We start from the raw sequence: 70,764 nt of genomic DNA, 5'->3' as shown, positions 1-70,764 counted from the left end.
GAAGGAGGAAGGCTCTCTAACCCCCTCTTCCCTGTTGGATTCTCTTCCTCTGCCCTCAGGTGACACCTCTGCTTCCTTCTAGAAAAGACACACTTACCATTTAGATTGTTTTCGCAGCTCCTTTCACACGGGTTTCTTTGTTCCTTCTCCTCCGAGATGAGAGAGACAGAGAGGGACACACACACACACACACACACGCGCACACACAGAATGGGAGGGTGACAGCGAGACAGACTCATCTGGTGGTTTGCCTGGGGATCCAGGACAGTCTTATATATATATTTTCTCACATATAGTCCAAGATCTACTTCAGACTCAAGTGGGCAGGTTACAAATGCAGATTCTTGGGCCGTGTGCACTTCCAGCACTGGACACTGGGAGCGGTCCTGGAATCTGCATTTCTATCCAGCCACCCCTGTTCTCCTCACACTGGAGGAGCTTGGCAAAGGGGCTCCTCCAGAGATGGGCTGCCTGGGGAAGGGGTGCTGTCGTCTGAATCTGCCGCTTTCTGTGTGGGTGCCCTTGGGCAAACCACCTAACCTCCCTCTGTCAAAGAGAGAGAACCCTGCACAGCAGTTTGGGGAGGGGTTACATGAGAACACATATTCACAAAGGTCATAAAACTGCAAAGGGCCAAGGAGAGAAGTATAGTACTGTTGCTACCTGGGAATCCTCCGGGCCTTTAAGCATCCTGATGTTTGGAAGATACTGAGTCCCTAAAGCATCAGACTCTCTTGTCCCACTGGCTGGGTCCACTGCTTTGAAAGATGTTCAGAGGAGACTCCAAAGGGAATTCCAGAACCAACCTGCTCCGTTTGGGGAAGTGCACGAGGCCCCTCTTCCCAAGTCTGCGCATGCTCGCACCAGGCACCAGTGACGTCATCTACATCTTGCCCAGGTAGGAGGGAGCCGCGTCCGCTTGCTCCACTAGGGGCGCCATCGAGGTCGCAGTGCCCGGGCTCCTCCTGCAGGACCCATGTTCCTCCGGGTCTCATTTGAGGTCCAAATGAGCACCTTACACGACGTGAGGAAGTAAAATACACGACCAGGTACCCATGGGTCCTGCCTTCAAGGGTGTGCTGATCCCCGCAGTGGGATTACAGTCTTGTTGAGGCCAGTGGGCTGCGTTGAATATTTGCATTTCTTTTTTTTTTTGCATTACGTGGGCCCCTCACTGTTGTGGCCTCTCCCGTTGCGGAGCACAGGCTCCGGAGGCGCAGGCTTAGCGGCCATGGCTCACGGGCCCAGCCGCTCCGCGGCATGTGGGATCTTCCCGGACCGGGGCACGAACCCGTGTCCCCTGCATCGGCAGGCGGACTCTCAACCACTGCTCCACCAGGGAAACCCAATATTTGCATTTCTATATAATCTTGGCACAATGCTAATTTGACAGTCAATAGATTCTTGTGGAATTGAAGAGTTTTTAGCCCCTGGTTTTCTCAGATCTGGCCCTATGGGAATCTAATAAAATAAAAATAAAAAAAATAATAAAGAACTTCCTATAACTCAGACACCAGAGCTAACTGTGTTATCTATGAATTATCTCCTTTAACCCTCCCAACAATTTATAAGCAGGTACTATCACCTCTTAACCTACTGATGAGGAAATGGACGCTCATAGCAGTTAAATTAAGGGCCCAAAGTCATACAACTGCCGGTAATGGGGCTGGAACCAAACCCGTGTTAGTTCCTTCCTGGATTCTTTTTCCCCTGAATTAATAAATAGCCCTTTATAAAAATGCAAATACTGTAGTAATGGCCGCTCCCCTCATGCCCAAGCTCACCCAGAAGAATTATGGTAAGAAGGAAAACGATATTTCATTGGTAATAGTGTCTTCTGTGTGTACGACTTTGGTTTCAGTTATTTATTTATTCATATGTTTTGGGGGTTATTTTTTTAAACCATTTCAAATGACATTCACAAACTCCTTGCTGTTTGATCGTCACATCAGCCTGGTGAGCCAGCTGGTCAGGGAAGGTATTGCTGTGTTTTCTTTGGGGAAGGAGACTCAGAGAGGCTGTGATTTGCTCAAGGACCACGTGCGGGGAAGTGACAGGCTTTTGCCTGAAACAGCAGACTGGTCACTCCCATCCCAGGAAAGCCCAGGGGAGCCAGAGCCCAGGGGGCACTTGTAGGGCTGGGGGGGTCTCCAGATCTTGGGTTGGGGGCTCAAAGGCTGAGAGTAGCTTTAAGTCAGTCACAAAAGCTTCAGTCTCCTACTTGATAAGAGTCATGGTGTTTGGACCATTTGTTAATTGAGAAGATATATGCATATGGATACAAAAAGCCACGATGGGTTCACCAATGCTCTCAATGAATGTTTTAATTTTATGGGTCAATAACAGAATCTCTGTATCCTTGGTAAGTGGTAAATTATGCGCGTGAGAATGTAATGAATCTACCCTCCTGATAAGTCCCCGGGGGTGAGGGCATGGGGGAGGGTAAGGATTTCAGGACCTCTTGCAATTCCTGATTTCTCCATTCTCCATCCTTGTCCACCTCTGCCCCTCACCACCACCCCAGGTTTGTAAGAAAAGCTGCAGAGGATGATTCGTTTCAGGGCCACCTGCCAAAGTGTTGGAAATGAGGGTCTTCTGGGGTCTAAGGAGAGAGGAGGACCACCCTGAAGAAAGGCCTCTTGGAATAGAGTCTGCGTTGCCGGCTATCTGACCCAAGGGGCAAGGTCAGCAATGGGACTGGCATTAGGCAGAGCTGCAGCGGCGACCCAGACTGGGATTGGGAAAGGTGGTCTTGTGATGAGTTGCCAGGAGGAAAGGCTCAGACAGTGGGATTCTGCATAGAGTGCAGGTAGGTTTGGGAGGCACTGAGGTGTTCAGATGCTTTTTATTTTTAGGGGTATACTATTTTATTGACATGTAGATTTCACCAGCAATGAGCTCAAATATATGCTGGCCATACGTTCAGAGTTTTGAAATCAAGATAAATGCACAGACAGCTCTAAGGGTGCTATGTATGTAACACTGCACGATATATTCAACAATTAGGCAGTCTAAGGGGTGGTAGAACTATACACTTAGGAACACTTAGGAGCACAAGTATAGGGACAAGCCCTGGAACTGGAGGAGAAAACCCGCCATTCGGGATGGAACAGAGCTCCTTGGTTGCCGACAGAATCTCCCCTTAACTTCAGACGAGACAAACCGAGGGAGTCTGTCACGATACAAAAACCCCTGAATTCAGGATAAACAGCCACAGGACAGATTGACCAGAGCCAGTTTGGATTGTGGGGACCAGTCTGAAGCGAGCAGCGTTGGCTGGAGGCTGGAAATGTTGCAGCTGAAGTGCAGGATCTGTAGATTAGAGCAACTGTCTGCTAAAAACTGCTTGTTTCCAAACAGGTTCCTAAGATGCTTTTCCCAAACAGGGCAGGTGCTTCTTACAGGAGTGTCATGTCAGCTCTGCTGCAGCCCTCAGAGGCTAGGAAGGGATGGGGACTCAATGCAGATCACCTGTGTCCTTGCACTCTTCCTGGGGGACAGGAAGATGGGTGAAGTGTAGCTCTCTTATTTTTGCCTCTGTAGAGAATGAACAAGGTAAGTTTTCTCTGCTCTCCAGTACGTGTGGGCAGGCTGAGCCTTTGGAGTTTGAATTCTGGCGTCTCTTGTTATAGGGGGTAAACAAGTACTTTATATGCTGTTGGACAGAGTATGCCCTTGTGCAAATAAATGAAAACTACCCACGTGAGAAAAGCGAAGACTATTTATGCAGAGCTGGTGAGAGCGAGGGAGTCAACCATCATCGTTTGTGTTTTGACAGAGACTCAAAGGCAAGCGGAGGAGTGGGAAAGCTTGATAGTGGAAGAGGGAAGGTTTCAGGGGTGCCCTGATTGGAGGTGGTTGACATGAGGAAGCTGGGGGGAGGCTCACTAGAAGCCGGGTGTCATATGAGATTGGTTAGGGGTGTGTTTTTGGCTTTCTCTGGCTGGTCCTAAGTTAGAAGTGCTCAGGAGATGGGGACAAATATTAAGGCAACTGTCAGTTACTAACCAAGTCCCGGCCATTTGGGGCCAATTGTTACAGGGATTATCGTTTGGCTTCCCTGGTTGCTGGGCAGGCTAGAGCAATACTCTAATTTCCTGGGCTGGTTACTATAGAAAATGGGTGGGCTTCCTGGCCTGGTTGCTGCAGATGGCGGGTCAGAATTCTGTTTATGTATATGGTCTGGCCATTGTCTGTCTGTCTGTTCAGCCTCTCAGCCCTTCCCCCTCCAGCAGATCTGAGCCCATTAAGTGGATTCGCCTGGGTTGACCCGGGCAGCGAGCGAGGAATGGAATAGCAAGGGTGGAGTTTGGTGAGATTTGGTTGAAGAAAAACAAGGTGTGATTCAATGGAAAACTATGCATCGTCTATAGTACACCCTTTGGGGTTGGGTTATCAGAGTCTAGCCCTGTTCATTACCTGGGGCTATTCTGCCACTCATTGTAAGTTGTAAGAAACTGAGAGGCATGGAAATTGGCTCCTGTCCTGTAGAGATGTGACTGGTTTCCCCCTACCCTCTTGGAAAAAACAGTTTTGTCTCCATTTGTAATTCATCCCAACATTGCTTTTTCCACACAAATTGTGCTGTTTTGCCTTTTCCTTTGATCCCGTTATAACATCTGCATGTATCCCTCATGCCTTTTAAATACATGTTTATTTGTAGATTTGTATGAGAGTCATGGTTTTACCTTTTTCTCCAAAGTATCTTTTAATGCTATGTGTGTGTGTGTGTGTGTGGATGGATGGCCACAGGTGTCCCTGGGTACCTGGTATGAAGCAGCGTGACCTTGAGAGTGATGAAGGGCCTTGGGGCTGGGCTCGTCTGTCCAGAGAGGGTTTTTCGTGTGGCCCCTGGGCAGAGGGAAGATATTGGTGGTGACGTCCTTCCTATGGATTCTTGTATGACCCTGGACTTGACTGAGATTGAATTTCTCACCAGCTCTGACTAAGGTATGTGTGTCTGTGTTTGGAAAGGGGCAGGCTCAAGGCCACATTTAATTTGGTTTGGAAAAATTAAGAAGTTTGATGTTTCCTGCATCTAAGATGGATGGGGCCAGTGTCTTGGCTGCTGGATCTTGGAGGTTGGTCTGGGCTTGCTAAGAACTTTTGTGTAGCCATGTGTCTGCATAACAGACTCACTACAACTCCGGTGGGTTTGGAGACAAGGCAGGGTTTGGAGATGTTATGTGCAGGTGACTGGTACGGAGGTTCCTTAGAAAACAAAAATAGAGCTACCATATGATCCTGCAATCCCACTCCTGGGCATATAGCCAGAGGAAAACATGGTCCAAAAGGATACATGCACCCCAGTGTTCATTGCAGCACTGTTTACAATAGCCAAGACATGGGAGCAATCTAAGTGCCCATCAACAGAGGAATGGATAAAGAAGATGTGGTACACATATACAGTGGAATATTACTCAGCCATAAAAAGAATGAAATAATGCCATTTGCAGCAACATGGATGGACCTAGAGATTATCATACTAAATGAAGTAAATCATACAAAGATAAATATCATATGATAGTGCTTATATGCAGAATCTAAAAAAATGATACAAATGAACTTATTTACAAAACAGAAACAGACTCATAGACTTAGAGAATGAATTTATGGTTACCGGGATGGGGGAAGGGTTGGGGGGAGGGATAGATTAGGAGTTTGGGATTGACATGTACACACTGCTATATTTAAAACGGATAACCAACAGGGACCTACTGTAGAGCACAGGGAACTCTGCTCAATATGCTGTAGTAACCTAAATGGGAAGAGAATTTGAAAAAAGAATAGAGACACGTATATGTATAACTGAACTCCTTTGCTGTACACCTGAAACTAACACAACGTTGTTAATCACTTATACTCCAGTATAAAATAAAAAGTTAAATTCAAAAGTTATAAAAGATAAACAGTGAAAAATTTAAAAAAAAAAGAAAGGGAGGGGCCTGGAAGGTGAGTGTGACGATCGCGTTTCATACTCTGAATGACTAAACGCAGCAGCCGTGACCATCACAACACAGAAACTTTCCCCAGTAAGACAGAATCGAGCTCTGCATACCTGAACCACTTCCTGGAGAAAGAGCACGGCACTGTCATGAGTAAGCATTTGGTCATCCTTCCTGCCCAAGCCTGGGCCTGACTCCCGAGACCTGGGCCAATGCTGTGGGCAGGGAGTGGCCAGCTGGGCTTACAATGATGAGAACGGTGAGCTACCAGGAAGTGAGGGCGTTTTGGGGGGAAAACGTGCCACCTGGGGGAGGAGGCCTGGAACCTTGGCTCGACGGCTCATCTGAGATGCTGGGGCTATATGGCAGCTCTTGGAGGCCGAGAAATCATGTTGCTGAGGAAATGCCTGGGGCTCCCGGGGCTCATGCTCCAGTGTCTTTGGCTGGGTGACCTATCTGTGGGCGCCTTTCAGGGACCTGGTTGTTCTAGCTCCTTTTAAAAACCTTCCGGGTGGGGGTTGAAGTTTGGGACTTGAGATCACTGGGTACTGGCAGAGGTTTTTGGTCTTGGAAATGGAGAGACTGAATACACAAATGGACAACAGCCAGAAAATATATAAAAGCAGAACTCCGACCCACAATCTGCAGCAGCTTGCCCGGGAAGCCAGCCTGTCGTCTGTAAGTTAGGCTTGTCAAAAGTCAGAGTCCTGCTCTAGCGGCCGGCCCAGGAAGCCAGACCCTAACCCCTGCAACGATTGGTCCCAAATGGCCAGGACTTGATTCATAACTGACAACTGTTCGAGTTTTTTTGTTTTATTTAAGTTTAAAAAAATTTTTTTTAATTAATTAATTAATTTATTTTTGGCTGCGTTGGGTCTTCGTTGCTGCGCGCGGGCTTTCTCTAGTTGCGGCCAGCGGGGGCTACTCTTCGTTGTGGTGCACGGGCTTCTCATTGCGGTGGCTTCTCTTGTTGCAGAGCACGGGCTCTAGGCGCGCGGGCTTCAGTAATTGTGGCACGTGGGCTCAGTAGTTGTGGCTCACGGGCTCTAGAGCACAGGCTCAGTAGCTGTGGCTCACGTTGTGGCTCAGTTGCTCCGCGGCATGTGGGATCTTCCCAGACCAGAGCTCGAACCCGTGTCCCCAGCATTGGCAGGTGGATTCTTTTTTTTTTTTAAAGAAGATGTTGGGGGTAGGAGTTTATTAATTAATTAATTTATTTTTGCTGTGTTGGGTCTTCGTTTTTGTGCGAGGGCTTTCTCTAGTTGTGGCGAGCGGGGACCACTCTTCATTGCGGGGCGCTGGCCTCTCACTATCGCGGCCTCTCTTGTTGCGGAGCACAGGCTCCAGACGCGCAGGCTCAGTAGTTGTGGCTCACGGGCCTAGTTGCTCTGCGGCATATGGGATCTTCCCAGACCAGGGCTCGAACCCATGTCCCCTGCATTAGCAGGCAGGTTCTTAACCACTGCACCACCAGGGAAGTCCCAAGTGCCCTAGTTTTTGTCCCTACTTCCAACTTAGGACCAACCAGAGAAAGGCAAACACGTATCCCTGACCAATCACATAGGATGCCCGGCTTCTCGTGAGCTGGCAACAGCCTCCAATCAGAGCACCCCTGGAGCCTTCCCTTTTTTCCATTATAGAGCTTTCCCACCCCTCCGCCTGCCTTTGTGTCTCTGCCGAAACCAAGTGACGGTGGATAACTCCCTCGCTATTGCCAGTTCTGAGTAAAGAGCTGTGACTGGTTCTCATCTGAGTGGTCTTTGTTTATGGAAACAAAAGCTTGGATCTGACCCATGGTGAAACCTATCACAACGTGGGCAGGGCCAGCTCAGAGGGCTCCTGACTCAGAGCCCCTCCCGGTTCCTGGAGTTGGAGCGAGATTGGGGTGGGGGGTGACACAAGGCTTGGGCAACAGTTTCAGTGGGTCCTTACTGGGCCCCGAGGGCAGGGAGACAGGAGGAGATTTCACAAGAGTGGAGGTCCTGACTGCTGCTTTAGGCTCCTGGGAACTTCAGAGATCTGGGAGCCCCTGAAGGCCCGCTGCTGGGTCAAGGGGTCCCCAGAACCCAGCACAGGCCTTCATGGCTGCCTGCAGTGGGGTGGCCCCCGGTATGTGCAGAAGGTCCGGGACTGTAGGAGGAGAGCCAGGCCCACGAGCAGGTGAGAAGACCAGCCAGGTGTGGACGGGGTTACAGGTGTTAAGTTTTTTGTTTTGTTTTTTTTTTGCGGTACGCGGGCCTCTCACTGCTGTGGCCTCTCCCGTTGCGGAGCACAGGCTCCGGATGCGCAGGCTCAGCGGCCATGGCTCACGGGCCCAGCCGCTCCGTGGCATGTGGGATCCTCCCGGACCGGGGCACGAAACCGCGTCCCCTGCATCGGCAGGCGGACTCTCAACCACTGCGGCACCAGGGAAGCCCTCAGGTGTTAAGTTTTAACTTAAAAAATTATTTGACATAATTTTACATTTAGAAAAAAGTTGCAAAAATAGTAAAAAGAATTCCCGCAACATTCACCTAGTTTGCCAAATGTTAACATTTTAGTGTTTATTTTGTTCTTCTCCACTGCCTCCCCTACCCTGTGTGTGTGTGTGTGTGTGTGTGTGTGTTTATTTTTTCCTGAACCATTTAAGAGTAAGTTGTAGGCGTATCTTTTTATTCATAAATACCTTAGGGTGTATTTCCTGAAAGCAAGGAATGCTTTTATATAACTGCAGCACAGTGATCAAAATCAGGTCCTTTGCACGATATCCTTATCCAATTACAGACCTTGTACCAATTCTCCCGTTTGTCCCAACGATGCCCATTAGAGCCGAAGGTCATTCGTAGCATCCGGGTGTCCTCTCTCTTCAGCCTCCTTCCTCGGGACCAGGTCACTGTCTTTTTTGTGTTTCACAGTGTTGACTCTTTAGAAGAGCGTGGGTGAGGCACTCTGTGGAAGGTCCCTGCTCTCTGTCCAGTGTTTGCTTGTGGTTGGATTCAGGTTTGCACCTTTGCTGGGAACCCTGGGGTCAGGCCGACCTCCTCTCATGCCTCAGGTAACTGACTTTGAAACCACGTGGACGTCTGGGACTCCACGTGTGGTTCTGAGATGCAGCTGTGCCCCAGGGGCTACAAGAATTCCAGTCAGGTGACCATCTGGCCTTCTGGTAAAAAGCCCCTACCCCAGGGAAGGCTTCCTGCCATCTCTGTGGCAATCAACAACCAACAGAATGTCGGGATGGATTTTCCTGGCCGATAACAGTGACCTACTGACGTGTGTGATGTGATCGAGCCCCGCGCCCTCCTTGCTGAGATGAAAGGCCCATGTTGTAGAGAACGTTCTCCACTCCTGCGTGAACAGGACGTCAGGACTCTCCACAGGGACGATGCCCCACTCATCCTGAGTCCAGCCCAGGTCACAGGTGGGTTCCATCACCTGATGCCCGCCTGGCTTTGGCTCGAATGGATACTCTATGCCAGCTGTGGTCTGGAGCACACTGGCGCTCTCTTGAGCCTACCTAATAGGATGTACGAACGTCCTTTGTCCTTGCTGGCTAATAAACGAGATTAGTTCAACAACGCCTGTGTATGTATGAGGCAAAAGTTGGTCTTAGACTTGCTTTCATTGTAACCTGGTGGCCGGCTGTGGGGGGAGCTGCCGGTGTCACTGGCGACCTGGGAGTCGTCCCTGGCTGACATCACCTTCTAGGAAGTTCCTTCAGTCCTGCCACAGAACGGCCTTCGTATACATCAGCTCCTTTCCCATGTCTCCTTTCACGGGAACCGGGGTGTGCAGTGGAGCGGATGGCAGGTCATCAGGGTCAGGGATCTGTGGGGAGGGACTGCTTCCTCAGGGCCCCGTCCCCCAAGGCCGGGCCAGGCACCAGGGTCACTCTGGCAGGTGGGAGGTTATCTGTGGCAGGGCCAGTGGGGCTCGTTGCACCAGCTCTGACTTACCTCATCCCTCACCCTGCACCCCGTCTTCCGCAGAGGCACTGCCTTCCAAGCATCTGGCCCCGTTTCCCGGCCTCTGGCCTCTTTTTCCCCACAGATGCCTGTGCACGGCCAGGAGGCAGGGCCTGCAGGTCCCAGCCTGACCTGGGAGAGGGTTCTGGAAGGAACTGGGTCAGAGGCCTGGCAAGGCTGACTCGACACTGAGCCAGGCGCCCAGGGCTCCCTAAATTCCCTCCGACGGCAGGAGGTAGGTCCCAGCCCCTGGGGTGGGGCTGTGCACGTCTGTGAGGCCAGGAGCCCTGGCAGCCAAGGCTGGGAGCGGGCAGGCCACTCCTCGACCCCCAGACACACACAGCGTTGTTTCCAGGGGGATTTCACCTCCCACCAGCTGTCCCTCTAGGTGCCTTGAGCCCCTGCACTTCAGGCTGGTTTCTCGTGCCCAGGGCGTTAATGAGTTGGGCTTAGTTTTGCTGAAGTCGCCAGCCTTTCCTGGTGCTTTGCTTGTGCTCGGCACTTTGCTGCATGCTGGTTTAGTCCTACAGCAACCCTGGATTGATACTGTTATTGCCTGAAGTGCAGAGGAGGAAACAGGTCCAGAGAGATTAGCAGTTGTGCCCAGGCCACCAATGAGCAGAGAATCGTGGCCACCTTCGTCTCAGCTCCTTGAACTCTTAGTAAGTGTGCGTCAGACTCGGTGAGACTAGTGACTGTTACTGCTCCGGGGTTCCCCATCCTTGAGCAGCCTCGCCTTGATCTCTAAGGGCTGTTGAAGATCAGGGTGCAGACTCTACCCCCGGGGCAGGGCGGGGGCTGAGCTTCTGTCTGGCACCCAGCACTGTGCTGTGCTGAGCCTGGGACCCGGCGTCGACCCTGGAGGGCGACCAGGCGACCAGGCGTGAGGGAGTGGGTTTGGAGAGAGCCTCTCACCTGCCCGTCCTTGGAAGGCATTTTGCCTTTGGCCTCATTCCACCTTGGCAAGAGTAACAAAGCAGGTCGCTTCTTGATGGAACGTGATAGGCTCAACCATCAGTGTGAACTACGGGTTAGCAAAAGAAGATGGTAAACAGACACGTCCCATTTCTTCAGGGACATGACATTCTGGAGTGAAGGGTTCTGTTGCTACATGCTGGGAACTTAGAGGATGGTTTCAGGCTTGTTGGAGATGTTTGCCATCTTTCTTGGTGTATTTTAATCTTCTGAGGATGTGGGTGGCCATCGGACCTGCGTTGCCGATCCCCTCCCGGTGCAGGGCTCAGCTACCTCCTCCAGCCCCAGGCACGAGGGCTCTGCCGTGTCCCTCCTGGCGCTGAACTGGCAGCTGCCCTTCCAGCCTCCCTGGGCGGTGGGGATGGGATCATGGGCTCCGGAACCACAGGGCCCAAGGTGGAGGCTCGGCTCCAACGTGAGCTACTACTCTCGGGTGGTTCAGAGCAACGGCATTGAGTGGTGTCACAATTCTGGTGGCTGGAAGTTGCAGGTCAAGGTGTCCACAGGCTCAGGCTCCCTCTGGTGACTCCAGGAGAGCCTCCGTCTTTGCCGCTCTGGCTCCTGGTGTCGCCAGCCGTCCTTGGCAACCCTCAGCTTGTAGGTGTGTCATTGAACTCACACAGCTGTCTCCTACTGGTGTGTCTTCACATTGTCACCCCTCTTGTGTGTCCATCTCTGTGTCCAAATTTCTCCTTTTTATAAGGACGCCAATCATATTGGATTAGGGCCCACCCTAAGGACCTCGTTTTAACTTGGTTGCCTTGGTAAAGATGCAGTTTTCGGCTCAGGTCACATTCTGAGGTGTTGGCGGAGGGAGTTGGGACTCCAACATGTCTTTTTGGAAAAAGAGAATTCGACCCCTAACCTGCGCTCTTTTGACAAGTTACTTGACGTCTGCATACCTCAGTTTCTTTATCTGCAGAACAGGACGGCTAAGACATCATAATACTTACCTCATAGGACTGTTGGGATGATTAAGTAAGTGAATGTGTAAATAAAGTGCTTGGAATAGAGTCAGACGCTTAGTACGTGCTCTGGGAGAGAGAGTGGGTCTGATCATGACCCCTCTTCACACTCGCAGAGATGCAGGTGGTGTAGATGCTTACCAAGGGTGTGTTAAGTTGTATTAGGAACCGAAGTCGGTCTGGACCTAGAGATGGCTCCGGGGGAGGCCGGCGGGGAGACCAGCATCACCCTGTGTGGCTGATTGCACCCGGAGAGCACAGAGCCTGGTCTGGAAAATGACTTCCTCCTTCTGCTTTTTCAAAGAATTGTTGTCTAAGCTGGCGAGGCTTGGATACTCATCGGGGAGCAGGGGAGGGCTTCAGCCCTTAGTCTTTAACCGGGTGAAATCCCACCACCAGGGCTTCCTCATCTACAAAGGGAGGGGGTGCCCTGGGGGACCCCGAGCGTCTTCCCACTCCAACAACCTGTGGGTCCATGGATACCCAAGAACAAGGGCAAAACCCACGGTGTTCTGACCAAACAAGCCCCAATGCACAGTTTGCTTGGTTCTACTAGAATTTGGCCCAAGGTGGCCCCAAAGATTGGGCAGCTCCTCGGGCCTTGTTAGAATGGTCCAGCTGCCTCCTGTCTTTCAGGGTCTGGAGGAGACAGAACTTGGGACTGTGGAGCCCCTGGGGTTCTAAGATTCCCAGAGGATGAATAGCGGATTGATTGAATCCTACAGCACCCGGCGGATTCCTCTCCCCCCTCACCCGGGGCTGTCATAAAGTCCGGAGGTGGAATTCCTCTGCACCCCTTCCTGGGCTGACTCCTCTGGGTATAGGCCCAGGAGGGTAGGTCAGGGGGGCATGTCTGCCCGTGTGTGACTCTAACACTGTCTTCTTAGTCACTGGGAGAGTGGTCAGGACGCCTGTGGGTCATCTTCCTCTTGAGCCGTTGGTGGGGTGAGGGGTGCTTCCTTGGAGTATTTGGGAAGGGGGTCTTGCTTCTCCATTCAGACGCTGGAAAGAAAGGCATGAACCCGTGATTCAGGTAGGAGACCATTTACTGCCCTATTTGATTCTCAGTCATTGTTTTGAGAAAGACATGAGCTTGAAGTTGTGGGAGAAGGCAGGTATTTAACGCCGTGGCAAGTCTGTCAAGTCCACTCCGGAAGTGGACCCAGGCTAACAGAGTGTTCTGAATAGAGAAATAATTACGACTTGTTATCAATGCATCATCACTTTATGGTACATGACTAGTTTTCCTAAGTTAGTAACATGTATTTGCTGTAATTTTGTTTGTTTTTTACTTAGCAAGCCTTTTGGATACAGATGGGATCAGAACAAACGTCACCCTAGTCCTGTTTCAGTTGCCAGCACTACTGACGCCCCTACTTTTACTGCCTTAATGTAGCTGGATCAAGCCCGAGACATCGCAAGGTGAGGTGCCGCAGACTCTGTGGGCGGGGACTGAATCCAGCAAGAATTGACCTTTGACCCTACCTCGTGGAGGGAATTCCCCTGTGCGGAGGACCTTAGCATCGGTTACTGGTTCCTCAGCATCTCGCTTGTTGTAAATTGACACTCCTTTGTTTACTCCTTCATTTTTGTCATTTTCCTCCACTAGAATGTGAGTTCTTGGGGCAGGTTTTCAAAAATATATTAGAGACATGAATATGAATGAATGGGCTGCCGACCCAGACCTTGGTCTTTTCTGAGCTTGGTTGCTGTGAACTGAAGTCAGCTTCTTCCCCTGGTTGACCTGAGTAGATGCTGGCCATTAGATCTGGAAGGTCAGTTGTCTGCGAGGCCCCTTTGATGAAGCCTGGCAAACCCAGGCCTCACCTGTGTCTTCCTTAGGGCCTGTCCTCTGTGAGTGAGCCTTGGAATTTTCTTACTTGTTTGTGTTTTCTCCCTGCGGCAGCCAAAGTCAGGGCCCTGGAGGAGGTGAGCGGCCCGAGGCCTCAGGCAGCAGCTCTCAGTGCTGGCAGCCGGCCCAGAGACCACAGGGGAACTTGAGAGTATCGCCTGAGCCAGCCCCATGGCTCCCACCTGCACTCCCCGGGTCTCATTGGTGAGAGAGTGGCCTGGCGTGGGTATTTGTCAGACGTCTCTCGTGGGCACTCAGAGGTGAGAGCCACTGGAATAGCCCTTCCCACATTTTGTCCACATCAGAATCATCTGGGGGTGGGGGGCTCGTCAGACCCGAGTTGTTTGCTTCCTCCTCTAGTTTCTGACTCAGTGCTCTGAGTTGGGAGCTTAGAATCTCTGTTTCTTCTTTTGGGGGGCAGATTGCCACGTGGCTTGCGGGATCTTAGTTCCCTGACCAGGGATCGAACCCGTGCCCCCTGCGCTGGAAGCTCGGAGTCCTAACCACTGGACCGCCAGGGAAGTCCCAGAATCTGCATTTCTAACGAGCTGCCAGGAAGCGCTGCTTTTGTCCGGGCCGCACTTTGAGAACTGCTGCCCCAGGGCTCCGTCACAGCCACCCTGATTCTCGCTGACCCAGGGCTTTCTGCTTCCTGCCCCTGCTGCCCCGCCTCCCCCCTTTCTCCAGCTGGGGGGCTCTTGCTTTGCCTTCTTTACTGGTCTGCCCTTTGCTGAGCTCTGGGTTCGCCCCGACAGGATGTAGAAAAAATTGTTTTTATCCACTTTTGTCAAGCCAAAGGAGATGGGAATGCTTCTAAAGGCGTTCTAAGTGGGGGGGAAATGGACTCCCCAGATGGGGAACTGTACGCATGGAAGTGGACGCAGTTGAGGGAGGCTGGGGCGTGGGCTCCGGGCTGGTTGGCTTGTGTTTGAGAGGCACACTTACGGGTGAGTCGTTTGGTATCTCTAGGAACGGGCTAGTCCTTGGAGGGGTCAGCGAGGCCCCAGATGTCAAAGCTAGAACACAGACGTGCTTAATAAAAGACTTGGTTAATCCAGGGCGGTTTGCGGAGTAAAGGGGAGGTCTTGGCTCTGAACTTCAGATCCGTTTTAAAGTGTCTTTCCTAAGAGCACTGTCCAGTCCATAAACTATGGATTGGTGTGTCACTGCCCCTTGTCCTCCAGATTCAGCTGGTCTCTCCCATGCCACGTTAGGGGTGACCGTCCCCTTCCTTTTCCTCTCCGGTGGGGGGGGGTCCCTTGCTCACGGTTCATGAACTGAGGCCAGCTACAGCCGTGTGAGGTCACTGATCCCACACAGGCTCCCTGGGGCAAGTGTAATAGCTCCGGGAGCGCTGGGTGAGGTGGGGTGACCGGGAACCGCACGGAATGGTGCCTCCTGTGAAAGCTGGAGTGCCAGACCCTGACGGGACATTGAGGAACCCACATCCTCTTTGTGATTCGCTTCACCCGAGGTCCTCAGCCCAGCAGCCAAATCCTGTGGAGCCTGCCCTTGACCTCCTGCCCTGGGGGCCTGGAGTGTTCTGAAGATGACACATCAGGGTTGGCTCAGCCTGAAGTCTGCATGCCTGTCGGGAGGGTTGGCAGGTGCCCGTGCCCAGGTGCGGTTTTTTACATTACATGACATACGGATGAGAGGGCTGTGGGTGCATCTGGGGCCTGGCGGGGTGATTCAGGAACCATCACTGCTTCCCAGAAGCATGGCGCTTGGGTGTCAGCTGAGCAAATGTTCTGTGTGTCACTGAGATTATTAGAAAGCAGAGAACCATCCCATGACTTAGTGGAAGCTGGGGGCAGGGGCTCTATAGAAGCTGGAGGGGTATCAGGGCCGGAGGAGGTGGGAGGTGTGGGGAGGGCGGCCAGATCTGGAAACTTCGCTTCCCGTCTGGATAGACGGGAAGCCGCGGGGACTGTTGGCAGGCACGTCTTCCTGGCCACCCTCGGTGATGGGACATGCGGCTGGTTCTCTGCAGCTGAGTGATACCAGCATGAATAATCCTTGCGTTGCTTCTCATAGAAATCAAATCTCTAGGACAAGGAAATGTTGCTGTTTCTCGTTCTAAAGGAATGGAATGTCTCTACACCCCTCCCACCCATGGATAGCATGGTCCCATCTCCACGCGTGGCCTGGCAGTGCCCTGGGAGGTCGGCTTCGAGGTATGTTCTTCTGGATGGGCCATGTCCCCGGCCCAGAGGTGGAGGGTAAGGCAGAGGGAAGCAGGGGCACAGAGAGGGACAGTGGACCTCGAATCAGAGCAGCCTTCTGGAGTCTCCGGAGCCCACGGCAGAGGGAGGGCTTGGTTTGTGGATGCAGGATGCAACGGTGCGTGTGTGTGGGGGGAATGGGGAGCTCTGCGGCCTTCGGTGGGGCTGGGTGCCCTGGGGACGGGGTGTAGGCATGACACGGGCCCAGCGTCCAGCTGGCCTCTGTCCACGCCCCGGGCCCCGTGGGGAGAATGGGGGAGAGTGGGCAGTGGCCGTTAGAGTTCTCACCCCTTCGGGTGTCTCTCACGGGAACCAAGGTTAGGAGGAGGAACGCCAAGGAGGAGCTGGAAAGAACTGAATACTAAACAAAGTCTCTCCTGCAGCTCTGGAATGCTCTGTGCACGCTCTCTACGCCACGCCGTCTAGACAGCCTTGACCTTGAGGTGTGGCGGGCGCTGCGCTCTTCCGATCCACACTTATGCAGACCCATTCCCGACACTCTGTAGCATCGTCAGGCACAGACTCTGAGGACGAGAAAGGAATCTTCGAGCTCTTCAAGGCTGAATATAACAGTCCCCTAAGCACACCAGACTCCTCCCTGGAACCTGTGGTTTGGGTACCTTATACGGCAAAAGGGGTTTTACAGGCGTGATTAAGTTGTCGATTTTCAGGTGGGAAGACTATCCTGGATTATTCGGGGGGGCCCCACATAGAGTCACGAGAGTCCTCCTAGGAGGGAGGCAAGAAGGTCAAAGAAAAAAGGCCACGTGCTGATGGAAGCCTGGGGGAAGAAAGGGCAATGTGCTGGGGGCCGCAGTCAAGGCATTGAGGACAAACTCTAGGACGTGGAAAAGGTAAGAGAAGGATTGTCCCCTGGAGCCTTCAGAAGGACCTCAGCACTGCCAACACCTTGACTGTAGCCCCTTGAGACCATGTCAGACCCCTGACCTCCAGAACTGTAAGAGGATCAGGTGGTATTGTTTTAAGCCACTGTTGGTGGTAATTTGTTACAGCAGCAAAAGGAAACTAATATAGAACTCATTGACCTCAGCCCTCTCTTTTTACAGCTGAGGAGACTGAAGCCCATTTGTGGTAGATATTTTCCTTTTTAGTTCGCTAATTTGTAAGTCGTTTATGAGAAGGGAATGAGTTTTCTCCTGCCTCCGTGAATAAGACCAAGTTTTTTTCTGTAATTGTCCTGTTGACGAGAGCAGGCCTTAGAATTTTCAGTTTTATGGGGTCTGATTGCTGTATTGGTTCTATAGGTTCGATGACCATATTTTCTTGAATCAAAATGAAAGAACTCTGATCTGATAAGTATGAGTGGGCTTATGGGGATAATAGGACAGAGGCTATTCCGTAAAACCAGGGACAAATAGCCTGCGCTGTAATACATGGCGTAGTGGCCAACCCACGCCGTCCTGGCCGCCAGCTCCCGTCTCACCTCCCACACCCTCTGCCTCCACAGCACAAGGAAGGAAAGGGGGTGGAAATCTTGACACAGGGTTTTCAGAGGATGCTGCTGCTGATTTCTGAACCAGAACAGACTTTGAAAAGTCCTCCTGAGTCTAAAAAACGAAGACTCATTGCTTCAACCCTTGCAATAGACATCCTGGGCGACCTTCGCCTCAAACCTCAGAGGATTTCGAGATACTACGGAACATTCTGTGCTTTGTTTATTTCCCATCAGTTGGTGGAGAAATTGAACCAATGCACTGGTGACAGTGGGAACAGGTCAGTGTAGGCCCTGGAGGGGAAGGAGGGTGCAGAAAATGTAGCCCTGGAGATATTGCAGGATCGGTTCCAGGCCACCACAATAATGCGAATATCGCAATAAAGTGAGTCACATGGAGTTTTTGGTTTCCCCATGTATATAAAAGTAATGTTTACACTCTACTGTAACCTATCGAGCATGCAATAGCATTATGTGTAAAAAAGTACATACCTTAGTTAAAAAATACTTTATTGCTAAAAAATGCTAACCATCACCTGAGCCTTCAGTGTGTCCTAACCTTTTTGCAATCATGTCAAAGATCACAGATCATCATCACAAATACAGTAATAATGAAAATGTTTGAAGTATTTGGAGAATTACCAAAATGTGAAACAGACACGAAGTGAGCAAACGCTAATGGAAAAATGATGCCAGTAGGCTTGCAAAGAGCTCGGTTGCCACAAACCTTCAATGTGTAATAAAGGCAGTATCTGCAAATTGCAATAAAGCAAAGCCCAGTAAACCGAGGTCAGCCTGCACTGCTGCAGGCCGGGCGACTCGTTCTTGGGTGGCTGTGAGTCTGAGGCGTTAGTTATTGAAAGGACGATTCAAAGATTCGAACAATTCTTGTGGCTTGAGGATCAAGGTTTCCCACAGAAAAAGCTGAGGTTATGTAAATTCCTCTTCATGGATCACAAGATCAGCAGTTACCCTTCAGCAGGGCCAAAGGCACATGGCACGATTTCACTTCCTTTCTTTGGCTCTATTAATGTGGGCTGTCCTATGCTATTTAGTGACTAGGATCTCAACCAAGGCAGGTCAGCTGGATTAATGTGTTTGGTGGACTACAGAGACCGTGTGGAGAGGACTCAGTTATTGACATGCCCTTCATCCTGGGATGATGATGGTATTTGGTGAGATTTACCTGCTCGGGTGAATTCACACCCTTGAAACTTCCTTGGCTTGACCCCAGATGTATAGCTCACTCTTCAGTCTTACCATGTCAAAATTATGGAACAGAAACAAATATTCCCCCTTCAACTGGTCCTTGGAAAAAGAATAAACACAGATACAAGGTAACATTTACTCTTTGCCCAATAAACTCCTTTTGGGGGTATTTCCAGCTTCCATAAGAACCCCATCATGAAGTTATACACACAGTTAATCCAGTGAACTCACCTGTGGTCCCCCTATGTGCCTGGACCTCAGTTTCATCTCCTTGAAACTGGAGAATGGATTTGACCATCTCTAGGTTTCCATCTTGCTTCAGCATTGTTTTTCTCAGATATTATTTATCCTTCTGAGTTGTGACCCTTGAAAGTTACCTTCCTTGTTAGCAAAAGGATAAAACTAATGCCGGCGAGCCCTTCTGACTGTGAGCCATTTGCTCTGGGTATGAAATTCCTAAGATTTCTCTAAAAGAGTTTCTGTATCTGCCTTTTCACCTGTAAGAGCCTCAGTATCTGAATAAATCAGACAGAAGATGTCATTAAGGTTGGTAACAGGGATTTTTAAGGACATTTGGAAAAGTCCTTCCTTTCCATCCAACAGCAGGGGTCCAGGCTCACCCCCTGGGGCTCCGTCCTCTCTAGCTCCACGGGGAGCTCCCTGAGGGGGAGAGGCACATTCAGTATCACCTTTGGGGCTGCTGGGTGGTTAGGAGACACTGGTTTTGTACAGACATGAATTTTCATCCCTAAACTATTCAGTTAGCCACATCCCACATGCTATAATAAATACTTAGAGAATCACCCCCTTCCTTTGCTAACAACTAAACACCACGTAAGACTGGCAGTGGGGGTCTCCTAACCCTAGAAGGACTTCATGGGGGGGGGGGGGAAACGGCACCTACCTCGCTGGTTAAAGCCCCAGAGTCCTCCTTTTCTCTTTAATGGGGCCTTCGTTGGGCAAAATACACATCACTTTAAAACCACCTCACAGCTGGAAGTATGTAACTTACAGCGAGTCACAAAAAATAGGGAAACTTACACAGGGTTTCTCTGGTCACTTCCCCATCTGAGTGATCACGCAGCTGGCGCTACAGCTGAGACGGCGCTCCCAGTGAGGAGGGGAAAGGTGTGTTCACAGCCACCCGGTTGGAGGAGTGACACAAGCCCGATTGGGAAATCCCTGGACGTATAAATTCCTGCCAGACCGCTGAGCTCCCACTGAAGGTGAAAGGCCTGGCAGCCATCCCAGGAGACAGCACCAGGCGAACGATGCAGAGCTGCAGGTAAGAGGGGACAAGGGCAGGGGGGGCGGTTGACCTGGGAGTCAGGACACCTGGGCTCCATCACTTCTGGAGGGCACCTCAGGAGGCTTTCCTGATGGCTCCAGACCCCCGGCGCCTCCTCCATGTGACTTTCCTCATCTCTGTGACCTTCTTCACCTGTGTGAAGGTGACCTTGACCTTTGGGGGCTTCAGATTCTCTGTCAAAAAAGGGGCTGGATTGGAGGATTTCTAGGGACCTTCTCTGATTGGACGTGACCGGCACAACTGCTGTGGAATCAGTGAGAGGAAAGGAATCGCTGAGAGGGTTTGTGTCCAGCTCAGGGGAGGCTGTGCCTCTGAGGCTTCCACTGAGTTTAGAAGCTTTCCTCTTTGGAAGGATCGTGGGATGCTTTCTAAACACTTCCAATGCCTGAGCTCCCCGTGCTGGCTGGTCACCAACCCTCACAGCCGTCTTGGAGGAGCAGCAGGCAGAGTGTGGCTAAGTGTGAGTCCCAGAGGCTAACGCGTCCGGGTTCCAGTCCAGCTGTGCCTGTTACTGGCTGTGTGATGTCACGCACCTGTTCCTATAGTAACTGTCTTTTAAAAATCCTGTTCTCTAGTGAAAAAGTATCACTGAATAGAGATGGTCCACCAGTAATCAACCACCAGGAAGTGTTAAGCTTATCTTTATCCCTTGCTTCATTCCTGTGAAGTAATGATAAAACTGGGCGCGATTCTTTAAAAAAAGTCATTTTTACCCTCGATTATAATTAAGTAACCCACGCAGTTTATCTTCGCCCTCCCGGCGCTCCGGTCTCCCCATCTGTAAACCGTGATGCTGATGGTGAGACTCACAGATGGAGGGAAGGGCGTATGAATCCGAATCACACGGAGCTTTGGCACAATGCTGGGCTCACGGGGTTGCTACCTAAATGGTCCAGCGGTTAAGACTCTGCGCTTCCAACGCAGGGGGTGTGGGTTCGATCCCTGGTCGGGGAACTAAGATCCCACATGCCGCACGGCACGACCGAGAAAAAAAAAAGCTTGCTCTCTGTATTAGATGCCCTCCCTCTCGACTCCCACTCCCCTTTGGAGGCCGTGCCTCTTCCTGGCGCCCAGCTCCCTCGGGAGCCCCTGGTCCCATTCTTCCCTAATGCCGTGTGATGCTATTCGGGGCTTGTCATCCTTCTGATTTCCTCTCCTGTAAACGGAGGTGGTTGAGTGACTTGACCTTCTGAGTCCCTCCGGCAGCTCGATGTCAGCGGTGGGATGCTGGGGCATCCCTCCCGGCAGCCCATCCTGCACCCCCACCCCGCTCACCCTTCCCTGAGCACCCCCTCCCCAAGAGAGCGGGGGTCCCTCTTCACCAGCTCGAAAAGGGGGGCTCCTCCTACATGCACGGTAGAAGGGGCACTTCCCCTCAAACCTCATTACAGTTTGCCCATATTTTAATTGTATGTTCCACTTTCTAGCCTGTGTGGTTATCGTAACAGGCAAGAAAGGGAGCTTGGTCGGGGTCATGGGACTGTGAGGATGGTCCCCGCACCATTTGTTGCCAGCCGGCCCGGGACGCCGCCCCACCTTTCCACACCTGCCACAGCCCTTCCCCTCAATATCCCCACTCCTACCGCACCCTCAAAGCCCAATTGTTTGACAGTCGACACCTGAGTGATCAGGACGCACAGACCCTAGGGTAGCAGTCTAGTGACAGCACAGCTGGAGCAGCGCGAGTGTGTAGTTTCGGGTGGTCTTTTTATGTCACCATCACCTGCTCTCTCTATGGGGACACTTGATCGTGACTGTCTCCAATCAGTGGTTCTCAGACGTCAGCCTGCGTCAGCATCACCTGAAGGATTTACTAAAATGGATGGCTGAGCCCACTCGGAATTTTGGATTCAGTAGATGTAGGGCAGGAGGGGCTGAGGACTTGCCCTTCGAATGAGTTCCCAGGTGATGCTGAGGCTACCGGTCTGGGAGAAACATTCCCTTAGGAGATGAGAGGAGGTTTCATGTCCAGAAGCAAATCAGCAGGAATAAGTGAGTACCTCAGAGTCTGAAACTAGACCTCAGCTTCCCACCAATTTTGCTCTCTACCCATGAAGGACTGCTGCTTAAAGAAGGAAGGGAGAAGGCAGCAAAAAGATGAAAGGGACGTGGAAGCTTCTGTGACCAGCTGATGAGCCAGACCCGGTGGGGTCACAGGAAAAATAGTGATGGGGGCGATGTTGGTCTTCCAGAATCTTCGAGTCCCTGCTCCGGTGTTCTTAACCTGGTTGAGCATTAAAATCACCTGGAAAGCTTTAAAAACAATCTCCGTACCTGGGACCAATTACGTCAGGAACTTGGGGGTTTGGGGCCCAGGCAGCAGTCGTTTTTAAAGCTTCCCGGGCAATTCTGATGTGCAGCTAGGGCTGGGATCCACTGCTCTATTCTACCTCTTATACTCCTCCCTGTTCCACTTCTATAAACTATTTAGGGACTTCTTTCTCCCTGCAGAGCCTGTGTTCTAAACCTGTCATGTATCTGATGCTTCTCGTAAGATAAATGGGCATTTGATCAGTAGCGTGAGAGTCTGTATGAAACTCCATCTGAACGTTTCTGGAGCGTACGTTAGTTAAGAACCTCTGTTGCATTTTGAGCACAAATAATTCCCTAAACACACGAGGTAAGTTGTGGCACTTGATTGTGGGCCAAAGGAGGCCAGTTTAAAACCTGGATATTATCTTGCTATGTGACTTGGACATAGAAGTTTGTTTCTGGACGTTAGTTTCATTCATCTGATGAAATGGATGGATTAGAGAACAGGGGTTCTTTGCTATTTTAAAGAATTTCTGGGAAGTATTCCACTCAAATTTTATTTATTTATTTATTTATTTATTTTTTATATTTATTTTTGGCTGTGTTGGGTCTTCGTTTCTGTGCGAGGGCTTTCTCTAGTTGCGGCGAGCGGGGGCCGCTCTTCATCGCGGGGCGCGGGCCTCTCACTATCATGGCCTCTCTTGTTTCGGAGCACAGGCTCCAGACGCACAGGCTCAGTAGTTGTGGCTCACGGGCCCAGCCGCTCCGCAGCATGTGGGATCTTCCCGGACCGGGGCACGAACCCGTGTCCCCTGCATTGGCAGGCGGACTCTCAACCACTGTGCCACCAGGGAAGCCCTCAAATTTTTCATGAAATGTCAAGAGGAAATTTAAGAATGCTTGGACTTAACTGGGGATTGCTAACCTGAGTGTATTCAGGGGCCAGGCAGTAAGTCAAATGTGTGAGGCTGTGAGTGACAGGGCCTATGACCCGCTGGAATGAGTTTGTCCCTCGGAAAAGACATTCGGTGAAAAATAACACCACCACCCAAGCTGAAAAAATGCATATCCACAAGTTGAACAGGGCTGTGACCCCCAGTTTGTGATTCCCAGATTAGCTTTGACTCTTTGTGACAATCTGATCACATCACCCCTAAGTTAAAGGGATGAGGGCCGAGTCCTGGCCCCATCACTTCTATTTGTATTTCCTTGGAGGAGTTATTTAACTTCTGTGAGCTCAGTGTCTTTATCTCTAAAACAAAAATAATAATATCTAGTTTGTAAAGTATTGGGAAAATTAAAAGAAATCATACATGTCAAGACTTTGCCCAGTGCCTGGCACATGGTGGATGTTCAATAAGTGTTAGTTATCCTCACCATCCTCACCATCCTCACCATCCTCACCATCATCCCCATCATCATCATCACCATCACCACCACCATCATCACCGTCATCATCATCACCATCACCACCACATCATCACCATCATCACCATCATCATCACCATCACCATCATCACCATCATCACCATCATCATCACCATCATCACCATCACCATCATCATCATCACCATCACCACCACCATCATCACCATCATCATCACCATCATCATCAGATTATGAGGTTCTGACCTCAAAATTTCAGGAACCACCCTGAGAGGGCTGGGGTGATCCGGATACAGGGATTTAATAGCGTCCCCGCTTTTAGTCCCCGTGGGTATCTGCCTACTTTATTTAAGAATGAGCCAGTCCTTACGATCAATGCTTCTCAAATCACCTGGAGGTCTTGTTAAAAAGCAGATGGTTCTGATTCCCTAGTTCTGGGGTGGGGCCTGAGATTTTGCATTTCTCACAAGTGATGTCCATGGTTCTGGTCCAGGGACCACACTTTGAGTAGGAAGGCTTTAGAATATTCGAGATGAGGTTTTCTTACTTGGGAGCAAGGAAGTCAATGTATGGCTTTGGATGTGTCCTGAATTTTCTAGAGCTAGTATTCATCAGCATGTTTTCTTAACTGTCTGTGGTTGGCAGAATTCTAAGGTGCCCCCCACTGAGCATGCCTTGTGCAGCCCCTCCCCTTGAATGAGGGTGGGTAATATAAACAGGATGGGATGGCATTCCCATGATTAGGTTACCTTATACAGCAAAGGCGAGGGAATTTTGCAGATGTATTTTAGGTCCCCGGTCAGTTGATGTGAAGTTAATCAAAAGGAAGACCATCCTGGGTGTTCCCAGCACAACCAGCTGGGCTCTTTAAAAGAGGGTCCAGGGGTCAGAGTCAGGAGGTCAGAGAGATGTGAAGTAGGTGGTCGATTGGCCCTGAGGAAACAAACTGTCCCGTTTTATGGAGGGGGCCCCGGGGCAGGAAACAGTGGTGGCCTCTAGTTGCTGAGAGTGGCCTTGGCTGACAGCCAGCAAGAAAGTGGGCACCTCAGTTGTATAATACCTAAGACATGAATTCTACCATGGCCCCAGGGACGTGGGACAGGACCCCAAGCTTTGATGTCCACCCGTGGGACCCGGAGCAGAGTCCATCCAAGCAGAGGCCGACCTTGGGCCCACAGTGATGGGAGCTAATAACAGGGCTTGGTTTCAAGTCACTGGGTTTGTGGTCCTTTGCTCCAGGGCAACAGAAACGAACACAGTGTCCTTATTCTTCTCTTTGATTGCTGTGCACGTACCCTCCGGGTTCCACTGCAACGATAACCTACAACATCTCAGTAGCTTAATCCATCACCTCGCTCATGTTACATCACTGTCTCGGGGCAGCTGTGTCAGACCGTGACGGCCCCTCACAGCTACCTGAGGCCATTTTCAAAAGAGAATTTTGTAGACTACCTGTCTGCCTCAGATTGTTTTGACACAAGTGCTGGTGTGGAAAATTTGTGGAAGAGCAAAGCGTTTCTTAATGGGACTTTCTGGGTCTGTGGAAAACCCAGTCAGTCTGGGATGTCTTCAGGCTAATGACTGGGGTTTCCTGTGCCCAGGGATTTCCCCACACCCTATGACTCAAAATCGCTTGGGCTTCCTATCGTGGTTGGCTTTCTTGGTTTTTTATCTGCTCTTGTGGCCATGTTGGGCCCAGGGCTGGGGAAAATTGTGCCTTCTGTGACCCTCAGAGGACAAGCCATTCCAGGTGGACATATTTTCCAGGGAGTGAAAGATGATCTTTCAAAGCATAAAAAGAAAATCTCATCTGTTCTGACAACTTAATTTTGGGAAGAACTATTTCTAAAATATATGTATCGTGGTGCAAATTTGTAGTCACTGCAACTCGATGTCACAAAAATGTGCCTTTAATAACTTTTCTAGTAAGAATCTCGTTTGGCTCCTGAGGCCTCCTTCCAGGAAGAAAGGGGGATTTAAGCTGCCGGTCCATGTCGTTCCAGTCTAGGCTGGTCCAGCTCTGCCTCTCTTGGATTTATTTGGTCTCTTTCGGGTAGATGCTCAGTCTCTTAGAGTTTCTGACTTTGCCACCTGCTTCTAGCAAGGAGTCTGAGAACTGGGGAAGCCATGTCCCCAGGGCATGGTGGGGGGGGCGGCTGGCCCACACTCGCTGGCCTGGGGGGGTCTTCACAGGTTTCCATGGAGGTGTTCCTGGACCTGGCTGGTCACGCAGTGTCCTGCTACATCGGCTGCTGCGGTTCCTGGCTGGGAAAGCCGGGGTCTGGTCTTTCAGGGGAGGCAGAGCCAGTGCAATGGCTGATGTGGCCCCACTGTGCCCCTTGCTGGCTCCATGGTCCTCTGCATCCCTTGGCCACGGCCTCACTTCTCCCCTGGCTTAGACTGGCCACCTCTGCAGGTGGTAGCCCAAATATTTACCAACCCGCACGGCAGGAGTACCAACCAGTCAGAACAGGTGCTACCCTATGTTGCTAGACCATGAGGATCTCAGGGGAGCCCCTGGAAAGGTAGAGGGTGGAGAGTTCAGGGCTTAAGTGGGTGGTTATTTGCCAACTGGTAAAGACATGTTTCCACAGTTGGCCACACTGCTCCTTAGGGACTGGATGTCCTGCATCCTCTAGGTCACCTGTCCATCATGGCAGCCCCATATCAGCTCAGATCTCAGTTTAGCCCCCCCTTCTCCACTGGAAGCACAGGGGAGATCTGAATCTCCTCCCAATCAGCAAAGAACTGAGGCCAGCAGGGAGCTAACCCTAGCATCCCTCTACCTGAATAGGCCATGCCATTATCTCCATCCTTCCCCAGAGCCCCCATCTGGGCAATGGCTCCTTACTTTACCCTGCTGGGATTCCTCTAGGGACCCAATTTGAAAGCAGAGAAAAAGCCCCTCAGCTTTCAGCTTTCCCCTCTCTTCTACCCTCTGTCTCTTTGCACTCAGGTTTTCAGCCCAGAAGTGGGGGCAGAACGCGTTTTCCCTACTTAGACGTCCCGTATGTCACATCCACTTCCTTCTCTCCTTTCCAAGGAGGCCTTTGCTCTTCCCCTTTCTTGGGGCCATAGTGGCTGAAGACTCAGAGGCAACGAGCAGGGAAATACACTGGAAGGTAATTAGCATGTTAGCCTCATCACATACATTATGCACTGTCGCATCCTCGAGAAAGAAGATCCTGTGCAAAATTTCAACTGTTCTTCACGATTCAGGGAAATCATTACGGACATCACCTGTTTTGTGCTGGAACACCTGGATACCCTCAGTAGGACACAGGGAGGTGGAGGGGACCGTTTGTGTCTGCTCTTAAAGGCCTCTGATTGCTGTGCTCTTTGGTTCTTGCATCAGTCTCAGTAGTTTTTCTTCTCTGTTATTGGGTAATTGGCTGCCACGTCTTTGTGGGTGTGTTTTCCCAGATCAGCTCTCTCCCTCTTTCTGATTTGCTGCCTCTTCTCTGCTTCTGATAGAACATTCTGGTCACCTATCACTGCATAACAAACTGCCCCGGAATTGAGTGGCTTACGACAAACATTTTATTGTAACTCACGTACTCCACAGGTCATGAATCTGAGAGGGGCTTAGCTGGGCAGATCTTTTGCTCCATGTGTTTCACTTGAGATCAATCAGTGGTACTCAGCTGGTGAGTGGACTCGTCTGGGGAGCCTAAGATGCTTCACTCATATGGCTGGGGCTGGGCTGGGACGGTCGGCCTGACCCCCTACATGTAGCCTCCCTCCCAGCAGGTCTCAGGGCAGTTGGACAATTCACACGGTGACTGGCGTCTCCCAGAGCCAGCGTCCCAAGGAAGCCAGGTGGAAGCTGCGTGGCCTTTTCTGACTTAGCTTCAGTGTTCGCTCAGCACCATTCTGTTGGTTAGACTTAAGTCACAGTTGGCCCACATTCAAGGGACCCCTTGACAAGTTGGACTCCACCTTTTAAAAAAAATATTTATTTATTTATTTTGGCTGCGTCAGGTCTTACTCGTGGCACGTGGGATCTTTCATTGCGGTGCACAGGCTCTTCCTTGCAGCGCACGGGCTTCTCTCTAGTTGTGGCACGCGGGTTCAGTACTTGCAGTGCGTGGGCTCTCTAGCTGTGGCACGTGGGCGCCAGAGCGCGTGGACTTAGTTGCCCCACGGTATGCGGGATCCAGTTCCCTGACCAGGGATTGAACCCGTGTCCCCTGCATTGGAAGGCAGATTCTTAACTACTGCACCACCAGGGAAGTCCCTGGACTCCACTTTTGATGGCAGAGTAGCCTGGTCACATAACAGAAAACAATAGGGAGATATTGTTGTGGCCATCTTTACAAAATACGATCTGCCCCTCTGAGAAGCAATAGTCACATTCATACGAATAAAGAGACAGGTTCTGAAAGAGAGCTTCACCTTTCTTCTGTGAGTCAGATAGACATGACTTGGTGCCAGGATCAAATGGACTATCTTTCAGCCGTTCAGGATTTTTTTGTCCTGGTTTCTTTTATCTGTGTTATATTTTAGATGGTCATGTTTTCTGGGTAACTGATCATTTCAATATCTGCGACATTTATTACTCTCAGATTACAAGGGTTGAAAGCAACATTCATTTCAAGGGGTGTGCATCTGCTCATAACCAGTCTCCTGTCCTACACCAGCACGGGGCGTCCAGATACTAGTTAACATTCCCTGGTGAGCAGCCCCACAGAGCTGAAACTCCAGTACCCGGGACAACTCAGGAGTCTTGAGTCCTGGTTTGGCCAGTTGCTAGCTATGGGACCTTAAGCTGGTGAGTTGATCCAATTCAGGGGTTATCTGACTGAGCCCCTGACTTGGCGCTTTAGAAATTAAAGGTGAGCCCAGGAATGAAGCCTAAACTCAAGTTCAGACTGACCTTGACCCTAGGATTTTATACCTGGGAGGGACCTGGGAGTTTCTGGCAGCCCAAAGCTTTATTTTGGAGATGAAGAAACTGTGACCCAGGTTGGGTAAGTGGCTCAGTGGTTTGCCTACGATCACATAGCAATAGCTAATGGTCAAGTGAGGACAGGAATCCAGCTTCAATCTCCCGTTCTGTGTGTGTTAAAAACTCTTGTGCTAAGATGTCTGAATGAAAGCATTAGCATCCCATAATAGGCCTCGAATGTGTGTGTGTTTATGACTGTGTGTTTGCAGTTTAAGCACACTTCTATAATATGGGCGTATGCACACGGGCTCATTGATTCCTTTAGGTGAAGTTGCACACCTCTCTAGAATAGCACCTGGTGAGCTATTAGCTGTGCTGTTGACTAGGACACCAGAACATTCTCTGGCTGTGGGATGGACCTTTAGCTGTAGTGAGGCAGAATGCAGACTGTGGAAGCTCTGACTTCTCACTCAGGTCTGCCAGATTTGTGCGCCTGAGCAAGTTACTTGCCTCCCCAAGATTCTGGGTCTACTTCTGGAAGATGCTGAAGAGAACGACCTGTTGTCGAGGGCTTTCTCCGCGTCAGCACTGTGCTGCCCTCTTTATATAGCAGATGCCCTCCTGTGATGCACGTCACGCTGCAGCCACTTTACAGACTAGCAGACCGAGCCTCACGGAGGCACTGAACCCTCCGCCTAGCCCAGAAGGAAGGGAGGATTCACACTCGCTCTGCCAGACTCTGAGGGCCATGTTGTTCCCTCGGCGCTCTCCTGTGTAGACTCCCTAACCCTCAGGACTCTTGGAAGATGCAGAAGGACTTCTTCTGAGCTGCCCCCAGGGGGGAATCTGGCCAGTGAGTGGAACTTAGGGGGAGGAAAAGCTGCATCCTAAAATGACAGAAGTTTCTGATCATGAGTGGTTTCCAAGACTACAAGTGTCCATCTTACGAGGGGCAAGCGTGGCCGTCTATGGAGGATGCTGGTTTGGGTGGGCTGCTAAACTTAATGGCTCCTGGAGTCCCCTCTAGGTCCAGGTACTGATGCTCCTGCAGAGCTGAGGACCAGTACCGAGAATGTGGACTGTGTAAACTCAGGCTTACATCCTACTTGACGATTCCATTAGCTCTGCGACCTTGGGTAACCTACTGAATGTGTCTGAGTTGGTTTCCGTTGCTTCATGTTTATGATGGGGTTGACACGCTCTACCAGACCCACGGCCTTTGCCCTCTGGAGTTGTTCAGAGCGATGAATCCCTGTCACACAAACATCAGGCTGGGAGAATTTGAAGCTTGGTGGATTCGTACCGTGGCTGCCGAGGGTCTCACGCATCGAGCTTCCCTGTCTGTCCTGTTGGGGAAGGACGGCGACTGTTCTGAGCTAGAGGAGTGGTCTTGTTGGGGGTTGGCCTGCGGGAGGGGCTGATGCAGGAGGAAGGTGACGGAAGGGTCTTTGCTTGATGGTCCAGCCCGCCGGGGGCTCTGAATGACTTGGGCTCGCTGGGAATGCAAGGTGTGACTGGAGGATCTGACGGAGACGGAGCGTGAGCTGGGCTGATTTGCTGAATCTCTTGGTTAAGGGTTCCTGGGGCAGAAGCTGGCCAAGTTCAAAAGGTTTGACAGCGAAAGGGTGATTTTATTTATTTTTTATTTAAAAAAATTATTATTGACGTATAGTTGATTTACAATGTTGATTTAGTTTCAGGTGTACAGCAAAGTGAATCAGTTATACATATACATGTATCCCCTCTTTTTTAGATTTTGTTCCCTGAGAGGTCATTACAGAGTACTGAGCAGAGCTCCCTGCGCTGTACAGCAGGTCCTTATTAGTTATCTATTTTGTATATAGTAGTGTGTGTCAATCCCAATCTCCCAATTTATCCCTCCCGTCTCCTGATAACCATAAGTTTGTTTTCTACATCTGTGACTCTATTTCTGTTTTATAGCTAAGTTCATTGGGAAAGGGTGATTTTTTTTTTAACATCCTTATTGGAGTATAATTGCTTTACAGTGGTGTGTTAGTTTCTGCTGTATAACAAAGTGAATCAGCTATACATATACATATATCCCCATATCTCTTCCCTCTTGCGTCTCCCTCCCACCCTCCCTATCCCACCCCTCTAGGTGGTCACAAAGCACCGAGCTGACCTCCCTGTGCTATGCAGCTGCTTCCCACTAGCTACCTATTTTACATTTGGTAGTGTATATATGTCCATGCCACTTTCTCACCTCATCCCAACTTCCCCTTCCCCCTCCCTGTGTCCTCAAGTCCATTCTCTACGTCTGCGTCTTTATTCCTGTCCTGCCCCTAGGTTCTTCAGAACCTTTTTTTTTTTTTTTAGATTCCATATATATGTGTTAGCATACGGTATTTGTTTTTCTCTTTCTGACTTACTTCACTCTGTATGACAGACTCTACGTCCATCCACCTCACTACAAATAACTCAGTTTCGTTTCTTTTTATGGCTGAGTAATATTCCACTGTACCCATGTGCCACATCTTCTTTATCCATTCATCTGTCGATGGACACTTAGGTTGCTTCCATGTCCTGGCTGTTGTAAATAGAGCTGCAATGAACATTGTGGTACATGACACTTTTTGAATTATGGTTTTCTCAGGGTATACGCCCAGTAGTGGAATTGCTGGGTCACAAGATAATTCTATTTTTAGTTTTTTAAGGAACCTCCATGCTGTTCTCCATAGTGGCTGTATCAATTCACATTCCCACCAACAGTGCAAAAGGGTTCCCTTTTCTCCACACCCTCTCCAGCATTTGTTGTTTGTAGATTTGGAAAGGGTGATTTTAAAGAGAAAGATACTTGTTGGCAGAAAGTAAAATAGAAAGAGAGTGCATAGCCCTTGGTGGACCCAAGTCTGAACCTTACCAGGTTCTCCCCGGTCAGACATTCAGCCCAAGTGGCCCAGTGCCTGGTTCTGCTAAAGATGGATCTTCCTGTGCCATGGGTTCCAGTAAGCGACTCTGTTCCCACCCCCCCACCAACCCCCCGGCCCCATCAGGGTCAAGGACATGCAGGTGCTGTCGTTGTGACACAGCCATGCAGACCAGAAACAGTCCCACCGTGCTGCTCCTAATTCCCTTAATTCTGGGGGGAAAGCGCTAGCTTCTCTCTTTTCTACAGAACAAAAATAGTTTGTGGACTTCTCTCAAGCGTTCTGCTTTTGCTTTGAGCCAGTACATTTTTCAACAAAATCTGCCTCAAACCTGGTCATGTATTTCCCTGTATCTGAAGCTAGAGGATCTTCCCTACCCCTCAAATGCCTGACATCCTGTGCTTCCCAGAGACTTAGTTCCAAATACTTTTTATTTTGCTTCAGCTTTGAATTAAAAAAAATATCCAAGCTTAATTTTGATGTAAATATTTATTTCGCCATAGGTTTCAGAAGGTTTTATACCACACGCCTGAAACAACATGTTCAGTTTTTTAGGAATCTGTTTTGCAAACTGAATGTGACTCAGCAGTAGGTATCAGCCTGGAGAGTTATTTGTCTTCCTTAATAGTCGAGATCTGTCACCTTGCTTTTGTGTTTTGGATGACTGCCTGACTCAGAGATGGACAGTTGCCTGAAACCTTCTGGGAACAAGGTGAAGATAGAAATAAAGAAAAGTTTCATCTTCTGGGTGAATGACGAGAGAGACTCAAATATACTAGAGAATCAAAGTTTTACTCCTTTTAAATGCCTGAAGATTTATTTCTGGAGCTATGGTTTACTTACTTATTTACTCTCAGTAAACTTTCAGGAGTTCAGGGGAAAATGTGTGTGTGTGTGTGTGTGTGTGTGTGTGGCCCAGGTGGGGCTGGGATCCAGGCGGGGGGTTGGGAGGCCCAAGCCCCACTTCTTGAACCTATGGGGAAATTACTATTTACATCAAACTTAAGCTTGGACATTTTTTTTCAATTCAAAGCTGAAGCAAAGTAAAAAGCATTTGGAACAAAGTTTCTGGGAAGCACAGGGATGGGGGACAACAAGGGTGTCCGGGGCCCAGAGAGAGAGAGAGAAACAGACAGACAGAAAGAAAGAAACAGAGAGAGAAAATGAGAATAAAGCAAAATGTTAAAAATTGGGGAACCGAGGTAAGACTCATACTCGTGTTGTTATACTATTCCTGCAACCTTTTAGTCTGCTGGAATTGTTCAGAATTAAACTAAAAGGTGAAGTAAACACCTACACACCCTTAGGCTCCATGTGCCACCCTTGAGCAGGAGGCAGACCCAGGGTCACAGGCAGGTACTGTCACCGGGGCCTTAGCGAGGACCAAGGGGGATACTGCTCGGGTGCCCTCCCCCTCCCCTTCCCTCCCCCTCCCCCTCCCCCTCCCCCCTCCCCCTGCCACTGGCGCCCCTGGCTTAGGCTGGGCCATCAGCAGTTTCCACCTTACTGCATTATTTTTCTTCAATTCTTCACACATTTTTCGGGTCATTTTCTTATGCCTGGCCCTGCTTCGCCTCCTATTCTTCTGTGCGTTTACACTGAGTACTGGGAAACACGGTTATCTGACAAAGGAAAACATAAAGCCAGAATTGTAACTCAAATGCTTGGAACGAGCTACCTTTAAAACTTCTTTCTTCCAGTAAGAAGGTCACCTCAGATTCAAGCAGAAATGTCAAATTGCCTGTCATTTAAAGACACGTTTAAAGAAAATAGGGCAGGAAAATAGCATTTTGCTTGCAAACTTCTGCAAAACGAACTTTTCCCCCTGGACCTGCAAAGACCGACCATCTCCCTCACTATGGCAGTTCTGGGTACGGCCCGCTGCTGAGGTTTCAGTTGTTGAAAACGATCACTGCTATGTGCTTGTGGTTTAATCCTCTGAAGCCACTTCCTGGAGAGGTCGCAGTAAAGCAGCTATTGTGCCAAAGTTCACAGAGAAGAACGGAGAAAACCGCCTCGGCCGGGATCTGGCGCGGGGGGGCGGTTGGGAAGCCCAGGCGGGGCTGGGGGTTCAGGTGGGACTTGGGGGTCCAGACTGGGGTGTTGGGAAGCCCAAGCGGGGCTGGGGGTCCAGGTGAGACTTGTGGGTGGGGGTCCAGGACGCAGCTCTGTCTTCTGATGGTTCCCCATTGATGGGGAGGGGGGTTTCTAGAGTGCAAGGGTTACTTCCTCTGTCTGCCAACCCTGCCCTGGCCAGTTAAGAGCCATCTGGTGTTACTAGGAGACATTCAGAACTGCATCTGTGCCAGGAACAGGGAAAATGTCAGACTCCTTCAAGGATATGGGGAGGAGGTACAGGTAAGGATGTTTTTTCTGGATTCACTCATCACTTCCAACTCCCTGGTAGACTTTCAATCGTACACATTCCCTGGTAACTTCTGGAACTGGGCACTGTGTAGTCCACAAAGGCTGTGAATAAGACCCAGCCTCTGTCCTCAAGGCCGTCCCCACCCGTGGGATCCAGACAAGTCACAGGTGTGCTGGATGGCCTGATGGCTCCCACTTCATTCCCCTCCTGGTGTAACTTTGCAGCTCCTCCCACTACAGGTGGGGGTATTTCCTGGTCCCACAAATGCAGTTTGGCCACATGTCTTGCTTTGGCCAACGGAATGTGGGCCAGAAAGAGTGAGCTAGTTCTGAGCGAGTGCTTTCGCCCACATCGTTTGAGTTTTGCCATCACATGAGAAGATCATCTCCCAGGAAGTCACTGGTCCAAGGAGGGTGAGACACCCATGGAGCTGACTTGGGTCCTACCTGAAGCTTGGAGCCGAGACTAACCCAGCGTAATCTAGGTCAGCCAAGCTCCCTCTGACACACAGACCTGCGAGCAACAACAAACGGCTGGTGTCGTATGGCATTCAGTTCGGGGCTGGCTCGTTAGCAGTATTGTTGTGGCAGCAGCTAGCGATACAACAGGCGACTGCGATAAAGCGTGGGAGGGACCACGGGGAGATGCCGAGGGACCACGGGGAGATGCCGAGGGACCACGGGGAGATGCAGAGGGACCACGGGGAGATGCAGAGGCATCTGATACTCCAGCCTTGGGGAGGGTGGTAGGGAGGAATGCTTCGTGAGCTTGTATAAATTATTCACTTTTTGGCCCTCATTCTGCTTTTCCCTCGGGGATGCTCTAGCTCAGAGGGGCTGCTGAATCCCTCAGCGCGTGTCAGAATTGTATGTGAAATAAGTTAACCCATAAAGACTCTAGGAAGAGTTCTCTGACCAGTAAAATGTAAGGAACTTTCAACTTCTGGGGATGCATCCACTCATCCCTTCACTCAACGAGTAGGAGTTAGGAAACAGCGGTGAATAAAATAAAGCAGGGTCCCGAGCACGTGGAGCTTACATGCTGGAGAGAAGAGACATAGTTAGGATAAACGCCATCGACAGCAACAGAGCAGGAAAGGAAGTAGAGCACGGGGCAGAAGGTGGTGCTACTTTACGGGAAGGTCAGGGAAGACCTCACCAAGGGTGATGCCTGAGCCCAGACCCTAGCAGTGGCCTTAGGTGACGAAAGAGCCTATCAGGCCAAGGGGTAGGGAGTGCTAAGGCACGCTTCAGGAGAGAGAAACACTTGAGAGACAGACTCCTATTCCAGTGAAAGTTGCTGTAGAGGAATAAATTCAAATATTTGAGTTTTCTTGTTAAAAAATCCAGGCAAAAGGGTTTTGGTCACCAGGGGACACCTCCAGAACCCATCCCAGGGACCGTCCTCAAGGGGTTCTCTGTTTGGGCGTCAGTGGTTCTTGGTGACCCCTCTTCTGTGTCTTCCTCTAGGCTGCGGGGTGCTGGGCCTGCGGTCTCCACTTCCTGTGTCCTCCAGAAGTTCCCGGGAGTGATGTTCACCTGGTCCATATGGTTGCTGTGTGTCTCTCTCTTCACCATCCGGCCTGAGGAACACATGGGTAAGAAGTGACTCAGCTGGAGGGGACGTGCCTGCAGCTTCTCTGGGGAAAGGAGTTGCTTCTCTAGGGAGGTTCTGTTGTCCTCAAAAAGCAAGGTGTTGGTAGGTGATGGAGTCTTCCTCTTGCCCGTCTCCTCTGGTTCACGAGCTTGCCCTGGGCATCGGTCATTCCTGCCAAAGGAGCAAACCGAAGAGACCCTGCTTTTGCCCTTGACAAAAGGTGCCTTTGGATTTTAACCGTACGACCTGCTGCAAGGAAGCTGAACTCAATCAGGATCGACTTTGAATGACAAGGCAAAAATAAGGCCAAAATTTTTTTTGTCATCGTGTGAACCTGACTTAACTTTTCCCACAAAATGTCGATGGGACTTGATAGTAGCCCTAACCTTGTTATTTGGGGGTTTTGAGATCTCTGTGAGAGGAGGGGTTCATGGGGCCCCCACGTTGTCCGGGGCACGTGGCTTCCTCGGATGGACCCAAAGCCTGACTGTGGGTTCTTTGTCATTCAGTGGCTGCAGGAAGCTGCCAGTTTCATGGCAGGCATCCCAAAACCAGGTTCAAGGTAGAAGGGGAGCCTGTGGCCATGAGGTGCCCCCAGGGGCCATACTGGGACTCTGCTACCACCCACGTCAGTGTGACATGGCGTAGAAACAACTCCTCCACGATGGTCCCGGGGGAGGAAGAGCTGCGAGTGTGGGTCCAGGACGGCAGCCTGTGGATTGTACCAGCCTCGCGGGGGGACTCTGGCACCTACATCTGCACTGTCAGGTCAGCCCCTCTGGGATGAGGGTGGGAAGGGGGGCCCTTGCGGAATGGATGCTTGCATGGCGTTTCCGTGACCACCTGGATTTCAAAACCCGGCGCACAGGTGGGAACCCACCTTACGTCCGCTTCACTGTCACTGAAATACCTCCTACCTGAGAGCCTGTCCACAGATGTCCTCATGGCGCCCTCTCTCCCTTCACTTGAAGTCTCTGCTCAGGTGTCCCCTCTATGGAGAGGACGTCCCTGGCCACTTTATCTAAAGCAGGACTCCTGTCACTCTCCCCTTACCCTGTGCTTATGTTTCCTCATCTGTCACACACATATGTGTTTTATGTACTTAAGGTTTGTCTACCCTGTTAGAACGTAAACTCCAGAGGACAGGGACTTGGTTTCTTTTGTTCACTGCTGAATCCACAAGGACCCAAGAAATAGATGTAGAATGCTGAGTAGAACAGGGGACCCAGGTGAGACTTTAGGAAGAAGTTAATCCAACTGGTTATTGCACACCTGGGGGAACCAAGCTCGCTCACAAAGTTCTCCCAGGTCGTGGGTGTGGAGGTGAGGCTGGAACCCACAGCTCCTGACCTGGGGCGTAGTCCCCTTCCTCATTGCCCTGTTGCTTTTTTTCCCCTTTAATTGTGGTAACATAAGCATAACGTAAAATTTACCATTTTAACCCTTTTTAAGTGTACCATTCAGTTGTGTGAAGTACATCCACATGGTTTGCTCCAGAACTCTTTTCATCTTCCCAAGCTGAAACTCTGTCCCCACTGAACAGCTCTTCAGTTTCCCCTCCCCATCAGCTCCTGGCAACCCCCATTCTACCTTTATTCTGTCTCGATGAATTTGACTATTCCAAGTACCTCATATTCCAAGCACCACAGTATTTGTCCTTTTGTAACTGGCTTATTTCACTCAGCACAATGTCTTCAAGGTTCATCCATGTTGCAGCAGGTGTCAAAATGTCCTTCCTTTTTAAGGCTGAAGAATATTCCGTTATATGTACAGTTGACCCTTGAACAACACGGGGGTGAGGGGCCCCGACCCCTAAAGTCAATAGTCTGCGTATAACTTACAGTCACAGCCTTCAGTGTCCATGGCGCCTCAGGACCCTCAGTTTTGTGTCCGTGGATCCACCCAACACGGATTGTGTGATGCTGTAGTATTTGCTATTGAAAGAAATGTGTGTGCAAGGGGACCCACACAGTTCAAACCTGTGTTGTTCCAGGGTCAACTGTACATACCATATTTTGTTTATCCATTTATCCATCAAGGGACTGCTTCTGCCTTTCGGCTTAGGCTGCTTAGGCTGCTTCTGCCTTTCGGTTGTTGTGAATAATGCTGTTTGTACATGGCTGTACAAAAATGAGTCCCCGATTTCAATTCTTTTGAGTATCTACCCAGAAATGGAATGGGTGGATCGTATGGTAATTCTGTATTTAATTTTGAGGAACTTGTATTGTTTTCCACAGTGGCCAGACCATTTTACATTCCCTCCAGCAAGGTACAGGGTTCCAATTTCTCAACATCCTTACCAACACTTATTATTTTCTGTTCTTTAATAGCCATTCTGATGGGGGTGAAGTGGTATATCACCGTGATTTTTTTTTAACATCTTTATTGGAGTATAATTGCTTTACAATGTTGTGTTAGCTTCTGCTGTCTAACAAAGTGAATCAGCTATATGTATACATATATCCCCACATCCCCTTCCTCTAGGTGGTCGCAAAGCACCGAGCTGATCTCCCTGTGCTACGCGGCTGCTTCCCACTAGCTAGCTATTTTACATTTGGTAGTATCCCTGTGATTTTGATTTGCATTTCCCTAATGATTAGTGACCTTGAGCATCTTTCCATGTGCTTTACTGGCCATCTGTGTATCTTCTTTGGAGAAATGTGTATTCAAGTCGTTTGCCCACTTTAAAATCAAGTTGTAGGAATTCCTTATGTATTCTGGATATCAATGCCTTACCAGGTATATGACGTGCAAATATTTTCTTGCATTCCATGGGTTGCCTTTTCACGCTGCTGATAATGTCCTTTGATGGACAAAAGTTTTAAATTTTGATGAAGTTCAATTTATCTAATTTTTCTTTGGTTGCCTGTGCTTTTCATGTCATAGCCAAGAAATCATGTCTAATGCCATGAAGCTTTCCCTCTGTGTTTTCTTCTAAACATTTTTATAGTTTTGGCTCTTATGTTTTGGTCTTTGATCCATTTTGAGTTAAATTTTGTATATGGGTAAGTTCATGGGCCAACTTCATTCTTTTGCATGTGGCTAACCAGTTTTCCTAAGATCTTTTATTGAAAAGACTGTCCTTTCCCCATTGAATGGTCTAGGCATACCTTGATGCTTCTTGAAGGAGAAAGTTGCAGGCCTAGTGTTGGCAGCCTTAAACATTTCCTAAGTTAGTTCTTTTTTTTTTTTTTTTTTGTGGTATGCGGGCCTCTCACTGCTGTGGCCTCTCCCGTTGCGGAGCACAGGCTCCGGAGGCGCAGGCTCAGCGGCCATGGCTCACGGGCCCAGCCGCTCCGCGGCATGTGGGATCTTCCCAGACCGGGGCACAAACCCGTGTCCCCTGCCTTGGCAGGTGGACTCTCAACCACTGCTCCACCAGGGAAGCCCGAATTCGTTCTTCTGAAAGGATTAGGGCAGACCATTGGCGTGACTGGGAAATACTCTTCTTGGCCTTGTTTCTTCAGCTGCTGCCTCTCTTCTACCCCAAGGCTCTAATTATCCTCACCAGCCAGCTTCAGAGTCTCCCCAGATTTCATAAATTCATTTGACTTAAGGAGAAACTGTGCCCATGAGTATTTACATTTAGAAAGACAGCCAAAGAAAGGACATTCTCAGCACAAAGAAATTACTGGTGAATGGGAGAATTTCAGACAATATCAACCCCAGTCCTAGATGGGGTGTGTGTGTGTGTGTGTGTGTGTGTGTGTGTGTGTGCGTGTTTTCAGTCCTGTCAATGGAAGCAGGCAGACAATCTCATATTTTCATATCAGAGAAATGTGGGTATCTGATTTTTTAAAAAAATATATTTTATTAAATTTGATTTCATCTGTATTTTTCACTTATTATTTTTTATTATTAAAACAATTAATCAATATATTTATTTTTAGTTTTGGCTGTGTTGGGCCTTTGTTGCTGTGCAGTGAGCAGGGGCTACTCTTCGTTGTGGTGCACGGGCTTCTCATTGCAGTGGCTTCTCTTGTTGCAGAGCCCAAGCTCTAGGCACACGGGCTTCAGTAGTTGTGGCACGTGGGCTCAGTAGTTGCGGCTCGTGAGCTCTAGAGCGCAGGCTCCATAGTTGTGGCGCATGGGCTTAGTTGCTCCACCACACGTGGGATCTTCCCAGACCAGGGCTTGAACCTGTGTCCCCTGCATTGGCAGGCGGACTTTTGACCACTGTGCCACCAGGGAAGTCCCTGGATGTCTGATTTTACAATAGCTATAAATGCATCATTTTTCTTTCTTTTTAGTGTCAAAAATTCTAACGTTTTTCTAAGGAACACTATGAGGAAAACTTAATAGCATGGTAGAAATAGGATGGAATTTGGAGTCAGAATGATAAGGATGTGAATCTTAGCCCTCATTTGCTACCTGGTAGGACCTTGGTCTTATTATTTGATATTCATGGGCCTCAGTTTTCTCCTTTGTAAAGAGGTTTGTTGGGAGGGTTCTGTGAAATCACAGCATATGAAGCATAGAGTATGGGGAGCACCATTGTAGGTGTCAATATGCACATGGAAATGGCCTTTCTTTCCCCAAATGCAAGACTTATTTACTACTGAAGTGATAACATGCAAAAATGAGGGAGATGTGAGCTGAGTCATATTTGCCTTAAAGTTTGTTTTTATACGTGATTAAAAAATTTGTGCTTAATACCTTATTTTGTTTTGTATTCTTGTAGAAAAAAGAGGTCAGAGATTGAGAGGCCAGGGAAACCCGATGTGGGTTAATCTTTTGCAGCTCGTGGGAGAGTTCCCCTGGCTGACCTCTAAAACTCTCTTCCAGCTTCAGGATTGGGGTCTAATAGAGCAAGAATGACCAGCAGCTGCTATAATGCCCTTTGGCATTTACAGTCACAGGGCATAAAATGGCCCTGCTCCTGTGCTGTTTATAATTTTGTGACCTGGAACCCACATAGCTGTTCTGTCCATCAGGGTGGGCAAGGTGATGCTGCTGGGCTACGCAGCCCCCAAGTCTCAGTGCCAGGACCTGTAACCCCACCGTCTGCTCTGGATGGGGGACAGGACATATCTGGTGGATGGCACAAGTGACAACCACCTCTTTGCTGTGGGGCTGCCACACTACATGGGGAATATGAGTGGTGATCGATCAAATGATTTCCCCACCCATCTTTCTTTTGAGTTATTTCCACGGGGTGTCTGTTGCCCAAGGTGGATGACCAGATCAGTAATGCGAACAGGTTTGTAACTCTCAATATGTCTCGTAAGCTTGGTGTCTGGATGTAATGCCCTGATTTACAGGTTTTCCCACAGCCCTACTGGCTTCTAACCTTGGTTTGACCTCTTAGAGGCTCTATAGCCTTAGGAATTTACTTACATTCTGCACACCTAATTTTCCTCATCTAAAAGTGATATAGTAGTGTCACAGGGTTGGAGAATAAATGAAATGATGTATTGCAGAGCACAGAGCCTGGCATGCTCTCCTCCCCAGGAGCTGCTGGGAGGACTATTTTCAGGTGTGCTCTGTTCTTCAGACTTGCCCTCATTAGCATTTCTTCGATTTGCAGTGAGATTATGCATTCTTCAAGGTGATAGCTGTCTGCATTTCTTCATGCATAAAATGTTTTTCGTCTTTTTCCTTTCTTCAACCAGATATGAAGTAGAAATTTGAATTAATTTCTTTTTGCTTTCAGGTAGTAAGCATTTATCCCTTACTACCTTCACATATAATTTTCACATTTTGCTCCTTCTTTGGGTATAGAATTTTTTTACATTTTGCTGTACCCCTCCCTCCCAACCCCATAAAACACACATGCTCATTGTGTTGACGTCCAGTGTTTCTTAGGTAGGTCACCAGCAGCTTAGCTGAGCTAATTATATCTTTATGTTTTTCTACTTCAAAAAATTGTTTGAATTAATATCCTCTGTCCTTCCCTCCACATTGTCTGTGTTTCTGTCAATGTTTTGCCTCTGTCCTTTCCCCAGTTCTAGGGTCTTGATAGAATGATGCTATTGCGATTATAGTTAGACCCACCAAAAAAATAAATAAAAACCAAACAAACAAATTTACCAAGTTAATTTCCCCTGTGCAGTATTGCAAAAATCATTTCTAGATCTTATACAAAGTGCTCAGCAGTTTTCTGAAATTTGACTTCAGTTGATAATGATTTCCAAGAGAAGTGAAGAGGACTTTCTTTATATGGAAACAGTGGCTCTTAGGAAACAATATCTCCATCTAGATAAGGTTGCCTGGACCAGGAATTTGGAGCATACTGGGGCTGTGATCAAGAACCTCCCCCGGAACCTGGAAGGGTTTAGGCCCCTTTGAAGAGGACTTGAGGGTTTTTTACTGGCCCTCAATGGTCTTGAAATCAGGCTTGTGGAGGGTCCTTTTTGGAAACATGCAGAATATATCACCATTTCTATATGACAATTATGTTTTTTTTTTTTTGTGCTCCAAAGATTCAAAAGGACAAGGGACAAAAGTATTGCAATACCAATGAGGAAAATACAGAATGCAGAATTTAATGAGATTGGGGAATTATTCTTAATTTCATTTAGTTTTATTTTCATTTTGCCTTGCCATTTATTATTCCTTTTTTTCCCTTTTAAATCAGGAATGCCTCTTACTGTGACGAAATGTCCATTGAGCTCAGGGTTTTTGAGAAGACAGAAGCTTCCCTGCCTCTCATCTTCTACCCACAAATTATAACCTTGTCAGCCTCTGGGTTATTAGTTTGTCCTGATCTGAGTGAATTCATCGGGAACAAAACTGACGTGAAGATTCGATGGTACAAGGTACATCTTTAAGAATTGCCGTTTAATGAAAAGGTGTTTGATGAGCCATAGGAAAGATATAAAATATTCATTTGAGGACAATATATTCACTTTTATATTTCTGTTTTTTTAACCCAGCGATTTTAAAAAGGGCCATGATTAATATGCTCTGTTAGCCTTGAAAGGGCTTAGGTAAGTGTCCTCAGAGGGTGATTTGGAAAGACAGAGTGGAAATGAATGCAGAATAAATAACAGCTGAAGAAAAGAGCTTTTCACTCTGTTGTTTGACTATAGAAATTTTTAGAAAGAACTATTTAACAACTTGATACACATATTGATAGAGTTTTTTTTGTTGTTGTTCTTTTTGTTTTGTTTTGTTTTTTTTTGCGGTACGCGGGCCTCTCACTGCCGTGGCCTCTCCCGTTGCGGAGCACAGGCTCCGGACGCGCAGGCTCAGCGGCCATGGCTCGCGGGCCCGGCCGCTCCGCGGCACGTGGGATCTTCCCGCACCGGGGCACGAACCCGCGTCCCCTGCATCGGCAGGCGGACTCCCAACCACTGCGCCACCAGGGAAGCCCTGATAGAGTTTTTTGAAAGCATATAAAAATCAGCCTTTGAGTTAAAGGAGTGAAATATAAACACGATTTCGTGTCCTGACTGGTTGAATAAATATCTACTATCATTGGCTCCCTTGTTTAGACCAGGTGTGGGCAAATGACAGCCAGGGCCCAAAATTGAGCTGCCACCCATTTTCGTATGTTCACCAGCTTACCTTTCACTTGTTTAAATGGTTAAAAAAAAGAATAATATTTCATGACCCGTGAAAATGATATAAAACCCAAATCTCCGTGTCTATAAGTAATGTTTTGCTGGGACACGCTCATTTATTTCTGTGTTTTCGTGGGGCAATGGCAGAGTTGAATAGTTGAACAGAGGCCACGTGGACCGTAGGCCTAAAATATTTACTTTCTGGCCCTTTACAGAAAAAGTTGCCGACTCCTGATATACACCATAGATTGATACTGAAAAGTACAGTTATTTGTTTAAAAATGGATAGAAACTAACCTTTTAATCAAAAAATAGGTTGACTAGTTGACTGGTATTCTAACTACAAGATAGCTCTAGGATGTCAGTTTAATATTGGGAACTTTTAAATGATTTTCGGAGAAAGTGAACAGCCAGCTCCTAGGAGTTCACCTGCCCCATTATGGAGCTCTTGGTTTTGTAAGAGCATAAAAAGGTCAAGTGAGGGGTTTTACCGTAGAGGAAAGAGCACAGGTTCTGGGGTTGAGCAGTCTGGATTGGAAACCCTGCTTCTTCACTGACCTTTTGCATAGCCTTGGTCAGTTATTTTACCTCCTAAACCTGTTCCCTCTGCAAGACGGCAGTTCGTCACTCCCACTGCCTGAGGTTGTTTTGAGATTACATGGAGCACAGTGTGGGAAGCACCTCGTGCAGTGCTTGACTTGTAAATGGTCCTCGATAAATTCGGGTGGACAAGGGTATCATGGTGGCGCTTAATAATGATATTTGTTCCCGTCCTAAGAATGCTAATCATTACTGAGCACGTTCTGTGTACAAGTCTGTTCTAAACTCCCTGACATGAACCCAGTGCAATAGGGGTTGTTAATATCTCCATTTTACAGATTAGGAAACAGAGACCGGAAATGTAAGGAATGTGCTGAAGGTCATGCAGCTGGTAGAGGGTGAAGCCAAACCTCTGACCCCAGAGGCCAGAACCCACACATCCCTGCCACACGGGGGAGACCTGGGGGCTCGTAGGCCCTGGAATAATTGTGCTGCCGGGCCCTGTTTGGCTTTTTTCATACTGATCACTCATGTTGGGAACAATGAAATCTCTTTCTTTAATTAAATACATTGTACAGTTAGACTCCATGAGCTATGTGGTTGATAAACTATTCCAGTTATGCCTGGGTTCTCATTCAGAAAAAGTCTCTGCAATGACTCAAGGTTATATATGACTATTGCAATCATCATTTTTTTAAAGGCACTTCTTTTTTAAAAAAATTAATTTATTTATTCATTTTTGGCTGTGTTGGGTCCTCATTGCTGTGCACGGGCTTTCTCTAGTTGCGGCGAGCAGGGGCTACTCTTCATTGCAGTGCGCGGGCTTCTCATTGTGGTGGCTTCTCTTGTTGTGGAGCATGGGAGCTAGGTGCGTGGGCCTCAGTACTTGTGGCACACGGGCCCAGCTGCTCCGTGGCATGTGGGATCTTCCCGGACCAGGGATCGAACCTGTGTGCCCTGCATTGGCAGGCGGACTCGCAATCACTGCACCATTAGGGAAGCCTCGCAATCATCATGGTTTTGAAAGAGATGTTCCTGAGAACATTTTGTGCTCATGAGGGTGTGTTCTCTGTTACTGGAGACTTCCCTCTTGAGGGTCTGCTCTGTAGAATGCACAGTACCTTTTGTCCATACAGGAAGTGTGGCCTCATGTCTCACATTTATTTTTTTATTATTATTTTTTAAAATAAATTTATTTGTTTTTGGCTACATTGGTTCTTTGTTGCTGTGCTCAGGCTTTCTCTAGTTGCGGCGAGCAGGGGCTACTCTTCGTTGCGGTGTGTGGGCTTCTCATTGTGGTGGCTTCTCTTGTTGCGGAGTGTGGGCTCTAGGCACGTGGGCTTCAGTAGTTGGGGCACGTGGGCTCAGTAGTTGTGGCTCATGGGCTCTAGAGCACAGGCTCAGTAGTTGTGGCGCACGGGCTTAGTTGCTCCACGGCATGTGCGATCTTCCCAGACCAGGACTCAAACCTGTGTCCCATGCACTGGCAGGCGGATTCCTAACCACTCTGCCACCAGGGAAGCCCCACATTTATTTTTGTCTTACAAATTTTCCTCTGTCTCTACTGACTCCTAAAATTGAGATGTTTAAAGTGATTACTGCAATATCAACTCTTCTGAGCCTTGTTCTCCGAGTTACCATGACTACGTCATAACACCCCTTTCTGGATGTTTCCCAAGCACTCTTTTCTGGATGTTTCCCATAGCACTCCTTTCTGGATGTTTCTATAGGCAGCTGTTATGCCATAAATATATTTATATTTTAATCGCCTACTTTGTCAAAGAAGATAGTTTCTTTTTTTCCCATTGTGCCAAAGCAAATGTGCTTTAAACATTCTGGTTAAACAAACCCAGCCATCCCGTGTTATATGCTAACAGACTCCCCCTCCTAAAAATACAGTTAAAAGCATGTCCCAAAGGACAATATTTGCAAAGTAAATATCAGAGTGGTTCTTGGATTGCAGATTCAAGAGTGACGGATAATACCAATGCTGTTCATAGTTTTTGAGATGTCAATTAAGATATAGCGTAACTTTGAAAAACATTTTCTCTTAAGGATTCTGTCCCTTTGGATCAAGACAACGAGAAATTTCTAAGTGTGAGGGGAACTCGCTTACTGGTAAACAATGTGTCTCTGGAGGACGTGGGCTATTATCAGTGTGCCATGACGTTTGCCCACAGAGGCAGGCAATACAACATCACCAGGAATATCAAACTCCGTGTTAAGAGTGAGTACTTGCTATCAAGGTACCTCTGCACCCTGGTTCAGCAACAAGCATGCAAGGAAAAAATTAGGGTTCCTGTAGAATTCTTTGAGTGTCTTTGGTATGAAAGGAAAACAGATACGGCAACTCTCTAAGCATCAGGCTTCTAAGCTGTGTAGGACACTTGGAAAGAGAGGAAGCAGGGTGTTTTTATGAGGAATGGTGAATCCCTGGGTAGTTGACGGGGTTCCGAGTCTGAGGCTAAAACATGTACCACTAGAGGGAGCCAAACAGTGGTTCTCTTGGAAGGTCTTTTTGCAAGGTCCCCTTGGAAGGCCTGCACCTCCAGGGCCAGCTATCAGGACACGGTTGCCGTAACTTTGTGTATAATTCTAGGTTACTAGGATTTTATTGGATTTTTCAGTGAGAAGGCTATGCGTTGGCATATGTGGTGAAAATTGCCCTTTTCTGGTCTTTCCCAAGCAGGTCTAGTTACCCTTGAAACCAGGATTTTAAATAGTGAGGGATCTCATTGGTTTAAATGAGTTCTACCTGAAAATAATGTTGTGAACAGTACTGATTAGCATGTCAAGTTTATCCACTGTTTCCTCCATGCCTCCTACATGTGGGACATCAAGCTTGGTGCAAAGGGCACACAAGTGAGGCAGTTCTAGCCCCTGCCCTGGAAACTATGGTGCTTTTCTTTGTTTTATACACTGAGTAACTACACAACTGGAGTCTTTTAAGGACGTTTCAGAGAGCATTGGAACTGTATTAAGGTTACATAATTGGTCTGTGAGAGGAAAGACTTTTTTCTCCCAGAGAATCCAGAGATTCAGTTTTACTACAGGGAAAATCGTGTCTCCCATGAATGGAAATCTCTAGATTATTTTCTTTTAACGTCTTGTGAAGATTCATTCACATCAACCCCTTGCTCCCGCACAGCGGGGACCCCTGAGAATCCCGTGACTTTGAAGGGGGCCCGAATTATCCTGTTCATGTGATACTGCACAGGAACACTAGGGGGCGCCAACCTACATATAATCCTGTGTCCGGACCACACTGTGTCTCAGCCGTTCTCAAAGGGTGGTCCTCGGCCAGCGGCAGTGGCATCACCTGGGTACTCATCAGACCTGGAAGATCTCAGGCCCCATCCCAGACCTACTGAATCAGAAGCGATTAGCAGCCTGTGTTTAACACTCCCACCAGCCCCGTGTCGGTGATGCTGATGCAGCCTGGAATTGGGACCCACGGATGCATTAACGTCTCGTCCTTGGGGCGTTCTTCTCCCCTCTCTGCTCCCAGCCTCTGTGCAGCAGCCCTGTGACCGTGAGGGGAGGGAAAAGCTCCCGGTCTTGGTGGAGAAGCGGGCTCCCCGGGCTCTCCTGGGATGCTGCATAATGCTTATTCCTGTTAGGGTTTCAAATGCTCTTTAGTGGAAGAGGTGGGGATGGAGCAGAGCTCTCTGTCCACCCCCATCAACTGTCCTTTCTGCTCCAGTTCAGATGCCCAGTTTCTTCCAGCTTCTGGGGGACCTGCCTCTCAGGGAGCTGGGTTCCAATTCCCACCCCCCGCCCCAAAGGGTCAATCACCTCAACTAAAAAGCCCTGGTGACCAAGCTGGGTTACTGAGTTTATCACTCAGTATGGGGTTAGCATCACGAACAGGTGGTTCTGGGGCCCCTGTGCCTTTTTTATTTCTTTGGAAGCGACTCCAGGGTTCTGTGGCAGGCGCATGGGATGGTAGCGAGGGAGTGGGGAGAGACACTTTGGGGCGAAGAGCCTCTGGAGTAAGACCTATCCTGTGGACATGGTGAACGCTCCTGTTAAGGATTCATTCAGGAAGCCGGGGAGCGGAATGGTTAATTGTTACCACAGAGCAGAGAACATCTGTTCGTGGAATGTGTGTTTAACTGTGGCTTCTTCCAGTCATCTCTCTTCTGGGAAAGGCATTGGCCAAAGAGGCTCAATTTCGTGGAGAGCCGGTTTCCTTTGCCAGAAAAAGCCAAGTCTCACAATGGCTGGCCCTGCTGTAAAAGATAATTCAGTTAATTAGGTAAACAATAGACCCTGACCCTCAGCTTGCAATGAAGGCTTTCCTAACTGAATCTCTTTTCCTCATATCTTTCTCAGAAAGAGAAGAGGAGACGATTCCCGTGATCATCTCCCCCCACCAGACCATCTCAGCTTCGCTGGGTAAGGACCGTGTAACCCACCTGGATGGCTGCAGTCCCAAAGCTGGGGCCCCAGGACCCCTGTGTCACCGACTGTGCCTGCCGTGGGGTTTGCAGGTCCCGCTACCCCAGCGGGAAATAGCAAATGAGAGGGAACGTTTCCCTTTACCAAATACTGTCAGTAATGGCATTATCTGAAAACATGTACACTTTGCTTCTTGAAAACCCTGCCTACAAAAATCTCAGTGCAAAACTCAGAACGTTCTAGTAGCTGTTGTTAACTGCATGAAAGGATTAAGGCATGATGCCCCAGAAAGTCAGCACCTGTAGTGTATTTAAAATAATTCACTTTACCAATACTTGGCCGACGCTCAGCGTTTCCCCAAGACTCCGACTCTGCCCCTGCTGGTTCCCCCAGAGACAGTTTCTTATCGCCAACATAGCTGGTCAGCGGGTCAAGGGAGTTAAGGAAAATGCATGACAGAGGTTTTCACCATTTTTCACCATCCTGGCCAGCACGCACTTTCTTACTGAGCACAGCTAAGTCTGATAAGATGCCATTCAGGGCTTCCCTGGTGGCGCAGTGGTTGAGAGTCCGCCTGCCGATGCAGGGGACACAGGTTCGTGCCCCGGTCTGGGAAGATCCCACATGCCGCGGAGCGGCTGGGCCCGTGAGCCATGGCTGCTGAGCCTGCGCGTCCGGAGCCTGTGCTCCGCAACGGGAGAGGCCACAGCAGGGAGAGGCCCGCGTATCACAAAAAAAAAAAAAAAAAAAAAAAGATGCCATTCAATGCCAACATCAACCCTGTGGGGAGGTCTTATTTCTCCGAATTTCCAGAAGGAAAAGCTGTCCAGGGGGTCACTGGCTTAGTATCTGTCAAAAAGCCATAGTCGGGTCTGGCTGGGATTCAGACGCAGGCCTGTGTGTCTGTGAGGCCTGTACCTTTTCTGTGTGTCTGTTTTTATATAGTGGTTTTGTAGGTCTTATGCTCATTTATTAAACCCTGGCTGCAGAGTCCTGTCTATCTACATATCATCTGTCTATCTATCTATCATCTATCTATTATCTATCTAACCACCCATCTATCCATCTATCATCTATTATCTATCTGTCATCTATCTATCTATCCATCGTCTATCTATTATCTATCTAACCACCCATCTATCCATCTATCTATCTATTATCTATCTGTTATCTCCCTCCCTCCCTCCCTCCCTCCCTTCCTCCCTCCCTCCCTCTTTTGTCTGGTGTTTGGGCTTACATTTTTAACTTTAATTGATGGTCATGGAGAAGGAGGGCTTTTGCACAGACGCCGGGATTGCTGCCTGACACCTGAGTTGCAGCTCCCAACAGCTGTCTTGGCTCTCAGAAGAGCCTCCTGGAAGCTTGGGGAAGTGGGGACCCAGGTTAGCGCTGACTAGCGCCCCAGCGCCCCTGCTCCTCTGTGCTCCCCAGCCCAGTGGAGCTGAGTCTCCAGCCCCGTTGCTTTGCATATGCACTGATGTGCCTGGCAGAGTCATATGAGGCCAGAACGAGTGGGCTGTTTTTGGCTGAGAAATCTTTAAGGTCATAAGGGATGTGAAGGAGGAAGAAAAGTGGGCTTTCTGAGCCTGACGTGGCCAGGTGCATTAAAGCACACACCCCGGGGAGGCACATTACCCACGAGGAATTTATTCCCCCTCCTCCCCTTTGGTGACTAAAAAGAACCCAACATAGTGATTGAGGCAGGGGACCTAGGACCATCATATCGCACAACTGTAGAAGGCACCATTCATGTAAAACACAGTGGCTTTTGAAAGGATTAATCCTAAATGAACATGACCGGGGATGGAGAGCTCCTAGGGGAAACAGGAGAGCAGAGACCAGCAGTGGGCAAAGAGACAGAATCCTCTGGATTCTGGATCTGGAGTTCTGGAGGCAAGAAGAATAAACTGTGGGAAAAGGCAGCTCTGGAACTCAGAATGCTCTGTAGGGGCCGAGTGGCCTTGGGGGAGCCATTTGCCTCCGGGTTTCCATCTGCCCTGAGGACGAGTGGAAAGAGCTGGAGACCCTTGGTAAATACTGATGCTCTAGGTGAATGGAATCGCTCGAGGGAACTAAGTTTCATTCTAAGAAGAGAATTGCTGAGGGTGTCTGAGAAGAGGGGGGAGATCCACCGCTCAGACCTGCTGATGTGACCCCGTCCCCTGGCTGGGTTCTGACATTTGATGTGCTGCGTCTTGCCGTCACAGGGTCGAGACTGACAATCCCGTGTAAGGTGTTTCTGGGAGCTGGCATACAGGCGACCACCTTGCTGTGGTGGACTGCCAACAACACACACGTAGAGGATGCCTACAAGGGGGGCCGCGTGACCGAGGGGCAGCGCCAGTAAGTGGGGGAAGATCTTCCTCGTCCCCTGGGCAGAGCTGTTGTGAACCCCCTGCAGACTCCACTTCCTTGTAGAGACAATGTCCTAGCCAACCCATCAATATGACACACACACCACATTACAAATATATATTTTTTCTTCTACTCCGTTGGATTTTTAGAATCTTAAACATTGGGTTTGCTAAGTATCACCACCTGTTCTTGAGAATCAAGCCTTCTCTCTAAATCTATGAGCTGCAGCCTACTACTTGACATTGGTGTTGCCTCTTCTAGCTGTTTAATTAGATCTTTCTTCCTTGAGCATTGCAGAGTCAAACATCCACAGCCCTTAAAACGACTCTGAAACTTAACCACGGGATCCGAGAGCCGCCTCTGCTTCCTTCCAGTCTTTAAGGAAGGTTACTCTGAAAGAAAGCGAGGATTCTGTCCTCATAAGCCTTCATCTCCGGGAAATATTTTCTCACTCTGAAAGTAGAACAATCAGGCCTTGTAGATGGAAACCATTTGCATGTGAGGAGGCAGACCCTTCAATGTTCCAAATTATAAAGTGTTTTTAAAATCACAGTTTCGGCACTCTGAAGTTGCCTGAACTTTTGCTGGCCCAATTTTTGTCTTTTTGGAAAGGCCTATCCAAAAAGGTCTTTCTGGATGCAATTTAGTGGATAGAAATTACGTGTAGTTAGTGCGACTGTTTGCTTGAAAATTCTCGTTGTGAAAAGCTTGGGCAGAACCCACATGCCGCATGTCAGCTTACTCGTACTACCTGTTTGCTTAAAGGAGCCTATTTTCCCCCCATAGATTAAAAAAAAAATAGTCCTAGTGGCTCCACACCCATGATATTTTTATTCATGCTAACAGATCGTAGTGAAGCATCTTCGGATTCCTGCAACATTGCACATGGCAGTGCTGTTGATTAGAGACCCCTCCGCGGCGGCCCGTCTGCAGCCCTCGGATCTGCACCTGAGTTTCTAGAGTGAGGGTTGGCAGTGAGCGGGGCTGAGAGTAGACACCGTGGAGGACGGGATTCTTGGAAACTCCCTGCCCTCCAATATGCAAATGATTTCTTGGTGATACGGTCCAATTTCCCAAAACTAGACATTTCTATTCCTATGACTGGTTCTTTGTTCATCAAGGGCCTTAAAAAGTGATTTCTCCCCCATTATCCAAACTCAACTGGCTTCTGCAAGCTCCTTGTTACAAGTAACCTATCCCAGTGACCAGCATCTTCAGGGTCCCTCTCACCTTCAGGAACAGGCTTAGAAATTCTCCCAAATACGTAACAAATATAATGGCAAGTGCCTCTAACTTGGTAAATCGTGACATCAACTCAAGCACAGTGGGGCCTTGAGAATGTGTAGGTGTCTATGTTGAAAAGACTTTATGTTTAACTAAGTGTCTTCTCACCTAGGGAATACTCGGAAAATAATGAGAATTACATTGAAGTGCCCCTGATTTTCGATCCAGTCGTAAGAGAGGATTTGCACACGGATTTTAAATGTGTTGTCCGTAATACAATGAGTTTCCAGATGCTTCGTACCACAGTCAAAGAAGGTATGGATTTTGGGGACATTAAAGGGAAAAACTATGTGTTGGGTGCTCTGTGGACGCTAAATAAAGCTCCTGACGCTCTGGGTGATTACTGAGGAGGGCCCGTGAGTCTCCCGTTAGCGGAGCACAGAAAGCAAATCTCTCATTTTTTATGACTTTTTTGGTAGGGTGGAGGCTGCCACCTCACGGGCTCCAGAGCGCAGGCTCGGAGATTGTACTCAAAGAAAAATTTAAAGAGGAAGCTGAGGGCTTCCCTGGTGGCGCAGTGAGAGTCTGCCTGCCGATGCAGGAGATGTGGGTTCGTGCCCCGGTCTGGGAAGATCCCACATGCTGTGGAGTGGCTGGGCCCGTGAGCCATGGCCGCTGAACCTGTGCGTCCGGAGCCTGTGCTCCGCAACGGGAGAGGCCACAACAGTGAGAGGTCCGCGTACCGCAAAAAAAACAAAAAAACAAAAAAACAAAGAGGAAGCTGATTTTTTTGGAAAAAAGATAAAATGGTTCTGCGATAGATTTTAAAAAAGCCCGTGTCCTCTAGTGGTTCTGCCTGGATCGGCAGGACCAGCTCTGCTTTCATGACCCCTCAAGGAGGGTCGGATGCTTTTTATCCCAAGGTTGAGAGATTTCATCCTCCAGGAGCTGGGAAGGTACGCAGGGCTCAGGCAGCTTCAGGGTTAAAGCCATCGGTGATCAGGAGATAAAGTATAAGGCTGTAGCCAAACCAACGCAGTGCTCACGGAAGGACATTTACAAAAAAAAGAAAAACCTGACTTACCATTTTGACAAATCGATTTCTTCTCAGTGTTTGAGCGCTGAGCAGGAAAGGGAGACGTGGGTGATGTGGTCTGTCGACAGCCCGAAGGATAAGAAGGGAAGAGACAAAGCGATCCCTACCGGGAGCCTTACCCTGCCTCCTGGGCAGTCTGCACAATCAATAAACACAAACCGCCCCACATATTCCGTGTTTGCAGGGGAGGCAGCTGCAGACGAGCTTCTAATTGGAAAGCTGAGAATTTGTGTAAGCCTCAGGGCAGGAACAACAGCACGGTATAACTTCTCTCCAACTGTGGTCCATGCATACCAGCATCCCTGACTGTGGTCCATGCATACCAGCATCCCTGACTGTGGTCCATGCATACCAGCATCCCTGACTGTGGTCCATGCATACCAGCATCCCTGACTTGAGCCGCTAGTTGAAAATGCAGATTCCTAGGCTCACCCCCAGATCTACCCAGTCAGATTCTCTGGGGTGAGGCCAAAGACTGCAATTTAGCAAGCTCCTTTCATGTTAAAGTTTGAGAACCGTTGCCCTAGGACACATGCAAAGGCTGACGTCCCAGATCATTTCCATGAGCGGGTTGGTGGTGGTACAAACTTGGAAGTGGAGGATTCCACAGAAAGTGGGATCTGCTGCTGGGCTTCAGAATCGTGACCCAAAGGAAGCCATGGTTTGTCTGCTCCTGATGCTGGGAACCTGCAAACCTTTCTAAGACGTGAGCCCTGACCCTGCCTGTCCTTCGCTGGGTCGGCCATGACTGATCACAGAGGGCACAGGTCAAAGCCTTTCACCAGGGCTGAGAGGTGCCCCCAAATGGCTGCTCCGAAAATTAAAGCTTCACTCGCTTCTAAGCCTTGAGGGATTTTAAGGTGGAAGAATCATCTGGAGAAATTGTCTGAGACTGTGTCGATTCCGGAACGCCTGCACAGACTAAGATAAACAGTAGCTTAAAAATGTAGAATTCTAGCCTCATCATCCATGCGCTTGTTAACTTTTTTAATTTAATTTTTATTATATATTATAGTTGATTTACAATGTTCTGTTAGTTTCAGGTGTACAGCAAAGTGAATCAGTTATACATATACATAGATCCGTTCTTTTTCAGATTCTTTTCCCATATAGGTTATTACAGAATATCGAGCAGACTTCCCTGTGCTATACAGTAGGTCCTTGTTGGTTACCTGTTTTATATATAGTAGTGTGTATATGTCAGTCCCAAACTCCTAACTTATCCCTCCTCCTCAACACTTGTTAGCTTTTTATCCATACTTCCTATATTTTCTAAAATAAATTAATCTTTTAATTTATCTTACTTTTGGCTGGGTTAGGTCTCTCTTGCTGCGCGCAGGCTTTCTCTAGTTGCAGTGAGCGGGGGCTAGTCTCCTTTGCGGTGCGTGGGCTTCTCATTGCGGTGGCTTCTCTTGTTGCGGAGCACGGGCTCTAGGCACGTGGGCTTCAGTAGTTGTGGCGTGCGGGCTCAGTAGTTGTGGCTCACGGGCTCCAGAGCGCAGGCTCAGTAGTTGTGGTGCATGGGTTTAGTTGCTCCACAGCATGTGGGATCTTCCCGGACCAGGGATCGAACCCGTGTCCCCTGTACTGGCAGGCGGATTCTTAACCACTGCGCCACCAGGGATTGCTTCTTATACTTTCATAACACAGAGATGCCACGAAGTAGAATATAAAATAGCTGGATCCAAGCGATAATCTTGACGCCTAAAGCCCCCTTTCTTCAAAGTTTTTCTTTTCCTTTGTTACTTTACTGACTCCTCATGACACCCATGCTCACGGAAAAGGGCAGATTATGTGCTGGCCACGTCACAGTCAGCTAGCAGAGACCTAGACAGGCATCTTATTGCACACAGCCCAACGGGTAGAACAAAATTAGACCATCGACACCTGCCCACCCCCCCAGCTCTGCGTTGCTTCTCTCCAATGGATATTTGTTCTACCTTGCTTGTTTGCTAACGCACAGATGTCATCCTCAAGTATCCTTGACCTTAGTGTAAGACATACTTTCTGAAAATCAGTACCTGTTTATTAGAAGTGACAAACACCACTTCCTTCTCTGTAAAGTGCGCGGCAATGTCCTATTTGGTGGTAGGAGCGTGTTCACCCCTCACATGTCTGTTCTTCCTACAGCTGCCACGTTCTCCTGGGAGATTACACTGGCCCCCCTTTCCCTCATCTTCTTGGTTTTGGGGGGAATATGGATGCACAGACGGTGTAAACGCAGAACTGGAAAAGCCTATGATTTGATGATGGAGTTAAAGACCAGCCATCAGATTCTCAATCCTATCCGAGTAAAATAAAGGAAATAAAATACTTCAAGTCAAACGATGTCCTTTCTTCTGCAAGCAGCCCTGGTTTTTGAGGGACGCTGTTCTTTTCCTCAGTTGTTTAACAGAGCTGCTGTGTTTATAGTGGGTTTGTAGTAAAAGACTAAAGTGGACATGTAAAGTTTATTCTGAAACTGAATCACAGGGGCCAATGTGCACATGGGTGGGCTTGAGGTGCTCTTTGAATAAGAGGTGAAAACACCTAAAGGAGTTTTGGAATTCATTCATCCATTTCACAGAAACGTGTTAGAAGTCTACTTTAGCTATGCTCTATGGCAGGTGTTATAGATACAAAGATAAAGACATGGTTTTCCTTTCGGGAAGGTGGAATTTCACGTTGAAACTGGAAAGGATGGTTTAGAAATACTAAAGAAGAGTCAGCAAGAATTGGTAAATGCTTTTTAAAAGGACGATCCAAAAAATAGTAATTCAAATAGATGGTCAGAAAAATACGTCAGAACATACTAGCAGACTGAGAAACGGATTCGCCTTCATAACGAAACTTCTGAAAATAAAGAGAATGGAAGAGGATTGAGATAATTGCATACACATTGAGAAAAAAGTAATCAGAGCCTCTTTTATGTAATATGCCAAAACTAAATTCCAGCTAAATTAATGAGTTAAATTAAAAAAATCAAATGGCAGGAAAATTGGCATGACTCACTCCTTCACCTATTCAAGTCTTTGTTCACATGTGACCTTCCCAGAGGCCCTTATGAGTCCCTTTCCAACCCTCTCTGTTCCCCCCAACTCTGCTTTGTGTCATTATAGCTCTTATCACCACCAGACCTTCCATTATATATTTGCTTGTTCATTTTCTGTTTTCCCCACCAGAATGGGAGCTCCTTGAGGGCAGAGATGTTATTTTGGTCACGGCCATATCCCCAGTACCTCAAGTCAAGCCTGTCATCCACTGGGCACTTAATAATTATTTGTAGAATAGACGAAAACAGGATGAATTCTCTTGTGTTCACTAGCAATAAAAGTATCACCAGAGTAAAGATGGACAGGGTTCATTATGTTACAATTTCTGCATAGAAAAATAAAATAATAAAAGCAACACATCAAAGAAATTGTGTCAAGCAAGGTCAAGGCATTAATAACTATAACAAAGTTATTCAAGGTTTTTTTTTTTTTTGCGGTACGCGGGCCTCTCACTGTTGTGGCCTCTCCTGTTACGGAGCACAGGCTCCGGACGCGCAGGCTCAGCGGCCGTGGCTCACGGGCCGATCTTCCCGGACCACGGCACAAACTCGCGTCCCCTCCATCGGCAGGTGGACTCTCCACCACTGCGCCACCAGGGAAGCCCTATTCAAGGTTTTAAGAAAGGCATCAGAACCAAACAGATGAAAGAACATGGGTAGGGAATTGGGAGAAGAAACACCAAGGGACCGTGGTTTCAGTAATAATCAGAGATATCAATTAAACAACATTGAGATACCTAAGCACACACGTACTATCCAGTGTTAAAAGGTGATACCAAGGTCATTACGAAACAGTCACCCTCACTCCCTATGATCCCACGTGTACACACACTGGGCGGTGACAGGCATATATGTGAAGCCGGTGGGGTGCTGGGACCAGCGGGCACCTTCTTAAAGAGCCGAGTGTGGCATCTCTTCCCGACTCTGTTGAGTGATGTCACGCTGCAGCTTAAAGTCAGCTGTTGTGGGAGTATTTACACCACCGAAATCGGCAAATGCCCAAGTCTCCCCTTTGCGGTACCCCACTACAAGGGTCATAGCGACGCCCAGCACTGCTACTCCTGGGGATTTAGGACCTGATTCAATAAAAGATGATGATTAGACACGTGAAAGAGTTCAGTGAAACTCATCCCCCTGGTGATGAGAAATTATGATCAGCTGTAAATGATAATGATCAAGGCTGTGAGACCAGGATATTTGTAATGTTAAGGAAAGCTTTTTATATACAAAACAACAATTGTTTTATACAATTGTTGGGCTGCACCCCACAGGCCTACAAGCCCTGTAATTGCCCAGCCTCGAGACCCAAGAAAGCCTGGAGACAGCGACAGAGATGTCAGTGGTTTGTTGGGCGGGGGATCTTACACATCAGAAGCAAAGGGTCCTGGAGCGACACCCACCACAGATGGCAGATGGCACACAGGACACAGCAACCGTCTTCCTTGCTCCGGGGAGAAAGGAGGCTACAAGTTATAGAGAGAATTGACGTTAGGGAGGCTCATCGGTTACCAGGGAAACCAGCCGCCGGGGCATGGCCCTCCAGCCCCTCAGGTTAAAGTTGTTTCCCTTTAATAAACTAGCAGGTGGAACTGTTCTGGCCTAAGGATTAGAACCATAGCTGGAGCAGAGGGCAAGCTTGTTGATGTCAGTCGGGTGTAGGTGAGGCAGGGGCTACACGAGCAGCGGTGGAGGCAGTGCCGGGTGGTGCCTCTGTGATCCTGGACATGTCCTTTCATCTTGTAGAAGGTCAGTCTTCTCATCTGAAAAATGGGGATAATAACAGGACTGATCCTGGAGTGCCAGCTCTTTAATAATCAAAAACCACAGGAGCGGGAATTCCCTGGCGGTCCAGTGGTTAGGACTCCGTGCTCTCACTGCCGTGGGCCCGTGTTCGATCCCTGGTTGGGGAACTAAGATCTTACAAGCTGCACGGCGCCCAACCCGAGAAAAAAATAGGAGGAATAGACAGAAATAAATATAGTGGTATTGTTTAGACCGAAGGTCAACAAACTAGTTTTCTGGCAAAATCCAGCCTGGCCTCTGTTTCTATAAATTGAGTTTTATCAGGACACAGCCAGGCCTGTCTGTTTACACACCGTCCACGGCTGCTCTGGCTCTCGGCAGGCAGAGCTGAGTAGTGGGGCCATGGCTGGAGTATTAACCCGGCCCTTTACAGAAAAGGTGTGCTGACAGCTGGTCTAGACAAGGAAATTATGGGCAGTTTTGACCCTTAATGTTTGTATTCCCTGTTATTATCTTCTCTCCTCTTTTTGCCTGTTTTCCAAGCAGATGAGGAGAGAAGGCAGTAAGAAGGGGCAGACAGAGGCCTTTTAGCATCAATCAGGAACTTTAATGGGAAGGAATGGAAAGCAATGTTGGAGATGGAGGACAGCTGGGGGCTTTGTAAATAGCTCCAGGTGCTTCTCCCTTGCTGGGTCTTCAGGCTTGGGTGTCGCGCGGCGCGGCGTGTTCACCGCGCGGCGTGTTCACCGCGCGGCGTGTTCACCGCGCGGCGTGTTCACCGCGCTTCTTTCCCGGGACACCTCCTCCAGGGCTCTTCGTTCCTCCTTCAGATTTGGGCGGCTTCATCCATGACCCAGAAAAGAAGTTGACTGCGGCCAGAAGAGCAGCCCCTGCCTCCAGACCCCACCTGGCTGCTGGCTTACGGATTTCCTCCCGGAGATTTGGAGCATGGGTCCCACCGTCAGAAAAAGTAGGAGACAGTCGGGGAATCTGGGGCGCTGATTTGTGATACTGTCGCAGAATAAGTGTGATACTGGGATGGTTACATTTTGAAAGAAGAGTCTTTATCTTTCTAAGAGACATATAGAGATACTGATGGACAGAGTTGAGATTTGCTTCACAGTATTCCAGTGCTGGGGGGAATGTGGGTGAAATAAGATCGGCCGTGTACTGATCATTGTTGCTAACACCGGTCATGGCGCGTGGGGCGTTCCTTACACCAGTCTCTCTATTTTTGAGTACGCTTAAAAATTTCCATGATATAAGGTAAAAACCAACACACAGAAACAACCCAAATACCCACTAGACAAGACAATGGGTACATAAATGTCCTAGCACAGTGGAAGCTTCTACGACAGTGAAAATGAATAAACTACAGCTACATAAAGGAATGTGGATGAATCTTAGAAATATATTATTGAGTAAATAGTAAGTCCCAGAAACAGTGATTTATAGCGTGATGCTCTTTTATATAAAGTGAAAGACAACTAAAACTAAACTCTCTAAACACACACACGTACATACATTAACATATACATATTTAAGAACACAGACGTGATAAAACCATATTTTAACTGTATGTGGATATATGTATCTGTAATTAGAGAGCACATATGTGATGTTAAGGGTTTAAAAGCACTTATATTTTAAGGAAGCAGGAGAATGAGAAACCGAAGTTTCAGTGAATGCATCAGGTGACAGGTGGGACCAGGGTTGAGAAGATTGAGGAAGATGTAAGTTTCCTCAGGTTCTGGATCTCATGTTGGGTGGCGGATTATTACCATTTTTATCAAACATTGAGAAACAGGACCACTTAAGAGTATGTATTGAACCAAGGATTCTGATAAATCTAATTCCGTGCCCCCAAGTCCAAATTAAACAACAAAAAGAAACAAGATGGTTCCTTTCTTTAATGTGGCTGATCTCATCCGTTTTATGTTGATTCTGTTGGTTTAACTCTCTGAAGGTGAATGTTTTCACCTCCTCCTACAAAATTGAGGGGTGGGGATGGGCAGTAAATAGCATCTTTGTTGCCCATAGGAAAAACAATCCCGATGTCATCATATACCACCTGCCCAAGAACTGACTGAGGATGACGTGGACACCAGGAACAGGTACCAAAAATAATTTATGCATGAAAAACTAAATTTGATGTCTCAAGTATTTCATACGCGATAGGAACAGATGGGTGCTTCTCGGAGAAGGTGGGCTTGTCTATCTACCGTGAGACCTTTCAGGGCAGGAGCATTCTTGCTCGTGACGCGTCCCCAGCGCCTATAGGTACCTAGGAAGCGCCTACTGAGGTGATGGATAAATTGTGTGTTACCTGGGTTTTGGGGGACTCGCCAGCCTGTGTGAACAAACGGGATGCCGTTAGTGGGACCTTTCAAGTTTCCCTTTCCTGCCCCTCCTCCCAGACTCTCACTGGTCATTTCCATGACTCCAGCCAGGAGCTCACTCGGACATGACACGGGCCTCGTGCTTTTGTGGTTGCTTTCCTGTTCTTGTCATCCCACCATCCCCATTGGCATCTGCCACCCATGCCATCTCCTCAGGCCTCCTCGATACAGCTGCTGTCACCCTACACCGTGTCCCAGGGTGTCTGGGGGACAAGCAGCCCAGCTGCCACCCTGGGCAGGAGCTGCCTTGTACGCTCACAGGAACGCCCCTTCTGTGGCTCACGTGGTCAGCCAGGCATCACGGTGGTGATGGTGGTGGACCAGAGGCCTCTCTCCCTCGGGCCCAGCCACGGAGCTGCCCTCCTCCTCCCTGGCACGCTTGTGGAAACCACTTCCTCATTCCTCTGCAGACCGAGCAAAGCAAAACAAACCCTCCTACGGAGAAACTCCCAGAGGCGCTGCCCACTGGTTCTTTAGAAATGACACAGCCTACAGCTTCCAGGTCCCGAGGGAGGCCCAGGAGTTGGGCTGTGCGGGGCCGGGAGCTGCTCAGACAGCAGCAGGGACTCCAGGAGAGAAAGGGACAGTGTCAGGGCCTTAGTTAGGGCGAGTGTCAGGGCCTGATGTAGGTGCAGTGTCAGGGCCTTAGTTACCACTAGCGTCAGAGCCTTTGTTAGGTATCGTGTCAGGGCCTGAGTGAGGGCCTTTAGATGTGGGAGAGAGAAAAAAAAAAAGCACGAATGGAGAAGAAGAAGCCGACTTTTAAGTATGTACGATGTGCAAGATTTTCTATATTGTACCCAATTTAATCCTCAAAAAGACATCTACGAGGTGAATATTGTAACCCACGTTCGAGAGATGAGGAAACCGAGGCTCGCTGAGGTGAAATATTACTTCACAGAAGGTGGCTTCGATGTGCAGCCACAGAGGGTTTTCTAACACCGAATCCCAGACGTAAGAGCAGCTGGAGAACAGCTGACCCAAGCTGGGAGCGAGTCCTTTGCAAGAACACAGGAAGGAGGAGCAGAGCAACTATTTGCTTTCTTGGGGGGCAGCCTGGCTACCGAGAAGAGCTGAGCTACATGTGTCCAGTTCCCCCTCCAAACTCATCAGAGAAGCACCTGGAATCCGTGAGGGGACAAGAGGGACTAATGGCGGTCCCTCCACACGGAAGGAAGCACCAGAAATGGTACCCAAGTGATCCTGTCACCTACAGCATTTCCTAGGGTTTGTCCTCTTGGCCTGTGAGACTCCAGCCAGGACACTGCTGGTCCCACTAGGATGGGAGTGAGCATTCCACCAGTACAGTCCCACTCAACCTTTCTGGGGATGCTCACCCAGGAAATACAGGTGCACTTTCTGGAACTTTCTGAGCCTGCTGTTGGGCAAGGTAGATTTAGCCTCCAGAAGGCTCAGAAATGATTAAGAACGGTATGTGAATTAAATTAGCTGCAAAACTATGCTCTACTCAAGGCTGGAAGTTCACCTGGTGTATGTCCTGTCCCAAAGCACCATCTTAAAATGTAGGTTTTATTATTATTCAGGTGTGGTGAGGCCAACAGATCAGGAGATGACTGTTACTGGAAAGATGGTGTGTTACAGATCCCAAGAGGAGGGGCGTGCTGTGTCATGTAGGGCCACACAGGGAAGCACCGGGTGGGTCAGGAGTGAGGGGAAAGCATAGCCTTTATTGTGGTTTCCGTGGAAGGAATGGGAGAGGCAGGGGAAGTGGGCTTAGCGTTGGCTCGTTTGAATCATTTCAGTGGGCTCGGTGGCGCGGGGCCTGTCCCTGGTTGTCTGGTGACTTGGCTCAGGGCAGGTGGACAGTGGCCCAGCGTGTGGGAGCTGATAGAGGAAGTGGTTGGGGTGTGGACAGATTTGTTTGCATTTGCAAAGCGTGTTCTGGGAATTGGCTAGCCTGGGGAGGGAAATTTCCTACAGGGCCAGCAAGGCCTGTCGAAGCCTCAGAGACAAGTGGTTCCTACAGTTATGCCCAGCTTATCTGGCGTAGCTCATCATATGATCGGGCACGAAATCAAATGGCCAGAAGTAAAGAGCCAACAACATAGGCCCCCAGTTTTATATTTTTTTCAAGGAGATCATCAAATATCCTTTATTTTTTCAGTTTTAATTTTTTTAATTTACATAGAGTTGATTTACAATGTTGTGTTAATTTCTGCTGTACAACAGAGTGATTCTCTTATACATATATATACATTCTCTTTTTAAAATATTCTTTTCCATTATGGTTTATCATAGGATATTGAATATAGTCTGTGTGGGCTTCCCTGGTGGTGCAGTGGTTGAGGGTCCGCCTGCCGATGCAGGGGGTGCGGATTCGTGTCCCGGTCTGGGAGGATCCCGCATGCCGTGGAGCGGCTGGGCCCGTGAGCCATGGCCGCTGGGCCTGTGCGTCCGGAGCCTGTGCTCCACGGCGGGAGAGGCTACAGCAGTGGGAGGCCCGCGTACCGCAAAAAAACAAACAAACAAAAAAATGAATATAGTCTGTGCCATACAGTAGGACCTTGCTGCTTATCCATCCCATATATAAAATCCTACACCTGCTAACCCCGACCTCCCGCTCCATGCCTTCCCCACACCCCTCCCCCTTGGCAACTGCAAGCCTGTTCTCTATGTCTGTGAACCTGAATAAGTTCATTTGCCTCGTATTTGAGATTCTACATATAAGTGATATCATATGGTATTTGTCTCTCTCACTTCACTTAATATGATAATCTCTAGTTGCATCCCATGTTGCTGCACATGGCATTATTTCATTTTCTTATGTCTGAGTAGTATTCCATTTTGTATATACACAACGTCTTCTTTATCCATTCCTCTGTTGATGGACATTTAGGTGGTTTCCATGCTGTGGCTGTTGTGAATAGTGCTGCTATGAACATAGGGGTGCGTGTATCTTTTTGAATTATGGTTTTGTCTGGATATATGCCCAGGAGTGGGATTGCTGGATCAGATGGTTCAAATATCCTTTATTAAGAACAGTCAAGGCAGTAAAGCACTCACCATAAACCCGGCGAACATTAGTGGGAAAGTTAGTGCTGCAGAGAAAATGGAGGCTTGTGTCTGTGGTCTTGGCAGTACCCCCCCTCCCCCAAAAAAGTAAAATATTATTCCCAAATTTGATTTTCAGCCCTTTCCCATTGTCAAGCTCCTAAGGAGACATTAAAGTTCAAAGATTAAATTATTTTGCCCTTGTAAGTTCAAGTACAAAGAAACCAAACTTCAAAAATGTTGAAATTGCTTCCCTGGTGGCGCAGTGGTTGAGAGTCCGCCTGCCGATGCAGGGGGTGCGTGTTCGTGTCCCGGTCCGGGAAGATCCCACATGCCGCGGAGCGGCTGGGCCCGTGAGCCATGGCCGCTGAGCCTGCGTGTCCGGAGCGTGTGCTCCGCAATGGGAGAGGCCACAGCAGTGAGAGGCCCGCGTACCGCCAAAAAAAAAAAAATGTTGAAATTAAAGTGTGAGTTTCCTCCTCATCAATTCCTTCCTGCTCAGTCCCAGCAAGGAGACTGCTCTGTCCAGGGCGGGGGGACTGTAGTCCACGCTGGCTTGTCTTCTGCAGGGAAGGGTGTGGCTCCTTGGGCCTTGAACACCAATTGGCTTCTCACACGCCCCTTAAATCTTGTTAGTACAAGATTATCACAGCCCTGACCCCACCTGCATGGAATTCCCTGGCCTCTGGGGCAGGTTTCCCAGGCAAATGCTGCTCCCAGAACCAGGTGCTGAGTGTCAGCAGAGCCTCAGGGTTGCCTGGGGGAGAAAGGGAAGAGGGGTGCCGGCACAGAGCTTGGACCCCAGCATCAGCACCCCTGGGAATTCACCAGAAATGACAGAGCTGCTGATGGGAGACAGGCTGGGTCCAGGGCCCCTGGTTCACAAGCCTTCCAGGTGGTTCTGGTATTTGCTCGAGATCTGAGCCCCACTGTGGTCTGCGTAGACTCCACAGCCAGGGAATGTAAATCCGGTTGGGCCAGTTATTCCAACGGGCGTGAGTGACAGCACCATGGTGACCATACCTGGGAAATCCCACCTGGGCATCTTAGCTCAGCATCTGGGTCCTGATGCTTTCCTGAGTAACGCAGTCATCTCCAGGGGTAGCCCCCAGCCTCCCAGGCTCCGGGCCGTTTTTGATGACTTTCTTTCCCAGCCAGCATGTTCGTAACTTCTTACCGGGTCTTTTCGCGAGTTGTGTGTTGTGAGCCCTGTCTGGTGACAGCTGTCCCTGGTGTGTGGTCAGCAGGGACAGACAGTCCTGGGCCAGAGTGCTGAGGACCGTGGCCTCCTGTGCAGAACTTTCCTGGCCTCTGTACCTTGCCCAAGGGAAGGGCTCTCTCCCAGCCCCACTTCAGCTGCAGGATCACCCTCAGCAGACCGTGGCCCTTGCTGGGCCCCTGGGCCCTGTGAGGATGGCCCTCTGACCACGTGCTGGGTGTTTCCTCGGTGTTTGAATGGTCAGGACCCCGTGCAGCATTTCTCCCTCGTACATGTGGTTCTGACGTGGAGGGATCTGCTTCGAGCCTGTGGACCAGGCCTGGTGGCTCACAGGGACCATCTGGAGAGATGGAGGCAATGCTGCTGCCCTTTGACCTCACCGCGCAGGTCCCATTGCCAGCGGTCAGGGCTTCCGGGGCCTCCGAGGCTCTGCCGGTGATTCTAACGGGGGCCCAGCTGGAGCCCTGGTTTAAGCTCTTTTATTTTCTAGTGACTTTTTTTTTTCTAGACAAAGTGCTTTTTCTAGACCAACCAAACATAGAAAATGGAAAGGCACTGAAAGCCTTCCTTCATTTAGCTTTCTTTTGCTTTCCAGGCCTGGCTTTCATTCATTTATTCACTCACTCATTCATTCATCATCCTAGCAAACTCCTCTAGATCCTGGACTCATTTGGGTCTTCTGCAGAGAGAGCTATAACATCGGTCAGTTTGGGCTTGTAGGACGCCCCCTGCCCGCCTTCTCTCTCTGACTGGAACATCCCACCGCATGCTCTCTGTCTGACACCTACCAAAGGCCAGACTCAGTACGCTGTCCTCATGGCCCCATTTTCTGTGCCACGTGTGTGCGGTTCCTTCCTTTACTACTGTCACATGTGCCACAGTCTGACTGCTTCCTTAGGCCTCAGTTACCTCCCAAGTTTATGTCCACCTTGACAGTCTCCTAGCCCGGGATGCGGTCCTTCACGGCTTTGCTTCCTCCAGGCTGGCCCCCTTCCAGCCCATCCTTAACAGAGCCACGGCACTGCCCTGCTTTACACATTCGAATGGCAGCTGTTGCCCACTGGTTAGAGCCCAAACTAAGAGGCCCTTCCCAGCCTGCTTTTGATCTCGTTGGTTTTGTCTACTTCTGTCTTTCACTGTAAGGTGGGCTCTGTAAGGGCAGGGCTTTGCATCTGTTTGGTTTGCTGCTGTGTTTGCAGCTTCTAGAAGAGAGCTGGGCACACAGCAGGTGCCCGGCAAGTATCTCTGGAGTGGACGGACGGGTGCTGAGTCCTCTGCTTCATCCACCGCCATCCTCTCCACCCACCCACCCCCGCCGGCCGGGCCCCACGCTGGCCAAACGAAAATGCCCACATTTCCGTTCAGGCCACTGTTCTTTCTTGGGTCAGGGCCTTGGCATGAGCTGCTTCCTGGGTCTGGAAAACCCCTTCCCATCCTGTTCAGTTGGCTGACTCCTCCTGACAGCCCGGAACCTGGCAAGGACACCTCCCCCACGTGCCCCGATGGGCGCCAGCAGCCGTCGTGGTTGTCATTTATCGATGACAGGCCAGCCTCTTCCTAAGTAATTTTTCAGACGTGATCTCATTCCTTCTCCTGAACCTACACGCCAGGTATTACTGATGCCCCTCGTTTACACGCGGGGGCACTGACGCTTGATCAGCTCGGGTCCCTTGCCGGGTCACTTGGGTTACAGAGGCAGGAGAGGGCAGAGGCGGATTCCAGCCCTGTCGTCTAGCTCAGGTGCCATGTCCCGAGCCCCGGACTCACTCTTCTCAGGGCACTGAAGTTGTCTGTGTCCTTGTCTGTGTTTTCTCATGGATCCTGGTCCTAAGCTCCTTGAGGGTGGGGTCCTTATTTTTTCTTTTTCAAAGATTTTTTCTTTTTTGGATGTGGACCATTTTTAAAGTCTTTGTTGAATTTGTTACAGTATTGCTTCTGTTTTATGTTTTGTTTTTTTGGCCATGAGGCATGTGGGATCTTAGCTCCCCAACCAGGGATTGAACCTGCACCCCCTGCACTGGAAGACGAAGTCCTAACCTCTGAATCACTAGGGAAGTCCCCGAAGTTAGGGTCTTTACCTTGTACACCTTGGCTTCATCCCGACGACTTATGCTTAGCACACGTTAAGCATCCACTAGATACTTGGTGAATGAATGAGTGTATGAACGAGCAAAGGACAGTGTGAGGGGTCCGGGCATATGAAGACGAGGAAAGCAAAGCCCCCATTCCCACCCCCCGTCATGTCCATCCTGGAAGCTCACCACCGATTCCTGGAGTGTCCAGAAATCAGCTCTTCCCCACGGGCCCATTTATCTAGCTGTCCCTGAGTGTCCCTGCGTGCTTCAAATGAATCCATCGTCATAAATGTTACTTAGAAAGCAGAGGTCTGCAGATTTCCTCATGTCAAAGGCATCAAATGAATGAATGAACGGACTATACTGGCTGATTGCTATTCACGGGAGATGGTTTATTCTGAGTGCTAACAAGGAGGTTTTTCTCTGATCCAAAGAGAAGATTGGAATCTGATTCCAGGAATCACTCCCTCCTGAACTCGGAGGTCAGAGATGCTCTTTCTGGAAGAGCTAACACTGCCAGGCTCTGTCCCTTCAGCCCGAGCCCGCTGTGAAAAGAACCGTCAAATCCCCCCTTTTGTTTTCGGTTTAACATATCTTCTGTGTGAGTGGGGAGGGTGACTACTTTCTGAGTCCCTGGCAGGGTTCTGAATGTTTTCTGTTCTGTGGACTTAGAGGTTCCTGTTTTAAAGTTCAAGAGAATATCGTTGTCGGACACAGGGTACTTGCTGGACTCTGACTAATAGAAGCCTATGATTAAATTATTTCAGAGTCTAATGAAAATATTTTTAGAATAAAGTCCTTTGGGAACTATGTCGAGTGCTGAGCACACAGTTCTTGGTAAACACTCGAAACTGCCAGGTCTTTCTGAGTAGCTTTCGCTCAGCGGGGCACATCCTGAGGAATTTCAGACTTATCTTCAGAGTCAAAAGCTGGGGTTGATTTCAGAAACCTCCTGGAGAGAAGGGACCCTGACGAGATATCTCAGGGGCAGTGCTTTTGGTTTCTGTACGTTCTTTCTCCTCTCTTTAAATACAAATTTCCCGTAACACACTTGAAATGACAATCTTTCAGGGGAGAACACTTATCAAGATGTTGCCCTCAACTTCCTTTTCTTTTTCCCACCCTCCCCTGCACACAGAGCGTCGGGTGACAGTGGGCCATGAGCCCCTCGACCTGCCCGTGCTCACGGTCAACACTGACTCCAGTGTTCCCTAAACTACAGTTTTTCTCCAGTAGCCCAAAGCAGACTCTATTTCTTCCTGCTTAAAAGGAATTTATTTTTAAAAAGTCTATTAAACGCCCACCATGAGTGAGATGCTGTCCCAGGCGAGGGTTTGCGGGGAGGTACATCAGTGGTGAAACAGCATTTCCTCGCCTACTTGGAGCTTGTGGAACAAGTGTGGGCGTGACACTTTCGTAGTTTATACCTGCTCCTGCAGGCCGCACAAGCCCCAGTGCCACTGGCACACGGGGACAGATGAATGGCAGCTAAAAGTCTTCTGTAGCTCTAGATCTGTGTCCGTTAGGGATGCCTTTGCTTTGCAAGTAACAGAAAACTCAATAGAGAGTGATTTAAACAAAAATGGTGTTTATTTTCCCCCCACATTGCTAGAAGCATAGAGGTTTGGCAGCTCAATGATGTCAGGGTCAGTGACTCTTGAAGTTTTGACCTTTCCCCATGGTCACAAAATGACTGCTGGAGTGCCAGACATAGTGCCAACACTGATTACAGCCCAGTTTCGTAAGAAGCTGGTACAGTGTTTCTGTGGGCTGGAAGCAGAATGCTGGCATGGCAAAACCAAAGAGGGGGTGGCATCCCTCTACTCTCAGCCCTCCGCAGGTATCCCCAGACCTGGATCCTGTGTCCAACCTTCCTTTCTTCAGGGAAACTCCTTTCCCCAGTGGGAACATTATTTTGGAGGGGAAGGTGTGGATCTGGGGTGGACGTTAGCCTCTCCTTGCGGTGTGGTAATCCAGGGAGCTCATGCAGGCAGCTCCCGGGCTGGACTAATGTAGACATTCCTGACATTCTGGTGAGCAGTGAGTGCACAGTTTAGGCCTTGATGCTGGGACTCTCAGGGAGGGAGGGAGGGAGGGAGGGAGAAGAAAGGATGGAAGGAAGGAAGGAAGGAAAGAAAGAGAAAGGAAGGAAGGAAGGAAAGAGGGAAGAAAGAAAGAGAGAGAAAGAAAGAAAGAAAAAAAAAGAGAGAAAGAAAGGGAATCGAAGCAAAAACAACTAAATTGTACTACAGAGGAGAGCATAGTAGCCACACATTAGGACAGCAGGCTTTGGGAACACAGAGGGGAGGAATGACCTCCAGAGCGGTGGTGTGTGTTGCTTGGTGCGAGGCTAGTAGGATGAGAACAGGGTGTGCGTCACAGAAGAAAGACTATTTAGTTCCTTCGTTTATTTATTCATTCATTCAACAGATATTAGCTTTCCCTTCCTTAGCCAGACATGTCCCCTGCCCTGCAGGCGTTTAGGCCTCATGAAGAAGACAAAGATCGCGTGGTGAGTCGGCTAAGACGTAACCTTGTGGGAAGTGTAAGGAAGGAGCGAGATGAGGGGCTATAATCGAGGGTGTCACCCAGTCAGGGAGGTCAGAGAAGGCTGTTCAAGGGTGAGTGAGGTTTTGGCAAGGCTGGGGGAGGGGGAGGCATCCCATCAGAGGAACAGGCTGGCCAGTGAGCGGGGATTGGGGCAGTGGACACCAGGCTCTTTGCCAGACGTTCTGAACTTGAGTTTATGCTCAGAACAGTCCTGCAAGGTGAGAATTCCCTTAGTTTTGGTTCCCCTGAAAGTAAATTCTGAGACAGAGTGTTGGTTGCTGGTAGTTTACAGGGGAGGAGATTCCAGGGAGCAGGTGTGAGGATCCCAGAGAGCGAGAGAGGAGTTAAGAAACAGCCATGCAAAGGGTGGTTCATGGAGCTCACCTGCTGTGGACAGTGTGGCTCGTGTCCACCAGGGCCTCCTGAGAGGTACATAGAAGGTCTCCCACAACTTTTTCCTTGAAAGAATGACACAGATGGAGTGAGGGCCCCTGAGACACCTGCTCCAGGTGTTATAGGCAGCCCAAATAAACGACGGGGCAGGGGTTTGAACAAGGTGGGCTGTGACTGCAAAACTTACATTTTACCACTGTCCTCTTCACTGTACATTAAAACATAATTATCAAGGATGCAGTGAATTAAAATGGACGTTAAGGTCAGTGTTGATGTGGTATTTTCCTTTTTCATTAGTTTTTAAATTGAGGTATAGTCGATTCACAATGTTGTGTTCATTTCTGTTGTCCAGCAAAGTGATTCAATGATACGTGCATACAAATATATATATGTACACGTTCTTTTTCAAAATATTCTTCTCCATTATGGTTTATCATAGGATAGTGAGTATAGTTCTCTGTGGCTGTGATATTTTTCTAAGCGCCGTTAATCTCTCCAGGCCTAGCAGTGATGCTGAATCTGTGGTGCTGCTACGGTACCAGCAGAAGAGGTATCACCACCCTGGGTGGTAGTGAGGGATGACGTCACATAATCGACAGAGCAAACTAACTGCCCAGTGAGGATTTAACCCAAGCATAAAATAGTGAAAGGGGTGTCAGCAGGATCTCTGGGAGGTTAAAGATGGTCGCAAATTCTTTGCTGCTTCTCCCAACGAGAGGAGGCATTGAACTCTCCTCCCCTCCACCTGGTCTAGCCTTAGTGACTGGCTTGACCAGTAGAATGAGGCAGAAGTAACTTTCTGGGAGCCCCAAGGCTTGCAAGGGGGTCCCTGCCACTAGCAGGTGGGCTGCTTGGATGGGACGCTTGCTCTTGGAGCCCTGAGCTGCCATGGGAGCTGTCTAACTACTCTGAGGCCGCTTGGCTGGAGAGGCCCCAGGCGAGCGGTTCTGGTGAGATGGACAGGCTCCAGGTGAGAGTTTCAGCCAAGTCCAGCTGTCCAGTGTCTCTGCCAAGGTGCCAGACGCGGTAGAGACCCACCAGACCAGGCAACTTTCCGCTGGTACCACCAAGTCAGCTCTACTGACGCCACATGGGATGCTCATACTCTGACCCACAAAACTGAGATCAAATAACATACTTGGTATTTTGAGGTTTCGTTGCTCAGCCAGATAACTGGAACACGACCTCTGCTTTCCATTTCCTGTAGTCACTGCAGTCTTACTCTTCTTAGAAGGATACGTAGCATCTTTAAATGGCAGGTTGAAATTCAGCTATTTGGACTAAGCTCTAATCTATACACCTGTAGAAGTCAATGGGGAATTTGGGTATCTCTGTGTCTCTCTCTCTCTTTCTTTCTGTGATTCATGTGTGGGATTTTGGATCAAGCATCTGTGAACATACCCCAAGGGGGTGAAAGCACTTTCCATTCTCAGCTCTGAATGGTAAGTGGCAGACATGAGCCTTGGGAGCCAATATGTAAACACAAGCATGCAAAGCAGTAGAAACTCCACACAGCGTGGGGAGCCCTCCCTGAACACATGTAAGTAAAGCAATGATTACGGATGTGCCTTCTGAGAGGAAGTAGAGTAAGTCCCCTACACACGCATGAGTTCCATTCCAAGAGCTCATTCGTAAGTCTAATTTGTTCGTAAGTCCAGCAAAGTTGGCTTCAGTACCCAACCAACACAATCGGCTATATAGCACTGTACTGCGATAGGTTTCTAATACTTTTCCACAAATAATACATAGAAAACAAACAAAAAATCAAACATGTTGAATCTCACAGTACAATATCTTGAAAAGTACAGTAGTCCAGTACAGCAGCTGGCACACAGGGGCTGGCATCGAGTGAACAGGAAAGAAGAGCTACTGACTGGAGGAGGGAGAGGAGGTGGGAGATGGTAGAGCTGAAGGATCGTCAGCAACAGGAGACGGAGGGCGAGCTGCCATTTCAGTCACGCCTGA

The 70,764-nt window shown here is 48.9% G+C and overlaps 1 protein-coding gene across 3 annotated transcripts; it reads left to right on the top strand.

The window, feature by feature from the left end:
* The first annotated feature begins 15,564 nt into the window (after window positions 1-15,564).
* On the top strand, window positions 15,565-54,696 carry IL1R2 (interleukin 1 receptor type 2). Of its 3 annotated transcripts, XM_027128749.1 has the most exons (11): window positions 15,565-16,024; window positions 16,290-19,853; window positions 33,574-33,650; window positions 35,130-35,257; window positions 35,766-36,024; window positions 41,834-42,014; window positions 45,357-45,528; window positions 47,637-47,699; window positions 49,910-50,045; window positions 51,454-51,596; window positions 54,508-54,696. In XM_027128749.1, exons 3-11 carry the CDS (start codon window positions 33,613-33,615, stop codon window positions 54,675-54,677), a joined length of 1,290 nt encoding a protein of 429 aa, XP_026984550.1. In that variant the 5' UTR covers window positions 15,565-16,024; window positions 16,290-19,853; window positions 33,574-33,612; the 3' UTR covers window positions 54,678-54,696. The 3 variants fall into 3 exon arrangements, with proteins under 3 accessions (XP_026984550.1, XP_026984549.1, XP_026984552.1); XM_027128748.1 differs by having other exon boundaries at window positions 15,565-19,853; XM_027128751.1 differs by lacking the exon at window positions 33,574-33,650 and having other exon boundaries at window positions 15,567-19,853.
* The last annotated feature ends 16,068 nt before the right edge of the window (window positions 54,697-70,764 follow it).

This window comes from Aethalodelphis obliquidens, unplaced genomic scaffold (genome assembly GCF_003676395.1).
Source record: "Aethalodelphis obliquidens isolate GAN/ISIS:26980383/991018 unplaced genomic scaffold, ASM367639v1 scaffold35, whole genome shotgun sequence".
Lineage (NCBI taxonomy): Eukaryota > Metazoa > Chordata > Mammalia > Artiodactyla > Delphinidae > Aethalodelphis > Aethalodelphis obliquidens.
Note: the sequence above shows the minus strand (reverse complement) of the source record. Positions and strands in the feature narration are given on the sequence as shown.

Excerpts from the sequence above, each read along its gene's own strand:
- IL1R2 (XM_027128749.1), top strand. The coding sequence starts at position 33,613 with ATGTCAGACTCCTTCAAGGATATGGGGAGGAGGTACAG. Across the intron at positions 33,651-35,129 it reads GATATGGGGAGGAGGTACAG|GCTGCGGGGTGCTGGGCCTG; the intron begins GTAAGGATGTTT and ends GTCTTCCTCTAG. Across the intron at positions 50,046-51,453 it reads GTGACCGAGGGGCAGCGCCA|GGAATACTCGGAAAATAATG; the intron begins GTAAGTGGGGGA and ends CTTCTCACCTAG.